This window comes from Salvia miltiorrhiza, chromosome 6, assembly GCF_028751815.1.
Source record: "Salvia miltiorrhiza cultivar Shanhuang (shh) chromosome 6, IMPLAD_Smil_shh, whole genome shotgun sequence".
Taxonomy (NCBI): domain Eukaryota; kingdom Viridiplantae; phylum Streptophyta; class Magnoliopsida; order Lamiales; family Lamiaceae; genus Salvia; species Salvia miltiorrhiza.
The window spans coordinates 10,712,464-10,784,552 of record NC_080392.1 but is presented as its reverse complement, the minus strand read 5'-3'; the positions used below and the strand labels follow the sequence as shown (position 1 = coordinate 10,784,552).

The 72,089-nt window shown below is 36.5% G+C and overlaps 3 protein-coding genes and 1 long non-coding RNA gene across 4 annotated transcripts; 1 reads left to right on the top strand and 3 right to left on the bottom strand.

The window, feature by feature from the left end:
- The first annotated feature begins 25,336 nt into the window (after positions 1-25,336).
- On the top strand, positions 25,337-26,347 carry LOC130988602 (uncharacterized). The gene is made up of 3 exons (XM_057912485.1): positions 25,337-25,579; positions 25,652-25,927; positions 26,022-26,347. The coding sequence occupies exons 1-3, from the start codon at positions 25,498-25,500 to the stop codon at positions 26,099-26,101; spliced, it is 438 nt and encodes a 145-aa protein (XP_057768468.1). The 5' UTR covers positions 25,337-25,497; the 3' UTR covers positions 26,102-26,347.
- A 3,513-nt stretch (positions 26,348-29,860) lies between these two features.
- Positions 29,861-31,202, bottom strand: LOC130988601 (uncharacterized). The gene is made up of 3 exons (XM_057912484.1): positions 30,575-31,202; positions 30,261-30,491; positions 29,861-30,153 (listed from the first exon to the last, which is right to left on the bottom strand). Exons 1-3 carry the CDS (start codon positions 30,758-30,760, stop codon positions 30,007-30,009), a joined length of 564 nt encoding a protein of 187 aa, XP_057768467.1. The 5' UTR covers positions 30,761-31,202; the 3' UTR covers positions 29,861-30,006.
- Positions 31,203-31,335: 133 nt separating this feature from the next.
- Positions 31,336-35,517, bottom strand: LOC130988600 (CDPK-related protein kinase-like). The gene is made up of 11 exons (XM_057912483.1): positions 34,657-35,517; positions 34,196-34,326; positions 34,023-34,064; positions 33,767-33,875; positions 33,523-33,601; positions 33,131-33,427; positions 32,928-33,040; positions 32,241-32,348; positions 32,109-32,171; positions 31,856-32,023; positions 31,336-31,782 (listed from the first exon to the last, which is right to left on the bottom strand). The coding sequence occupies exons 1-11, from the start codon at positions 35,215-35,217 to the stop codon at positions 31,642-31,644; spliced, it is 1,812 nt and encodes a 603-aa protein (XP_057768466.1). The 5' UTR covers positions 35,218-35,517; the 3' UTR covers positions 31,336-31,641.
- An 8,054-nt stretch (positions 35,518-43,571) lies between these two features.
- Positions 43,572-44,894, bottom strand: LOC130988599 (uncharacterized). Its single transcript, XR_009090150.1, has 2 exons — positions 44,352-44,894; positions 43,572-43,773 (listed from the first exon to the last, which is right to left on the bottom strand). It is a non-coding gene; the product is annotated as an uncharacterized LOC130988599 (long non-coding RNA).
- Positions 44,895-72,089: the final 27,195 nt, after the last annotated feature.

Below are 72,089 nucleotides of genomic sequence, written 5' to 3'. Positions count from 1 at the left end.
AATCTATTGGTTCGGTTTTCAGTTCGGTTCCGAAAATTAAAAACCGATAAGTTTCGGTTCGGTTTCGGTTTTCAGTTTTTGGTTCGGTTTAAATATTAATATTTTATTATATATTTATATTTTATAATATATATTCAATTTTCTAATTTTTAATTGATTTATATATTTATATTTTATAATATTTTATTATATATTTATATTTTATAATATATTAATTGGTTTTTTCATAAATTATATATTTATATTTTTACATTATTTTACAGGTTTTTAATTGTTTTTTTTTTCGAAAAAAAAAGTTTTTTTTTTTTGCATTGGTTCGGTAAACCGAATCGAAACCGACGGTTTTACCGGTTCGGTTTCGGTTCGGTTTGGCACCCCCAATTGGTGCGGTTCGGTTTCAATTTTAACCATCGGTTCGGTTTTCGGTTTTGGATTTTTGGTTCGATTTTGCACCGAACCGAACCGATACTCACCCCTACTTAAAGGACAAAGCATAATTTTCCAAAACGGCATATGTTATTTCAACATTCAAATCTCCTAGTTATTTTTGATGTAACACTTTCAAATAGAAAAATAAGACATAAACTCATTTTCATTACCAATTTGCTATTAATCAAAATTTTGAGAAGACAGAAAGGTCTCTCACTTTTAAGTCCTTTCTTAAAATCTCATCACCTACAAAGGAAAGGACTGTTGAGTGATGTAAAATTCTTCTCCAATCTCACATCAATTGACTCACACGCAGTACCACCGGACGCCATTCAACTCCACTTATGCTTATAAAATTATGTTGTTTCAAATTTCACAAGAATTTATGGATATATACCATGCATCAAGGAGTTGACAGCTGTAGGACCAAGTAGATTATAGTTTTTCTGCATCAAAGCTCTCATTGCTCAAATAAAACAATATATTTAAATTTGTTCAAATGTTACAACTTCATGCAACGTAATATTTACAATTAATGTCAAAATTGAAAGTTGTTCATTGTATTACATATAATGTGAACATATAATGAATTGATCTTATGTTAACAACCTAGATATTGAGAAACTATAATTCCATTTATATTAAATCTTCTAAAAAATTAGCAAATATAAAAAATATTGACAGAGAGTTGAAGACTTTACAAATAAATGTACAAGTTGTTGTAACTGATCATATGACATTTTACTAATTTTGTTTTATTTATTTATTTACCCATTAGGATTACATTATGGTAATCTTAGAAAACCATGAGCATAAAGGAAGAGAAGTGCAATTTAATTTGATTAAATTATATTAATTACAGAAATAATTTATATAAAAATTATTTCATATGCTATAACTATAAAAATAATATAAAATAATTATTAATTACAATGTAAAATATTCCCATCGAATTTCGGTGAATTACACACTGATTTTATACTATAATAGGAAAATATTCTCAATCCTACATGTCATCTGCTACTTTACCCATTTGAATTTTTCTCAAATCTCCTCCATTTGCAATTATTCTCTATACATATTTTTTTAATTCTAAAATATAATTATAAATGACATATCACAATTTATATTAATATTTATTAATTAATCAATAAAGAAGTTACAAAAGCATAATCAATCAATATTTTGATATATTACCTATAATTATTTAGCATCCGACTCTAATTAATGTGATGTGATGCTATTAAATGATTTATGGGTGTTAATTGTAAGCGAAAATAGTAAAAGTTAGAATATTAGTAAAAATATATATATATGAAATGGTTTCAATGAGATCCCTCTTATATGATGAGATCTTAGATTAATTTGTAGGTGATTTAATGTATCATATGACTGATATATACTTGAAGGGGGAATTTTTTTTACCTGGGTTCGAATCTTAGAGGGAGCGAAAATTTTACTAATTTTTTTAATATTGTTATTCAACAGTCAACACTATATAATGACTTATTCATTAATCTCACATCTCACGAAAAATAGTAATCTCACTAGGGGAGGGCTACGGTATAAGCACTTTTTAGTTCTTAACATATAAACTATATAAACTAATTAAAATGTATGAATTCTATGTAGAAGACCTACGAATTCTCTGTGTAAATGTATGAATTGCGAAAAATAAAAATTAATGAACTTCCTCCTCACAATCTGTTTCTACCTCTGATTCAAGGTCTGTTTGGGCAATCAGAGCCGCGTCAGCTGCGGCAGCACTGGGTTCTCGCCTTAGCTTCTTTTCTCAGTTTCTTTGCGATTTTCTCGATCTCACAATCGAATAGGAGATTCGGCTTGAAAGATCTGCTCATAAACTAAAAGAAAAATAGGTCAAAAGGAAAAAAGAAATCAATTAACACCGCTCCCCGGCAACGGCGCCAATTTGGTGGTCGTCGTATTCCACCAAATAATTCCTGCACTGACTAAGAATTAAATAATATAGCAGTAACAAGGTCGATCCACAGAGAACGGGTGAAAATATTCAAATTCCTAAAGGTCTAATTTTTTCGGTGTAGCCACCACGCCTTAGTTTTGACAAAATATGAATTAACCTAAGAAAGCAAATTAAATCAATTAAAATAACCTTAGAAAATATCAATAAAAGGGTAACTCGGCTCGAATAAATCCATACTAATTCAAATCTCTGATCATCGACGCAAAGATGAATTAATCCCTATCAACCAACTAGTTATATGATACCGTGATACGCACTGACATACCCCAATTCCTACTTACTGTGTCGATAGACGGCTGGATACGCCAGACCTGCCTATTTTCCTTATTAAAATATAACCTAGTCGGATACGCCAGACCTAGAATTAATGTTCTAATAGCATTAAGAAAAAGGAACTCAGTTTAGCCAATTATATCCTAGATACGCTAGTAATAATCAATCCACCAATTTATTCCTACTACGAACACGGTAGTTTTATCACTAATCAGCCCTATTCCAACAATTACGGATTGGATGTGCTAATTGACTGCAATCCAATTAAACCTAGGTTGGCCAGACTTAAATAAAATCATAATTATCTTTAAACCCAAGGAATTAAACGGAATCAATAGGAACCAATTTTAAACCTAATTAGGTCTCACAGATTAATTAATTATAATAAATTAATGCTTCATTATTCTCGTCGAATTAAAAGTTTAGCTATTCATGATCAAACTAAAAACAATAACATAAATAAAAGCAAACATTAAATAATCAAAAACAAAATAAACGAAAATAAGTGCAATTAAAAAACTAGGAAAATTTAAACTAAGAATTCGAATTGAGATTAAATAAATGTAACCATAAAGTGAAACAAGTCTTCTGCCAATACTCTCTGATCCAGCAGCAATTCTCCAAAACCAAAAATAAAAGTCAAACTAAACTTGCAACCCACTAATCTAATTACGTGTAATGCTTTCCTTTCAAATTAAAAACCTAATCTCCCATATATACTAGCCGCTAAGTGGGAGAATAAAAACTTAGGGAATTAAAATCCCTCAAGACCGTGCCCTTAGCCAACATGGGCTTCGGCCTTTAATCAAAATAAGATAAGTTCCAAAAAATAAATTGCAACAAGAGTTTTTGGGCTCAAATAAATTCTAAACAATTAATTCCAAACCCAATCTCCAATCATCTTCAAAATTCACACGAACTTCATCCAAAAACTCGACTTCCACCATCTCTCGACATCTACTAGCATCCATCTCCAATCCATCTAATTCCTGCGCCAAATGCCAACAACTTGGGTAATATCATAGCAAAATCAACGGGAAACAACACGAAAATAGGTAACTAAATCACACACATCAGGGCTCTTGATAAATGTTGGCCAATCAAGGTAGATGTCATCACACAAGTAGTAGCTCATCTGATAATAGCGTCGATTTGCTTTAGATATCACCATTGCCGTCGTTCCTTCCAAAACGTCGGCAATCAAAGGTGATTGGTTCAATACATTTATGTCATTGTTCGATCTGACAACACAAAAGAAGGCATGTCAAATCCACAAATCATGGGATGCAACAGCCTCCAAAATCAAGGTGGACTCTACGATCACCTCGTGTAAATGCACCACGTCGCGCCTTTAGACAATTCTTCCAAGCCCAATGCATGTCATCCAGACTCTCAAGTATCCTGGGAAATTTGTGCCGCTGCTCGTGCATCTCAAAAAAGCGTGTGACGTCCGCCGGTGTAGGATGCCAGAGTTATTCGGCGTTGTATACTTTGATGATTGCTTTAAAAAACTTCTTGAGGCATAGCCAACTTGTAATGTCCACAATATTGAAATACTCGTCAAAAGTATTTGTAGAAACACCGGTTGCGAGTTTTGTGACAAATCTATCTTGCGAGTTTTGTGACAAATTTGATTTCTGGAACAAATTTGTGCTAGCAAGTTCTGTCATTACAACTCTAGCTTACTTGATCTAACTCATGGGACAAATATTTTTGGGATGTAAATATGGAAATCAATAAATACTATTCTTTCATCCACCTAAAAGTGACTCGTTTTTATTTTGATATATATATCCCATTGAAAATGACTATAAAAGACTTTATATCATTTCAATTTTTGTGTCGAAAAATTAAGCCACTTTTAACTGAACGAATAGTGTATTGTGTAATTATTTAAAAGTTCAGACATTATTAGAAATAATCGAAAAGGATGGGACAACAACGAAGATTTGTATACTTTGATGATTGCTTTAAAAAACTTCTTGAGGCATAGCCAACTTGTAATGTCCACAATATTGAAATACTCGTCAAAAGTATTTGTAGAAACACCGGTTGCGAGTTTTGTGACAAATCTATCTTGCGAGTTTTGTGACAAATTTGATTTCTGGAACAAATTTGTGCTAGCAAGTTTTGTCATTACAACTCTAGCTTACTTGATCTAACTCATGGGACAAATATTTTTGGGATGTAAATATGGAAATCAATAAATACTCCATCCGTCCACGAAATGAGTACCCATATTTCCATTTTCGTCCGTCCACGAAATGAGTACTCATTTCCCTTTTTGGTAAGTGTACCCCACACAACACTTTAATTAATACACTAAAAAAGGTGGGACCTCTATTCTATTCACACTACACTCAATACATTTCTTAAAACCCGTGCCGTCCACAAATGGGTACTCATTTCGTGGACGGAGGGAGTACTATTCTTTCATCCACCTAAAAGTGACTCGTTTTTATTTTGATATATATGTCCCATTGAAAATGACTATAAAAGACTTTATATCATTTCAATTTTTGTGTCGAAAAATTAAGCCACTTTTAACTGAACGAATAGTGTATTGTGTAATTATTTAAAAGTTCAGACATTATTAGAAATAATCGAAAAGGATGGGACAACAACGAAGATTTGTATACTTTGATGATTGCTTTAAAAAACTTCTTGAGGCATAGCCAACTTGTAATGTCCACAATATTGAAATACTCGTCAAAAGTATTTGTAGAAACACCGGTTGCGAGTTTTGTGACAAATCTATCTTGCGAGTTTTGTGACAAATTTGATTTCTGGAACAAATTTGTGCTAGCAAGTTCTGTCATTACAACTCTAGCTTACTTGATCTAACTCATGGGACAAATATTTTTGGGATGTAAATATGGAAATCAATAAATACTATTCTTTCATCCACCTAAAAGTGACTCGTTTTTATTTTGATATATATGTCCCATTGAAAATGATTATAAAAGACTTTATATCATTTAAATTTTTGTGTCGAAAAATTAAGCCACTTTTAACTGAACGAATAGTGTATTGTGTAATTATTTAAAAGTTCAGACATTATTAGAAATAATCGAAAAGGATGGGACAACAACGAAGATTTGTATACTTTGATGATTGCTTTAAAAAACTTCTTGAGGCATAGCCAACTTGTAATGTCCACAATATTGAAATACTCGTCAAAAGTATTTGTAGAAACACCGGTTGCGAGTTTTGTGACAAATCTATCTTGCGAGTTTTGTGACAAATTTGATTTCTGGAACAAATTTGTGCTAGCAAGTTTTGTCATTACAACTCTAGCTTACTTGATCTAACTCATGGGACAAATATTTTTGGGATGTAAATATGGAAATCAATAAATACTATTCTTTCATCCACCTAAAAGTGACTCGTTTTTATTTTGATATATATGTCCCATTGAAAATGACTATAAAAGACTTTATATCATTTCAATTTTTGTCACGACCGCACTTGCTAAGGATAGCAATTTCGGGGAAACCGCGACTAGGGGAGGGGAATTAGGAGCGGGATTAGAAAAGGGGCATGTTTAGCTTCTTGATGACTCGACTTGTATAAAGAATTCAATCGAAATATCTAGATATCAACGAAGGCCACAAGGGGACCGTACATAATATTATCCCAAAACGGGGTACTCAATGGTTTTAGTACATTATTAAATAATACATATTGTTTGACAAATGACATAATATCTTAACATAATCAGTGTTCGCAGCGGAATAACAATTTGAGTATATGTATGAAGACATATACTCTACTCTGAGGTAATCATCCTAGATCGACAAAAGCTCCGCTTGCACACTACATCCTCGATCACAGCTCAACCTGCACATTTAAAAATACATGCAGGGCTAAGTACAAAAGTACTTAGTGGACACTTGCCGAAATTTACATACATGCATAATATTTTATTGTCAAGCCTTTCAATAGTAGTAATATACGAGGGTTTTCCTTTAAAGACTCGTATTTACCAAACATAATATCATTTCTTTCATCAATAACCCGCGCAGGTATTTTATATCATTAATCACCATATCAGTAACTCGTGCCGAGAGGGAGGCCTCCCTCTACGGACACTATGATCGGCCAACCCGCTAGATGACTCACGATCACAAGGTGTACACTAATTCCGAAGGGATTTGCGGTCCCATCCAGAATCCGAATTCGATTAACATCAGATAGGCAATTAATAATAAAACATAAAGCATTTAGGCATTGACAATATCATTTAAATTCATAAGCATAAAGTCTTAACAATTCTAATATATAATTTTAGTTTATACGTAGAAAGCCCACCTGAATAGCAGACTCACGGTTTAGCTCTAACTCTGGTGCTTGACCTTTAATTCGAGAAAATAAAATAAGATTCTAATTCTCGAAAAATCTCAATAAATGAGGATGCGTGAAATGATTATGCATGACTCATATTCCTTTAATTAAATTATGAGATGTTAATCCTATTTAAGGAATTAAAGCTCGTCTTATGAGGTCGGATTATTAATCTTTAATAATCTACTCATCTTAAAATAATCTAATTTACTTACTAATTAATGATTAGTAAGTCTTAAAATTTTTATCACTAATTAAAATAATTAGGATTAAAATAATGGGGCCTAAATTAATAAATCTCATTGGGCTTAACTAATAAATTTCATTGAACTTAACCAATTAAAATAGTAGGAGTTCAATTAATAAAAATAATAAATTCATTATTAACAATTAATAGAAGCCCAATCAAAATAAATAATAAGAGCCCATTTATAAAAATAATAGAGTCCAAACAATATATATATATTAGCCCAATGGAAATAAAATAAGCAAAGCCCAATTGAATTAATCTCCGGCCCAATAAAATAAACTAGGCCCAAAAGGAATTTAATTCGAGCCCAAATGAACAAATTCGAAACTCAATGCATAAATAACATTAGGCCCAACATCAATTAAATTCTAGAGCCCAACAAATGAGGCCCAAGATAATAAAATCATGAAGCCCAATAAGTGAGCCCATCATCACCCTTAAAAATAATTAGTAAATTTTAATATTAATCACTAATTAAAATAATTAGGATTAATAAAGAGGCCTAAAATAATAATTCTTATTGGGTTAAATAAATAAATTTCATTGGACTTAATCAATTAAATCGTAGGAGCCCAAGTAATATAAATTTGAAGCCTATTAAATAAATAATGGGAGCCCAAAAGAAAGCCCAAAACAATAAAAATAAGCTTTAGCCAAGGATTGGCCCAACAAAATTCAACATCTCGATCCCTCTCCCTCAATCTCGGTCCCTCTCTATTTTCTATCACAAATCACGCCTATCTCTCACGTCTCTTTCTCTCTATCTTTATTAAAGCTTAACATTCTCTCTCTCTCAATTATTAAAACAGAAACCCTCTCTTTAAAGAAGAAAAACGCTGCATCTCTCTCTTCCTCACAACACAAACGCTGCTCAACATCATCTCTCTCTCTCTCTCGCTCGATCCAGCCATCTCCTCACGAGTTCCACCGCCAATGGTTCCGGCGAGTAGCCGTTCGTCCTCCTCCCTTCTCTCATCAGTCACCAGCCGCCTCTCTCTCCCCTCAACCTTCCTCTCTCTCTCACAAAGCTCCGCCGCTGCGGAAGCTTCGCCGGGAAGCAGCGGCGATAAGCCGCCGTCTGCTGCTGTTCCCGGAGTCGCGGCCTGGAGTTGCAGAGCTCCGAAATCCGGCGAATCAGCCTCTATCGCGCCGAGGTCCGGCGCCTCCTTCTCTCTTCCTCAATCTCGCTCTAATCTCTCCTAAATCAAACGCTCCCTTCGGTTCTCTCTCGATCTGTATTCAGCCGAGGAATCCACCGCCGCTGTAACTGGATTCCGGCGAGCACCGTCGACTGGGAGCCGCTGGAGTCCGCTGCTGCTTCGCCGGGAGTCGAGCTGTCGTCGCCTGGAGCTGCTGCTGCTCGCCCGGAGTCGCCGCTGGCTGGCCTGCGATCGACGGCCAGCAGCTTGCTGGAGGAGCGCCGCCGTCAGCCGCTGCCGTTGGCAGCAAGAATCCGGCAGCCGCCTCTCCTGGTGCCGCCGTCGCCATGGACAGCAGGGCTTCGACTTTCCACCGTCTTCCCTCTCATTTTATCACTCGATAGGTTCGTATATTAGAATTAGTTTTCAGAAAACTCAACTTTGTATAAAGACTTGATTTTGGAATGAAAACTTGGTTTTCTGTATTCTTATTTTAGTTATATAGAGGTTCTATTTCTGATTTCTTGCAAAGGTTTGATGCGTATGCAAATACTGTAAACTGTAAAATGATATATTGCTTGCTAATGAATTCTATTGAACATAAACACTTGTATAAGGAATGAAGTTGAAGAACTTTGAGATTAATATATACCTTGTTCTGCTGAAGTTTGGAACTCAAAACGAACACTCTGTATTTTAGAATTAGCAATTGAAGGTTGTGGTTTTAAAACTGATTCGTTTGAGTTAATTTATAGGCGAATTGCTGCGACAATGAAATTTATGAATGTGGAATTTTTGTGAGTGAAAATCGGCTGCGCCTGAACAAATAAGATTTGATGCGGCTGTATCTGTATCTTTGAAAAAATGAGATTTGCTGTTGAAAACTGAGATTTTGGTTGAAGAATTAATGAGATTAAATTTGCTGTTTGACAAATTAGATTTGTCTGTTGAATACTTGAGATTTTGCTTGCAGCAATTTTGTTGACTACGTAAGAGTGAAATAAAAACTAAGCACGGGTGAGAATAGAGTGGCTGAGGGAGCATGGCGTGCTAGATTTAATATACGGAATAATATCTAAATTAATATCGTAGATTTAATTCTTCACAAGCCGGAATAAATTCACGACTCAAGAATTAATAATAGAAAAATAATTCTATTGTGATTAATAAATAACATGACTTAACTAAGTCAGTTATGAATCTGAAATAAATAATTATTGGCTTACTCAATAATTTTCATTGCGATTTTATTTACGCGAAACTACTGACTTGTAATAAAATAATAATCCTGCTTAATTGAATATAATCCAGTGTCATAAGCTGAATTTAAATCATAAATAATTACTGGGTTTGATTTACTGAAAGATGAAATAATAATTATCGTATTCCTGGATTTAAATATAATAAAAGAGCGGGTTGTTACATACTACCCCTCTTAATAAAAATTTCGTCCCGAAATTTGCATACCTATGTGAAAAGTTCTGGGTATTTTTCTTTCATCTGGTCCTCAAGTTCCCACGTTGCTTCTTCCGGTCCATGGTGTCTCCACAGTATTTTGACTGACGCGATCGATTTATTCCTTAACTCTTGCACCTTTCGGTCCAAAATGGCTTCAGGTTTTTCTTCGTACGTCAAGTCTGGGTTAAGAATCATTTCATCTTGGTGAATCACGTGTTTGGGGTCAAACACGTACCGTCTCAGCTGTGACACGTAGAACACATTGTGGACGTTTCCAAAGCTAGGTGGCAGTGCCAACCTATACGCTACGGGACCTATTCTTTCAAGGATCTCATAAGGTCCTACAAAACGGGGTCTCAACTTACCCTTAACACCGAATCTAACGATCCCTTTCGAGGGTGATATTTTAAGGAAAACCTTGTCTCCAATCTGGAATTGTAGTTCGGTTCGTCGGGTATCAGCATAAGACTTCTGTCTGTCCTGAGCCTCTTTAATTCTTGCTCTAATCTGGCGGATGGTCTCAATCATCTCGCTTACTGCATCTGGCCCAAGGATTTTTCTTTCACCCACCTCATCCCAGTAAAGTGGTGATCTACACTTCCTTCCATACAGCGCCTCATAAGGTGCCATATCAATGGTTGCCTGGTAACTATTGTTGTAGGCGAATTCGATTAACGGCAGCACTGATTCCCAACTTCCTCCTCGGTCTAGCACCACTGTCCTCAACATATCTTCAAGGGTCTGAATTGTCCTTTCTGATTGTCCATCTGTTTGAGGGTGAAAGGCGGTGCTAAAGTTTAATCTCGTTCCCAACTCTTTCTGTAAACTGATCCAAAATCTAGAAGTAAATTTTGAATCTCTATCTGAAGTAATGGATATTGGTATTCCATGTAGCCGTACAATCTCACGAATGTACAGTTGGGCTAGTTTCTCCGATCCATGGGTAATTGGAATCGGTATAAAATGAGCGCTCTTCGTGAGACGGTCTACTATTACCCAAATAGCTGTGTTGCCCCTATTTGTCTTGGGTAAACCCGTCACGAAATCCATCGCTATGTGCTCCCACTTCCATTCTGGAATTTCCAATGGCTGTAATTTCCCATATGGTCGTTGATGTAAAGCTTTCACTTGCTGGCATGCAAGGCAACGCTCTACAAACGAGGCTATATCTCGTTTCATCCCGTCCCACCAAAATTTCTGTTTTAGATCTTGGTACATTTTGGTACTTCCGGGATGAGCGGTATAGGGCGTGTCATGAGCTTCACTCATGATCTCGTTTCTCAGTTCCTCGTTATGGGGAACACACAATCTTCCTTCAAAAAGAACTGCGTTATCCGTTGCCTCTTGGTAGCCTCCTGGCGTGCCTGTTCGGATCTTGAGACGAACTTTTTCCAAGCTCTCATCCGCTCTCTGGGCACTGACGATCCTTTCTCTGAGGTCTGGGACGGCTACTAGAGTTGCAATAATTGCTCTTGTCGTTGCCGGTGGCTGAACCACTTCTATCTTCAATTTGTCAAAATCCCTTACAAGCGTGTCTTCTTGAGTGAGAAGAAGTCCTAACTCGGATTGAGTTTTACGACTTAAAGCATCAGCTACTACATTAGCTTTTCCCGGGTGGTAGTTGATACCGCAGTCGTAATCCTTTACGAGTTCGAGCCATCTCCTCTGTCTCATATTCAAGTCTTTCTGCTCGAAAAAATACTTAAGGCTCTTGTGATCAGTGAAGATTTCACATCTTACTCCGTATAGATGGTGTCTCCAAATTTTCAAAGCATGCACAATTGCTGCCAGTTCCAGATCATGAGTGGGGTAGTTCAATTCATGTGGCCTTAGTTGTCGCGAGGCGTAGGCAATGACCTTTCCTTCTTGCATCAACACACAACCTAGCCCATTTTTGGACGCGTCCGTGAAGATCACGTATTCTTTATCGGCTGCTGGAACTGCTAGCACTGGTGCAGTTGTCAATTTCTTCTTCAGCTCTTGGAAGCTGGCTTCACACTCTTCGTTCCACTTATACTTGATTCCTTTGCGAAGTAATTGCATCATTGGTCTCGCTATTTTAGAGAATCCTTCGATGAATCTCCGGTAGTATCCCGCCAAACCTAAGAAACTTCGGATTTCATTAGGTGTGGTTGGTGATTTCCACTCGCGCACTGCTTGCACCTTGGCGGGGTCCACCTTGATTCCATCTGCTGATACGATGTGCCCTAGAAACATTACTTCTTTCAACTAAAATTCGCACTTGCTGAATTTGGCGAACAACTTCTCCGTCTTTAATGTCTCCAGGATGATTCTTAAATGATTTTCATGCTCTTGGTCATTCTTAGAATAGATGAGGATATCATCTATAAACACTAAGACAAATTTGTCTAAGTATGGATGGAAAACTCGATTCATGAGGTCCATGAATACTGCCGGTGCATTGGTTAGACCAAATGGCATGACAATGAATTCATAGTGACCATATCTTGTGCGGAAAGCGGTCTTAGATATATCCTCTGGTCTGATCTTCAGTTGATGATAACCAGACCTTAAATCTATTTTTGAGAATACACTGGCTCCTTTGAGTTGATCGAACAAATCATCTATCCTTGGAAGAGGGTATTTGTTTTTAAGCGTCAGTTTGTTCAACTCTCGATAATCAATGCACATTCTCATGGTTCCATCTTTCTTCTTGACAAAGAGTACAGGCGCTCCCCAAGGCGAGACACTGGGTCTGATGAAACCCAAGTCCAAGAGTTCCTGTAGTTGCACCTTTAATTCTTGTAGTTCCTTTGGGGCCATCCTGTACGGTGCCTTTGATACTGGGGCAGATCCAGGTTCTAGATCAATGGTGAAATCTAGTTGCCTGTCTGGAGGTAGTCCTGGCAATATTTCAGGAAAAACTTCTGGAAAGTCTCGTACTATTGCCACATCTTCCACCTTCTTGTCTTTACTAGCTTCCCCGTTTAGGTAGACGAGATAAGCTGTGCTTCCTTCCTTCATCATCTCTTTTCTGGCTTGTAATGCGGATATCACTGGTACTCTTTTCTTCATACCTATGCCGTGAAATTCCGTCGGTTCCTTTCCAGGTGGTCGAAGAGAAATTTTTCGTTCACTACAAAGGATGGTGGCGTGATTCTCAGCTAGCCAGTCCATTCCTAAGATCATATCTACGTCCCACATGAGCAGAATATTAAGATTGTCTGCTACCATCTTAAGTTCTCCTATTTCAAATTCTACGTTCGAGCAAACATGTGTGGTGGTAGATCTTTCTCCTGAGGGTGTAGTGATTCTTAAGGCACACTTAGCTCGTTCTGATTCGATTTCTAAGGTATCTACGCAAGGGGCAGATATAAAAGAATGCGAGGCACCAGTATCGAACAGAATCATTATGGAAAAACCTTTAAGCTTGCCCATACCTGCCAGGTTTCCCTGGTTTTTCTCGGGCTGGTTTTGGGTGAGAGCAAAGGCTCTCGCCTACTGCGGCAATGGTTGTTGCCGCCTCTGTTGCTGTTGGCGCTGTTGGTTCTTGTGTTGGTATTGCTGCTGGTATGGCTGTTGTTGGCGGGGCTGGTATTGGTATTGCTGCTGGTATGGCTGTTGTTGGCGGGGCTGGTGTTGCCCTTGAACTGCTTGCAGGGGCTGGGCATAAGTGGCCCTGATTGCCGCGCCCTGCTGTTTGTTGGGGCATTGTGAGGAGTAGTGGCCCTTCTGGCCACACGTGTAGCAACTGTCAGTTCCAGCCTTACAAACACCACGATGTGGTTTATGGCATTTTGGACAAAGGGGAACTTCATTTTGTCTTTGGCTGCTTCCAGCTAGGGCAGGACCCTGTTGCTTCCCTTGTCCTTGTTGCTGATATTGTCCAAACGGCGCATTTCCTTGCCATGGCCTCTTGTTAGTCTGGTTTTCATTTCCTCTATGGTCGTTCCAGTTGCGCTTCCCTTTAAAGTTCTGAGGGCGTGCAGGTGGGTTGGCTGGCGCTGAGGTCTGTGGCGGAGCCAACCTTTCTACTGGCATCGCAGCTTCGATGTCCAGTGCCCTGTTCAAAGACTCAGTGTATGAGAGTCCACCATGACTAGCTAGAGTCATCCGAATCTCGTGCCTCAGACCAGCACAAAATTTCTCCGCCATTTTCTCATCAGTATCCACCTGTTGTGGAGCATAACGCGATAGATCGCAGAACTCTCTGTCATACTCTGTCACCGTCTTCTTCCCTTGTTTCAGGCTATAGAACTCAGCCTCCTTCTTCTTTCTGTAGCTCTTGGGAATATACTTATCATATAATCCCGTCTTAAAGTCTTCCCAAGTGTATGCTGCCTATTGTTCGGGAGTCAGAGTCTTTCGGCGGGCTTCCCACCAAAAGTCAGCCGATCCGGCTAGTTGAAAAGACATACACGAGAGTCGCTCCTCTTCTGTGCAGTGTAGGAAGGTGAAGATACGCTCCAAGGCGCGTATCCAAGCTTCGGCCTCGGCTGGGTCGCCTGTCCCAGTGAATGTGGGCGGACTCTGTCGAAGAAACAGTTCTTCAGTCCTTCTAGCAGGGGGTGGAGGGGGTGGGGTAGGTTCCCTGTCGTTTCGCCGTCCCTCAGGTATTTCATCACGATTTCCATTGTTGTTAATGTTCCTCCTAGCTGGGCGACCTCGTTTAGGTGGCATTCTGTACAATACAAACACCCATTTTAACGCATTCTATACAGGAGTCTCTAAGGTAATTAATAAAGATCTGTTTGTCAAATTTAACTTATCATAACTCCAAAACTAAAATATAACAGGAACCGTTGCATGCACAAGTCACATTATTCAAAATTACTATATTCTTAACTGACTCGTGAAGAATAAATCTCGTAGAGAAACATAAAACATACACGAGATCGTCGTAGAAAACCCATGCTAGGGTCATTATATATCATGGAATATTGCCTCATCGAGGACTTTTACATCGTCAACCCAAAATGTAAGTAAAGTCTATCTAGTACTCCCTATGATGTATCGGCTTACTAGTTAAGCAATCACAAAAGGGTTTTTATTCACGGAACGTCCTAGAGACCAACATTTCCGTACTAATGCTAGCTAGAAACAACATAAATAAAATCATAGTCATTGGAACGAATTATCGTTTCCGGAGTACATCCACAAGCTAAAACTATCAAATTTGTGAACTCTGAGTCGCGGTACGACTGCTCCTCGGTGACGCCAGGGGGTCCTCTTCTGGATCCTCCTCGGGGTCCTCCTCCTCATCCTCCTCGGGGTCCTCCTCCTCATCCTCGCCCAGCTCCCAGCTGGGCAACAGAGTCTCTCTCTGGCCCTCGCCTGTCTCCTGCATGATCTGGGCTGAGCGGAAGATGTCGTCCATAATCTCACGGATCGGATCGTCTCTGGTGCTGATCCTGGCCGTGGCACGAGGCTCGGTTGGAGCTGGAGGTGGCACGGGTTCAGGACGAATAATCCTCATCGTACCATACTGTGCTGTATCATCATCCTCCTGCATAGGGTAATTGTCCCTATTTAGGAACTCTCTCATGTTGGCCATGACCCTGTCGACATCTGCCATGGAAGCCTCAAACCTTGCGTCTATCGTAGGTATCAGTGGTGGTGGAGGAGTAGTAGCTCGGATCACTGAGTCAGGAGGCGATGGGAAATCCCTACGAGCTCGTGGACGAGAAGGGCCTGTCTCGTCATCGTGCCTACCACGGCGCCCTAGAACTGAGGCACGTGGTGGAGAATCTCGTGGCAAGGCCATCGGAGACTCAGGGGCAGTAGCGGGTGTCTCCGCTGGCAAAGGCGTCCCCACCTGTACGTAGTCTCCCGGAAGGATGTAGGGCCCTAGAGGGGCGCGGCCCCACAAAGTGAAACAGATCTGAAGCTCCGCAATAAAGCTAGGGAAGTCTCCCATGAGGTCGTGGTAATCTTCTCGGCGAAAGATGTAGTGGGCAGAGATCTGCCTAGCCCATCCCTGCCACTCGGAAGGTAACAGTAAGATCAACCTCTGGATACCGTCATACCCTGATACTCCATGTGCACTCGCCTCGACCCAGTGTCTGTGAAAACCTGCGAGGAACTGTCCGAGGTTATCCCCGTGACATGGAGCATAGGTGCGGTAGGACCGCTCGACCTCCTCTGGACTAGCCCATGGGGGCAGTGGTCGTCGTCGGGTGAAAACAGTCCTCGCCATCTAACAAAGGAAGTTCTATCGTCAAAGGTAGCACACGACAAGTAACTTAAGGCGATAAGGTTCTAAATATCTAAAATCGGAAAACAAGTTCGGTTCAATAACCATAACGTGCAAAAACACCTCATCATCTAAATCTAGCATTTACACAAGCCATACAGGTTCTTAATACTTAATCACAGATTACCAATTCGTCTATCATATAGTTCTAGTGTCGTTGTTTACCGGACTTAGGGCTTGTTATGTGATGATGATATTTTCTTAAATCTAGTAACGAGCACTAAAAATTTCAACAAAATAAGTTCAAAAGGCCAAGCTAATTCGAGATCTCATCGTAGAAAAACACTCGAATATTTAAGCTATGCCCATGCCATCAACGTACTATTGGCGTTCGTTACGCTGCTCAATCTTCATGCTCGTGGTTTCATCATGCGACCCTTCGTGTGATTCTTCTTTCTCTATTTCGACCATCATTGTCGATGTCATCGTAACATGAAGAAAAAGTTAAGGCATCTCCCTAAGTTCTCTTCTATGTTCCGTCGTGAGAGTGAGCATATATAACTTAACAGTTCTAAGTTCTTGTGATTCATACCATAGTCATACTTATTCATGCTTCATACATTTCAAGAAATTAACTTAATTAAAACTTGAAAGTACTTACCATAACCTCCGTTGAGCGTGACGAGATGTAGTGCCAAGCTTTTGTCAACTAGTTCAAAGTGTATTTACTTACTTAATCTAGACTCAACTTAGAAGGAATGAGTAGTACTCAGAGCAAAAGAAATGCTCTGATACCATTCTGTCACGACCGCACTTGCTAAGGATAGCAATTTCGGGGAAACCGCGACTAGGGGAGGGGAATTAGGAGCGGGATTAGAAAAGGGGCATGTTTAGCTTCTTGATGACTCGACTTGTATAAAGAATTCAATCGAAATATCTAGATATCAACGAAGGCCACAAGGGGACCGTACATAATATTATCCCAAAACGGGGTACTCAATGGTTTTAGTACATTATTAAATAATACATATTGTTTGACAAATGACATAATATCTTAACATAATCAGTGTTCGCAGCGGAATAACAATTTGAGTATATGTATGAAGACATATACTCTACTCTGAGGTAATCATCCTAGATCGACAAAAGCTCCGCTTGCACACTACATCCTCGATCACAGCTCAACCTGCACATTTAAAAATACATGCAGGGCTAAGTACAAAAGTACTTAGTGGACACTTGCCGAAATTTACATACATGCATAATATTTTATTGTCAAGTCTTTCAATAGTAGTAATATACGAGGGTTTTCCTTTAAAGACTCGTATTTACCAAACATAATATCATTTCTTTCATCAATAACCCGCGCAGGTATTTTATATCATTAATCACCATATCAGTAACTCGTGCCGAGAGGGAGGCCTCCCTCTACGGACACTATGATCGGCCAACCCGCTAGATGACTCACGATCACAAGGTGTACACTAATTCCGAAGGGATTTGCGGTCCCATCCAGAATCCGAATTCGATTAACATCAGATAGGCAATTAATAATAAAACATAAAGCATTTAGGCATTGACAATATCATTTAAATTCATAAGCATAAAGTCTTAACAATTCTAATCTATAATTTTAGTTTATACGTAGAAAGCCCACCTGAATAGCAGACTCACGGTTTAGCTCTAACTCTGGTGCTTGACCTTTAATTCGAGAAAATAAAATAAGATTCTAATTCTCGAAAAATCTCAATAAATGAGGATGCGTGAAATGATTATGCATGACTCATATTCCTTTAATTAAATTATGAGATGTTAATCCTATTTAAGGAATTAAAGCTCGTCTTATGAGGTCGGATTATTAATCTTTAATAATCTACTCATCTTAAAATAATCTAATTTACTTACTAATTAATGATTAGTAAGTCTTAAAAATTTTATCACTAATTAAAATAATTAGGATTAAAATAATGGGGCCTAAATTAATAAATCTCATTGGGCTTAACTAATAAATTTCATTGAACTTAACCAATTAAAATAGTAGGAGTTCAATTAATAAAAATAATAAATTCATTATTAACAATTAATAGAAGCCCAATCAAAATAAATAATAAGAGCCCATTTATAAAAATAATAGAGTCCAAACAATATATATATTAGCCCAATGGAAATAAAATAAGCAAAGCCCAATTGAATTAATCTCCGGCCCAATAAAATAAACTAGGCCCAAAAGGAATTTAATTCGAGCCCAAATGAACAAATTCGAAACTCAATGCATAAATAACATTAGGCCCAACATCAATTAAATTCTAGAGCCCAACAAATGAGGCCCAAGATAATAAAATCATGAAGCCCAATAAGTGAGCCCATCATCACCCTTAAAAATAATTAGTAAATTTTAATATTAATCACTAATTAAAATAATTAGGATTAATAAAGAGGCCTAAAATAATAATTCTTATTGGGTTAAATAAATAAATTTCATTGGACTTAATCAATTAAATCGTAGGAGCCCAAGTAATATAAATTTGAAGCCTATTAAATAAATAATGGGAGCCCAAAAGAAAGCCCAAAACAATAAAAATAAGCTTTAGCCAAGGATTGGCCCAACAAAATTCAACATCTCGATCCCTCTCCCTCAATCTCGGTCCCTCTCTATTTTCTATCACAAATCACGCCTATCTCTCACGTCTCTTTCTCTCTATCTTTATTAAAGCTTAACATTCTCTCTCTCTCAATTATTAAAACAGAAACCCTCTCTTTAAAGAAGAAAAACGCTGCATCTCTCTCTTCCTCACAACACAAACGCTGCTCAACATCATCTCTCTCTCTCTCTCTCTCGCTCGATCCAGCCATCTCCTCACGAGTTCCACCGCCAATGGTTCCGGCGAGTAGCCGTTCGTCCTCCTCCCTTCTCTCATCAGTCACCAGCCGCCTCTCTCTCCCCTCAACCTTCCTCTCTCTCTCACAAAGCTCCGCCGCTGCGGAAGCTTCGCCGGGAAGCAGCGGCGATAAGCCGCCGTCTGCTGTTGTTCCCGGAGTCGCGGCCTGGAGTTGCAGAGCTCCGAAATCCGGCGAATCAGCCTCTATCGCGCCGAGGTCCGGCGCCTCCTTCTCTCTTCCTCAATCTCGCTCTAATCTCTCCTAAATCAAACGCTCCCTTCGGTTCTCTCTCGATCTGTATTCAGCCGAGGAATCCACCGCCGCTGCAACTGGATTCCGGCGAGCACCGTCGACTGGGAGCCGCTGGAGTGAGCCGCTGGAGTCCGCTGCTGCTTCGCCGGGAGTCGAGCTGTCGTCGCCTGGAGCTGCTGCTGCTCGCCCGGAGTCGCCGCTGGCTGGCCTGCGATCGACGGCCAGCAGCTTGCTGGAGGAGCGCCGCCGTCAGCCGCTGCCGTTGGCAGCAAGAATCCGGCAGCCGCCTCTCCTGGTGCCGCCGTCGCCATGGACAGCAGGGCTTCGACTTTCCACCGTCTTCCCTCTCATTTTATCACTCGATAGGTTCGTATATTAGAATTAGTTTTCAGAAAACTCAACTTTGTATAAAGACTTGATTTTGGAATGAAAACTTGGTTTTCTGTATTCTTATTTTAGTTATATAGAGGTTCTATTTCTGATTTCTTGCAAAGGTTTGATGCGTATGCAAATACTGTAAACTGTAAAATGATATATTGCTTGCTAATGAATTCTATTGAACATAAACACTTGTATAAGGAATGAAGTTGAAGAACTTTGAGATTAATATATACCTTGTTCTGCTGAAGTTTGGAACTCAAAACGAACACTCTGTATTTTAGAATTAGCAATTGAAGGTTGTGGTTTTAAAACTGATTCGTTTGAGTTAATTTATAGGCGAATTGCTGCGACAATGAAATTTATGAATGTGGAATTTTTGTGAGTGAAAATCGGCTGCGCCTGAACAAATAAGATTTGCTGCGGCTGTATCTGTATCTTTGAAAAAATGAGATTTGCTGTTGAAAACTGAGATTTTGGTTGAAGAATTAATGAGATTAAATTTGCTGTTTGACAAATTAGATTTGTCTGTTGAATACTTGAGATTTTGCTTGCAGCAATTTTGTTGACTACGTAAGAGTGAAATAAAAACTAAGCACGGGTGAGAATAGAGTGGCTGAGGGAGCATGGCGTGCTAGATTTAATATACGGAATAATATCTAAATTAATATCGTAGATTTAATTCTTCACAAGCCGGAATAAATTCACGACTCAAGAATTAATAATAGAAAAATAATTCTATTGTGATTAATAAATAACATGACTTAACTAAGTCAGTTATGAATCTGAAATAAATAATTATTGGCTTACTCAATAATTTTCATTGCGATTTTATTTACGCGAAACTACTGACTTGTAATAAAATAATAATCCTGCTTAATTGAATATAATCCAGTGTCATAAGCTGAATTTAAATCATAAATAATTACTGGGTTTGATTTACTGAAAGATGAAATAATAATTATCGTATTCCTGGATTTAAATATAATAAAAGAGCGGGTTGTTACAATTTTTGTGTCGAAAAATTAAGCCACTTTTAACTGAACGAATAGTGTATTGTGTAATTATTTAAAAGTTCAGACATTATTAGAAATAATCGAAAAGGATGGGACAACAACGAAGATTTATCCTTACAAAATTGACATAAATACTGAGGGGGCTATTTGGCTAATAGAGTAGTGATTTTCAGACACTGCAGTGTCCGGACACTGCATGAAAAACCGGTTTTTTTAAGGTTTTAAAATTTATATTTTTTTTGAAATTAATATTTTAGTTGTTTTAAGAGTAAATTTTTATTTTTTTCCAAAATTATGTTTTATTAAGAGCAAATATATAAAACTGGCCACTTTCATATTGTAAAGATAAAAAATGTCCACTAAGATAAAAATGATAAAAACTATCCACTTTGTAGTTGAAAAGACAGAAATACCCTCTCTTAAATACATGTACTCTCTCTTTCTCTCTCTCATTCTCTTCTCTCTCCCTCCACGCATCTTTCTCCTCTCTCTTTCTCCACGCATCACCGTCGCCGACCTCCGCCGCATCTTCCCCATGTGCCCGGAGCTCCTCACCTCCTCCTCCACCGCCGTCCGTGCCACCACCTTCCTCCTCCGTGAGGCCCGCACGCCGCCGACCTCCTCTACGTCGTCCACCGCCGCCCCTGCCTCATCGCCTGCGGCGTGGAGTGGTAGATCTAGGGTTCCAGACTATCTTCATCTCCATCGCCGCCGCCGTCTATCTCCACCGCCTTCATCTCCGCCGCCGCCTTAATCCTTAGGTTGCTGGTTCAAATCCGGCAGTGGTTGTGGGGGGATGTTGTAGATCTAGGGTTCTAGACTTCCAGGCGTGGTAGATCTAGGGTTCCAGGCGGCTTGGGGCTTGAAATCCGAAGCGTCGCCGCCTCGGCCTCGTCGCCTCCACCATCTCCTGCTTCGCCCCCTGCCGCGAAGCGCCGCCGCCCCCGACCTTGTCGCCTCTGCCATCTTCTGCTTCACCCCCCGCCGCGAAGCGCCGCCGCCCAGGCCTCGTCGTCTCTGCCCCGGTCTCGTCGCCTCCGCCATCTCCGACGTCAGGTAGGGGCGGCGCTCCTTCGGCTTCTTCTCCTCCTCCTCTTTCACAGTACAGAACGGAGGCGGTGTTGATGAGGACAGTGTTTGGCGTCTGGCAGAGGCCGCCGGGAAGTGGTCTCGGCGGCGAGAGGAAAGGCGCAGTGCAGCGCGCTCAGAGGCGGCGCATTTTCCCAGTAAAAAAAAACCCTAATTCCATATCTGAGTAATTTTGGGGATTTTTGTTTTGCTTCCTTGAAAAAAAGTTTAGATCTAATACGTCTGTGAATGATTTTCATTCTAAGATCTGTTGAGATTGTTGATTCCGAGATTGAATGTTGAGATTGTTGATTCAAAGGAATTGTTGTATTTTAATTGTAGATTGAATTGATTCGAATAATATTTTGTTGTATTTTGATTGTTGATTGAGCTGTATAATTATTTTTTTAATGTTCTTAAATTCACAACCAAATTTATGAATTCACAGAAGCTTAATGTTTTTGAATTCACGACCACATCTATGAATTCACAACTTAATATTCTTGAATTCACAACCAGATTATTAATTCACAACTAAAACTCGAATTCACAATCAAAATAAATTACAGTTTTAATTGTGAATTCAAACTTTAAAAACTCAAATTCACAACTACTTGAATTCACAACCAAAATAAATTCTAGTTGTGAATTAAATTCAGGTTGTGAATTTGACTGATTGTGAATTCACAACCAACATAAATATGGTTGTGAATTAAATTTTGGTTGTGAATTCGTTTGGTGTGAATTCACAACCAAAAAATTCTAGTTGTGAATTAAATTTTGGTTGTGAATTCGACTGATTGTGAATTAAATTTTGGTTGTGAATTCGACTAGTTGTGAATTCACAAACAAAAAATTCTGGTTGTGAATTCGACTGGTTGTGAACTCTCAATTCACAACTAGTGTAAATTCACAACAAAAAAATTTTGGTTGTGAATTCACACGGGTTGTGAATTGCGGGATTTTTTAAAGGGGTGATGTAAAGTGGACATTTTTTTAATTTTTAATGTGAAGGGTATTTTGGTAACAGTGGACATTTTTTAAATTTTTTTATCTTAGTGGACATTTTAAAAATCCACTCTATTATTAATTTGTTTCCAGATATTTAGGGATTCTCTTAAAAATACTCATATATATTTTTTCAAGATTTTCATGATCCTTCAATTTTTGTGGGATTATGTTTATCCAAATTAAAATCTTCACAACATATTGTTGAGATTTCGTCCCTCATGAAACCTAAATCAACGAAAATCTCGGCCACTTCTTTTTAAACCTAGGTCATTGAGATTTTGGAATTATTTATTTAGCTATAAATACATAGAAGTAAATTATTAGAGTCCGTCACAGTCTCCTCTTTTTCTCTCGAGCACTCTCGTTCTGCTCTCTTTCTCCTCTCTTTCTCTCGAGGTCTCTCTTGCTATCTCAGCCTCTCTCTTTCTCTCGTTGTCTCTCTTTCTCTCTATCCCTCATCATGGCTACCCCATCCGAGTTGTTGGCACCTAGAAAAATGGTGATAAAAATTGGAGAATTCTCATACGAAGAGTATGATGGTCTGAAACCGTGGCAATTTTCCGAAGAGGCGACAATGTTGGCGATTCTTTTGGGTCATCGGACTACGCACAATTTGTCCGACTCGCATGCATGCATGCGAGCCATTCTGTCTACTCAAGATGCTTTCCCAACGTTTGATGCCCTCGAGATTGTACGCAAGCTTTACAAATTCATGAACACGTATCAGGAGCATGTTGCCATCATGGCACGTGTGGAGTATTACGTAGACGAGGTGATTGGGTTGGAGTGGTATTACGATGAAAGGCTCAACATGTTTGTCGCTACGAAACGGCATCACTTTTGGTTTATGTTCGTGGCATTATTCGAGAGACATGGAATGGCCAATGTCGACTTCGAGTTTCTCGCTCGTGTTGCTTCCGGTGTTGATGATGCAACAACGGGATTCAAGAGAGACGCCGCAACTATTATTCCAACTATTATAATATATTTAATCTAAGTATTATTTAATTTTTCAATCGATGCCCCATAATATGATTCATTTTATGTTTATTTCTAACGCATAACTAATGCGTTTGTCACTACCGGACAAGGTGACAAAGTATTACTCACATATTATTGAGGTCTCAGGTTAAAATCCCGCAAACACACTTTTCTTTTTATTTCGGTTTTTTTTTTTTAAATCTTCTTCCAAATGTTCTTTTTTTTAAAAAATAATCTTCCATATGTTCTTTTTTTTAAAAAATCGAAAACAATATATAAATGAAAACAAATATAGGATTATTTTGAAGGGAGTCTTTAAAATTAGTAATAATAAAAATAATTAACATAAATTTCGCAACTTTTGCTTTTATTTCGTTTTTTTTTTTAAAACTTCTTCCAATTTTATTTTTTTGTTATTGTATTTCGTTTTTTTAAAACAATCATCTTCAATATGTTATTTTTTAAAAAATATTCGAATAAAATATATAAATGAAAACAAATCTAGAATTATTTTGAAAGGAATCTCTAAATTAGTAAAAATAAAAAAATTAACATAACATTCGCAAAATAAATTATATGTGGAAATAAATCTAGGATTATTTTAGGAGAATATCTAAATTACTGGAATCAAATATAGGATTAATCTTTGGAGAATGAAAATCTCTAAAATTTTTTTTTGATAAGGAAAGTAAATATTATAGAACGATAAGGCACCAGTAGTACTAGGATTATTTTAGTATAATCTCTAAATACGTGGAAACAAATTAATAAAACATAATTTTGCAAAAAAAAAAACAATTTACTCTTAACACAACTAAAATATTAATTTCAAAAAAAAAAATCGAAAAAAAATGTAATTTCGAAAAATAAATATTAATAATAATAAAAATATCTGGAAACAAATCTATGATTATTTTTAAGAGAATCCCTAAATATTTGGAAACAAATTAATAAAACGTAATTTTTGAAAAAAAAATAATAATTTACTCTTAAAACAACTAAAATATTAATTTCGGAAAAAAAAATTTCAAAAAAAAATTCGAAAAATAAATAATAATAATAAAAATATCTGGAAACAAATTAATAAAACATAATTTTGGAAAAAAAAATAATTTACTCTTAAAACAACTAAAATATTAATTTCGGAAAAAAATAAATAATAATAAAAAAAATCCGGAAACAAATTAATAAAACATAATTTTGGAAAAAAATAAAAATTTACTCTTAAAACAACTAAAATATAAATTTTAAAAGTAGTTGAGAAATTTAAGGAAATAATATTTTAAAAGAAAAATAAAAAAAACAATTTAAAAATAAAAAATATTTTTTAAAAAAAATGGCAAAAAAAAACGAAATTTAGGTAAAATAAAATATATTTAGGAAAAGATTAAAAGTAGTTGAGAAATTTAAGGAAAGAATATTTTAAAAGAAAAATAAAAAATGATAAAAAAATAAAAAAACAATTTAAAAATAAAAAATATTTTTTGAAAAAAAAATGGCAAAAAAAAAAACGAAATTTACAGAAAATAAAAATGTAAATAAAATATGTTTAGGAAAAGATTAAAAGTAGTTGAGAAATTTAAGGAAATGATATTTTAGTAAAACCATAAATTAGCAAAAAATCGGCTCAATCAAAAAACCTTAAAAAAATCGGTTTTTCATGCAGTGTCCGGACACTGCAGTGTGTGAAAATCTGTATTGTTGGCTAATAATAAAATATATAGTATTACCAAAAATAAATTGAATAAAATAATCTGCAGCTGATCTTTCTAAAGTGAGAAGTCAACCACCAAAAGATGAAGAAAATTCATTTCGTTTCCTTACTCAATTTAACAAGGAGATAGAAGCCATCACAACTTGAAATGGTTTCATTAAATGGATTTTGTTGTCTGTTGATGGCTTCTCTTTTTGGTCTATCCGTGTGTTTCCAATTCAACGATCCAGGTACCCTTTTCTTTATTATGAAAAATGGAGGTTTACTTATTTATGTTAATCCCAAGTTTTGTTTGATTTTAGATTGGTATTTTTGGATCCCATTATACGCATCTGCTTGTCTTGTCAATGTGCTGAAATGGTCTGAACCCAATTCATCAAGAATCAGAAAATTGGCCAAATTTGGATTATGTCTTGGCATTTTCTTGTTTATCAAGGTTGGGGCAGAAGATTTGATTCATGGGTTTTGGCGTTTGGATATGAGAGAAAGAGTTGTAAGAGAGAAATTTGGGAGTGGGCTTGTTGTTAGCTCCATGTTTCTGGTGTTGGACAACCCACCTTCTCAACTCACAAAATATGGTATATATTCTTCCAATTATTTTTAATTTATTTTCTTTTCTTGAGTTTATTGCTCAAATTTGTAAGACAAGTTTTTATGGTTTGAATGTGACAGGAATGCCCATATTGGTCGGCGTTGCTTTTAGCACCTCCTTCATCTTCTTTGCATTTCAACGTGATGAAATGAGATATTGATGACAGAAGAAAAACCTGTTCCACTTTTTTTTTCTTTTTTGGTATGGGCATTCCTCTTTACAATTTTCTGGAGCCATTAATTATTTCAATTATTTTCAAATATTGTGTTCATTTCATAAGAAATGCATAGTTACAGCCACACCTCCAACATCTGGGGCTGCTCTGTTTCTCTAGTTTGGAGTTGTAATGTGTGGTGTATGAGTTGGTTAATTCCCTTCTAGGTGACATGAACAATTTGATACAAAACCCTTTGAGCCATTTTACATGACATCCATAATAAGAGAGGATATCAACTCTGATTAGGGATGTCAATCCAGCCTGAAATCCGTGGGCTGATTCAATTAATCCGTTAATTCGAGAGGGTTAGGGTTGAAAATTTTCAACCTGATAAAAATTACAACCCAACTAGCCTGCAACTGAATAGCCCGGCACCCGATAGGGTCGGCACGACTAACCCGAATACTTAACATGAAATATTTACGTTTAAAAATTAAAAAATAATAAAATATTATAAAGTCTCATCATTTCACTTCTCTGTATTTTTAATACAATATTTAACATAAACTATTTAGATATAAAAAATAAAAAATGATACTTATTTAATATATATATATATATATTAAAAAAGATAAAACACCCAAGGGTGAGGGGTTAGGTAGACCCCCAACCAGTAAATAAATCAAATCAACTAGTATCTCATACATGACGCTGCCCAAATGTTGCATCTTTATATCTTTATTATGCAAGTCGATGTTGAAATTTTACTTATTTATGCGTATATTTATTTATACAAATATAATATTGTCAAGAGAAATATATTAGTTAATTTTTAAAAAATAAATTTTGAACTCGACTAACCCGATGGGCTAAGCCCGAAACCCGAACATTTAGGGTTAGTGTTAAAAGTTTCTAATTTGAATTTTTTTTTCAATCCGATTAACTCACACCCGAATAACTCGTAACCCGATAAGGTTGACCCGAAATCCGATGGATTGACCCAATTAACATCCCTAACTCTGATTATACTTACTCGACGTAGGAGTCTAACTTAGCTTTTTCATGAAATGCTTCAAAAACATAAATCTTCCTCTTGTTTTTCTTTTGTGTTGGTGGCTCCACTACTCCATATAATTCTCCAATCTTTCAAATACAAGTCCAAATTGTTGGACTCGCATCCTCACCCATCTACAATAACTTATTTTCTCGTTATCTTAGAAGCAACACTCTTTTTATGAATCTAAAAAAAAACACTCTTTTTATAAATTAATTTAACTAAATATCATTCTAATTTCATTGTCTAAACAAAAATTCACTTTCTAACTTATAAGCTTAACTATCCAAATACTTTTACAACTTATAAGCTTTTATGAAACTACATCTTATAAATTAAAACATCTTATAAGCTCTAAGAATTTATAATTTTTTTAAAATAAGCTTAGCCAAACATCATCTAAGTAAGGTCCAAAAAATTTAATATGTCCCATTGCATAAATTGTCTCTGATCCATCCCATAATTCAACCAAAAAAAAAAATCATGTTCCAACCCAATCCTTCAAAATTTAATTGGGTCATTTTGATAGCTCTAATTACCATCTCTTAAATAAATAGCCTAGGAGTTCGGGTCTTCTTGGGCTTATCAGGCCCATTATTCATAAATGCTTAGGGTCTTTCATGCTTTCAAGTTTCAATATTAAATGGTCCATATGCCCAAGAGAAAACTTGGGCTATTTTTTTTTTTTAATTTAATAATTTGAATTCACATATTTAATTACTCACAAAGTGTATTGCGCAATATCTGAGTTCATCTATATTGTGATGCAGATATTGGCGATTGGCAAATAAAGTAAATTTTCAAGCAAGACCAAGTTCAAAGTTGTTGGTGCCAAAGTTTAATCCCAATTTGCATATGAATTTACATTTTGCAATCCAACAATTTTCCTCTTATCATTTCATCTTGTAATTAATATATCTTGTTGTAGGTATTGGATGAGGTCTTGGGCACTAATGATGAAGTAAGTTTTGATGAGCAAGCAAATGTTAGACTTGATTGAGAAGATTTGGGGCAGACTCCACGATAAGATCTTGAGGACCCCATTCGACTCTTTATCATCAGTTGAAGGAGAGTTGAGCTCGAGAAGATCAAGTCTTCTTTTCATGATGCTCCATTGATTAAGGAATAACTTGCTATAATAGAGAATTGTTTGAGGTGAAATCTCAGACTTCAAACGAAATTTGACTAACTCAAGGATACCCTTGTTGCTTTCAACACTTGAATTTCTTCCTTTCGTTAATCTTTAAACCAAACATTTGGCTTTGCATAATCAACTTAAATCATAACTTGATAATATAAATTGAAAAAGGACAAATATAATTATGAAATTATCTTTTTAATATATATATTGTGTTGGAATAAATGGCTTAATTAGTCCATAATTACTTTGTAATTAATGGAATTAAATGGCATATTTGGAATCTACATTTTGAGTAGATTAATTTGGTATATTTACTTGTTCAAATCTATTAAGAATTGAATGAGTAATTAAATGCCAAAAGATAGCCATTGAAAATGGAAATGTGGAGTGTCATCCCACATTGGAAAAATAAGGAAGTTGAAAGCTATTTATAAAGTGCTCTCCACCATAAAGGAACAATCAAGTGTGCTTCTCTATGGTGGACCATATGGTGCACCCAAGTGGGTTTTGACTTAGCCTTTTAAGGCTAAAACTCAAATTCCTACGACACCTTCCGAGGCCGAGCACGTGCACGTCGCAATGGGCGCTTTTTACGTGCACGTGCAAGTCCCGAGTATTCTGTAGTTCGCTGGAAGTTCGAGTTCCTAGTATAAGGTCTCGTACTCATTAAAACCGTTGTATCTTGGGGACATTTGCCATCGAACCGTGTGTACTGTGCGGGGCAATTTTGTCTTACGGAGAAAGAGTCTAACTCTTGCCTCGGTTCCTACATTCACGTCGTTGTTCTGTCCACATTTCTACACCCTTCAATAACATATTGTAGATTTGTTGATTTTTAGTTAGAATTTAAAATTTTTAATTGAAATTCAGTATTGCAAAACTTTTTAAATTATCACTCTAAACACTTAGTGCATTTAATCCAATTTCAACTTGATATTGAAGAATTTTAAGGTGTTTTACAACACAGCTTCAACTGTCCCGATTTACAATTTTTTGTGGTACCTGGTTGTTGTGTATAGTATAGGTGGTCTTGGTGCTTCCATCCCCATCCTCTTTATATTTACTTATTTATAGTTAATTTAACTTAACTAATTAGTTATCAAATTAGTCGATTTTAACTACTTGAAAATAGAAGAAAGGGTTCCATATAATGATATAATATTATTAAAAATAACCAGGTGGCTTAGCCCACTGGCCACCGGGTCCTCACTTAATTGGAGATATAAGAGGTGGATTTTGGTGAATGGAGAGATAAGGTGGTTCTTGCCTCTTGTGACAAATTGTAATACTTCTTTTACGATTCACATTTAAACTTTTTTGTCCATACGTAATCAATAAGATTTATTGTCCTTTTAAATAATATGCATATTGCTTTAATTTTCACATAAGTGATGGAGAAGAAATAGTACTTTTAGCAATAATAATATTTATAACAGTTTTCTCTTCCATTACATCATTTTATTGGCTATTTTATAATGCTTACATATTCAATATTTGGGATATATAATCCTAGTTGAAATAATAATACTCCATAAATAGAACATTAAATGTCGTGCATGTAGATATATAGACATATTAATAGTGGAGAGTAATATTAACTTCAAAAAAAATAGTGGAGTAATATTAATTACTGAATCCACATCATCAAAATTCTATATACATAGTAGAGTTCTATTTTATAAAGTGAATTTATAAATTCTATCACAATGTTTATCATTGAAGTGGTGCCCTATGTGGGATTCCTTTTCTACTTCTCTTGCGCTGTGAGATGAAGTGACGCCGTTGATCATTATTAATCATCATACTTAGCGGCGGCGATGGTTGTTGCTCTATCTTCATGTCAAGTTTGTTGATTCCAACCTTACAAAAAATATATATATATATTAAACACCCTAATTAAATTGAATAAATTTGTTCATCTCTTAATCGATTAAGAAATAATGAATCTTATGAAGAAATTTGATTACCTTACACGCAATAGAACAAAATTTGTATTCCTTGAATTGATATGATTTTATGAGTCTTCTATGACACGTGTGGCAATAGGGTTTTTGAGAGGCGTCGGGGGCTCCTTCTTCATGCGGCTTGAGGAAGACAATGCTTTTTTTATTGATACAATACACTTGAATTTTTGATATGTCAAGAAACTTCTTTATGTCTTCCACTTCAACAGATGTCCTCTCTGAAGCGCGCCGAACCTACAAATTCAATTAATAAAATTGCATTATTTTTACTTTAGTTGAATATATGGGAAATAGGATTTGAAGAGATTAATAATTACGTGCAGAATTTGATGATGATCGTGGTTGTGTAGGTTGGAGTCTTTCCAGCAATACTCGCAAAAGGGGTCTCCCAAACACGTGACGCAGAAGACGGTGTTGTAATGCTTGGTATGCCTTGTGCACTTTTCTGCTGCGTAAAACGGCTTATCCAACCATGCTTTCAACCATTGCTCCACAATTTTCATCTTTCAAACTACTAAATTAATTTAATGCCAATCCAAATAATTAGAATTAATCATCCACGTCGCTATATTAATAGTTTTGTTCGATTAATTCCTAGTCCAAATCAAAGTGGGATTCCTAATATTATGAGGGTGATTGGGAAGGAAGGGCGCGTTTGGGAGGACTTTTGAAGTTAGGATGAAGGGGAAAGGTGGATTCCTAATAATTTCATACTATATCTCTTCTGAACTTTGATTAGAGATGTCAATTCAATCCAAAGTACATAGATTAGTCCGAATAGGCCATTAATTGAGAAGATTAAGGTAAAAACTTTTAACTCAATAATTTTAATCCGAATAGCATTATAACTTGATTGATAAGTCGATAAAAAATGCGCGAGAAACTCGAAGAATTGGCCCGATTGACATCCCCACTTTCAGTATAGGCCCCAACGACAACTTAAATTTAATTGCGAAGCAGGACATTTCAACTAACTCCACGCATGACCAATTCTATAAAATAGGTTTATGTTTCACATTAATTGCCCATTAAATAGTACTCCTAGTATACATCTGTGCTGGCAATTAAATGCTGGAAATTATAAAGAAGAAAAGGAGAATGAATAGATTAGATAGAGTGGAAGATACAAGGAAGGTTATGTCAGCGTCGTATGTCAGAAGAGAGGGGTATGAATGTCCACTTAAACCTGCTGAGAAATGCTCTCAGCTGCAATCAAAATTAAAAAAAAAAAAAAAAAAAAAAGGGGACAAAATTAACTATGGGCTTTACATTGGCTGCAGAAGTGCTTTTGTTGAATTCCATGAAATCCTTAATCCTGTATCTCATCTTCAGAAACCGGAATCTTGATCTATAGACGACGATGAAAAACAAGCTGAATAGGGTTCTAATGAGGTTTGGCGAGAGCCCGGGTGGAGACGCCGTGCAACAACTTAACAAAACCGAGGAAACTGAGCTTCCCATCAGTGTGTCTGATCCAGTCATGAAGAACAGCATGAACAGGAACTGAAGGGCTAAGGCCCAGTTCCTGAAAAACAAAAATCACTTTCATGTTTTCATCCAACCTTATTTCTTCAAACTAAATAAGGAGTATTTCTTACCGAAGCTAGTTCCTCGATCATGATTGTCCTGTTGCCATCCTTGTCGAATAGCTCATAGGCGCAACGAGCGTGTTGCTCCCATCTATCGAGAGCTTCTAACTGATACACACTTAAAGCAGCAGCACAGAATTCTTCGAAATCCATTCTTCTATATTGAAGTGCATTCAGCTGTTGTACATACACAAGACCAAACAGTTATGGCAAGTTGTAGTTTATTGATAACTCATGACACATTTGATGAACTGAAGCTCACCGAGGCAAGAAAATCGAAAATGCGGGATTCGTTCATGGCATCTGTTGCGTTTTTCTTCAAGGCCTGGCCGAATAACACATGGTGAGACCAAATTTTGAATCAAACAAACAATAGTAAGAAGACTATACCAACCGTTTTGATATTATCTAAACATATGGTGCCGTTTTTGTTTGGCTCCAGCAGCGCAAACTGCTCCCTCAGGTAGAAAAGTTCGTCCGCTGTCAGTGTTTTTGATAAAGCCTGCAGAAATCGATTAATGGAATTACGACAAGAAAGTAAAACCAGCCTATTAGAAGTTTAAAACAACCGGGTAGCAAATCAGATAGTCAAGCAACATGGTATAGTTATCACAGCAAGCCTTATGAGATGCCAAAATGCAGATTAATGGGCCAAGTTTTAACTTTCGCATGCATTTTACTTCAATAGAGTACCAACCTATATCAGTAGAGAAGGCCATTGCCGTTATACATTCTCTTCCAATAAAACCATAACTACTAACTAGGGAAACCCTAATTGCAGTGGATGCACCGACACAAGCTTTTGCTTTATTAATATCATTGTCATGTCCGGTGTGAGAGATTGCAACACAGCCATACAATGATGCAAAACCGTCATAGAGTAAAACCACTTAAACTATGCTATTTCTTAATTGTCAAAACCAAAGGGCATATATATGATCTTTCAAGTGGAGAAATGATCTACTTATACAGAAGACATCACATCACCACAGAATATTCAACTTTAAGCAGAAATACATTCGAATTATCTTCAGTGAAAGAGGCGAGGAAAAGCAATCAAAGGAATATACACTTTACCCACCCGTAATGCAGCTTTTCTTAGGGGCGATGATCGCATGTACGCTTTCATGAGCTTAAATATTAATATATCCAATGGTGCCTTTATATCACTGGTATTTCTGAGCCATGGATGACCTGAAGCAGACAACATGTATATTAGTAATCAGTTTATTTTGGTGCCGTTATCAGAGGTCTGGTAAAGCCTTAGTAGCTATGGACACTCACACATGGCTTGAGCTGCACTCATTCGTTTCCTCGGATCCTTATTAAGCAAACGTTTGACAAAATCTTTTGCCTCGGAGGACAGAGTTGGCCAAGGTTGTTCCTCATAAGTTGGTTCAGCTTTAACAACAGCACGAAAGATGCCAGATTCAGTTCTAGCCCAAAACGGCCGGCTCCCGCATAATAATATATATGCTATCACGCCAATGCTCCAAACATCGGCCTCAGTACTGTATGCCCTATGTAAAACTTCAGGTGCTACGTAATACGCACTGCCAACGATATCATTAAGCCTTTCATCTACAAAGAAATGAGATGATATCAATCTAACCGTGTCAATTGTATACTTCCACCAAAAATTTCTTGGCCAACTTAAGATAACAAATCCGACAAACCTGGTTTCACAAAATCTGATAATCCAAAATCAATGGCCTTCAATGTTGAGTCTTCTTCTTTGGATGTAAACAAGAAATTCTGATCAAGAGGCATGCAACAGTTAAATAATAATACTATAAATAATATCAGCAAATCAAACTGTTTCTTGACACGCTATATTCGTGCTTTAACTAACACAAGACAAGGTGACTTAGGCTTCTAATAAACCATTTGTAACTCAAGACACGCCGTAGAAGCTCCTACCTCAGGTTTAAGATCCCGATGTACCACACCCTGGAGATGGCAGAACGAAACAACATTCAGTATTTGTATCATCACTAATTTCGCATCGTCTTCTGTATACTTGCCACCCCTGAACACATTAGGAAACATAACCTATTATAGATTAGTTATGCATCTCACGTGACTATTCAAGCTTAAAATATCGAAAGATACAGGTTATCACCCTCTCAAAACACAAGAAAACAAAATCATACCGAAAAAACCCAAACTGATATACCTCGAAAGTATTTTGTCTAAAAGTTCGCCTCCTTCGCATAGTCTGTGAAATGAAGTCAGAATCAATGGTTAGAAACTCAAGATCATGCCAATTTGTACAGATTATAAGCAAAAAAGGAGTTGGATCATAAGAGAACAATTCAAGAACAAAAAGGCAAGCAATGCATAACTTACTCCATGACTACATAAACATTGTCATGATCTTCATAAGCATCATAAAATTGGATGAGATTGGTGTGGCCTGTCAAAGCTCTCAATATCTTCACTTCCTTCCTTACATCTTCAATAGCTATAGCAGTTGTCATCTAGTAACACAAACAGCGACCATAATCAGACAAAAACACATCGGAAAAAAGATCAATAACACTATCATAAAAGTCTCCGACAGTTTGAACGGCAAGCAAGATCTGGACATTTATCTTTCATCTGCATAAAACTAACGAAAAGATTAGCCATTTCCAGACCCCCTATTCAATATTCAGATTAAGTTTTTCAACGATCTTCCCAAAACATAACCTAATCGAATGAAATCTCATTCTTGGAGACGCTAAACTTCTTTCTGAATAGAACAGATCTCCATCAAGAATAAAAACATCAGATCGCCAGAAATGAAGAGAGAGAGAAAGGTCCCTCACCTTGGCTTTAGGTATGACCTTAACAGCAACCTCCTGGCCCTTGAGCTCCCCCTTCTTGAACTTGGCCTTACAAGTATACCCAAAATGCCCTCGCCCAACTTCTTCCCCAACCTCATATTTGCTGTAAAAATTCTTCGAAAAGCCGAAGCTTTTGTCCAAACCGGCCCCTTCCACCTCCTTCCCCTCCGGTATCGCCGCCTCATTCGGCTTCACGGAGCCGTGCCGCCGCGCCAGCACCGCCTTGATATGCTTCGCCGGAGACGGCGGCGGAAACGGCCTCTTGAAAAACCTCCTTGGCGTCCCGCTACCGGGCGCCGGAGATCTCGCCGGCGACTTCTTGGAGAACAGGTAATGAGCTGGACTCGGGCTGTAGAAGGGGAAGAACGGAGACTTTTTTCCTGCTTCAGCTTTCTTCTCGAAGTTTCCAGAACTCCTCGCATTCTCGCCTGGAACTGGCTGCTCTTCGTTATTCTGCCCCGAAGCATAATTACCGCTGATTTCATCTGATGAATGGCAATTGAGCTCTTGAGATGGTTTAGGTTTAGAAGTGCAAACTCCCATTTCCGTTTATTACACTTTCAAACTCTCTACTTTTTTTTTTCTCTTTTATTGCTCCGCAGCAGCTCAAAACCTTGCTTCAATACAAAAAAGGAAGCACGAGAAACTCACTAATTTCAAAGATTTGAACACATTTTTATAAAGGGATTTCAGCTTTGAATCTCTGCGAAAGAAGAAAGTGAGAGAAGGAAGTGAGAGAGAGGGATCTGCGGAGAAGGTGATAAAAAGTAAACGACGATGGGTGCTTTGGAATTAAAAGGAAAAATTAAAACTCAAAATTTGAAAAAAGGAATTCGATTTTCGGTTTAAATAAAAAAAGAAGAAGAAGAAAATGAGGAAATATAATTAAAGATAATGAATGTAGGGCAGTGTGGTCCAGGGTGTACAGTTGAGATCCACGTGGCGTGATATGGTGGGGTTGATTCTTGATTAACAAGTGAGAAAAAGAATTTGTTTTCTTTTTTCTCTTTGGAAACAAGTGAATTTTTTTAATTAATATTTTGGGATGGGTGACGAAGGAATTTCTTGATTAAGTTGTCTGATTTGTTTTCTTTTGATTGTCAAGATATTTCTTTTTGTTTTTTACTGCGTATTTTCGTCTGCTATACTTTGCAACCCCAAAAAGGATTAGTTCAATCTTAAATAAATAAATAGTGAGAATTTAGACTAGTTTCTTGAACTCTTACATAAGCTTCAAACTACTAATCTTGATGTACCGAAATGTAGAAGGGTAGCATTAAGTTTTTTTTTTTTTCTTCCTATTTATTAAAAAAAGTTTCATTTGATCTTGTGTTAGTATTATACCAACATACGTGCATGACTAGGAAATACAATAGTATTTTACTTTATTTTGACTTGCAACTAAGAGGGTTTCCCCAAATTTTTATTTCAATCAACTCGTAGAATGTTAAATTGTAATCGATTGCCATGTATTGGTAAAATAAGATTATAATTTGTAAATGCTTAAAATATCGAGTCTTATAATTGGTAAATAAAAATTAATTATTTCAACAATGCAAAAATAAATATAGTCGGAACAGGTTACTAATGGAGCTTGTTGTGTTATCATAGGCTCATAGTACTACGAAACCCCACTCTCATAAGTTCAAGGCATTACATCCATCGATATTTATATATCGAACCTATCTAAAATACATCAAGAGTATATGTATATAAAGGAATCTTGTTATTAAAAATATTTATATAGAATAATTATTAACATATAAGAGTTTGTTTAATTATAAAATATAAAAGAATCTCTTTTTTTTCATTATGGGTAATTTTTAATCAAGTTGCAATAATAATGATTGGCTGGAAATGTTATAAATTCCATTTTGCAAATAAGCATGCTAGAATCTATGAATAAGGTACAAACACGGCAACATACACTTATTTGTGAAACAACTACCACATGCACATAGTATAAATTAAACTTGACGTGTTAATACGGTCTCACGGAGAGTAAATTCTCATTAAGGTTGTCTTATATTAGTAGTATACGAAATTATTAGATAATTCATCCCAATCACAGACTATTAACTAAATTCGCAACTTAAGAAATGATTAATACATATCATTGATAATCAATCTCTTACGGAAAATAAAACCAAAAAGAAAGTGTTTTTTTTTTTTTGAGGGGAAGTGAAATCTAAATTAAAATTGAAAACTTTGATGTTGTTGTACACAAACGGCACGCCAAAAGTGGTACTCCCTCTGTCCCAAAAGAAATGTCCTGTTTTTCTTTTTGGACTGTCCCAAACGAAATGTCATATTTCATTTTTTTGGCAATACACTCTCTCTCTATACTTAATATTTAAATAATTTCCACCAACCCACTTTATCTACTTTATACACATTTCTTAATCTCCGTGCCGAAAAGAAATACTCCCTCCGTCCACGAAAAAGAGTCCTATTTCTCCTCTTTTTTTTGTCCACAAAAAAGAGTCCTGTTTCACTTTTTATACAATTTTACCCTTTATAAATTTGTGTATTTACTTTATTTGTCATTGAAAACCCACCTCAATAATTAAGAATTATCCATACTTAAACTTACTTAAAAACGATTAACAATAAAAATGTTAAGAATTTTTTATGTTTGACCACTTAATTTCTCAGTCAATATCATCTCTGCTCAAAGATGAAACACTAAAAAATCCTAAAGACTCGCCGCCTTTCTGCCTTCTTCATTGTTCATCTTCGATGAACCCTAAATCGCCTCCCTTAGGCGCCGCCTCTCACCTTCTTCAGTCTTCACCCTAAGGCGCCACCTCTCTCCTTCATTGTTCATTCGTCTGAAACCCTATTAATCACTGCCTCTGTAAATGTGCGTCGCCTCCCTCAAAGCAAGCTTCCCCCAAATCGTCGCCTTCTTCTTCAAGGTGAGGAGCCACATGCACAACTCGGCGCCGCCTATCTTCCCTGACGAGGAGCGCCACCACTGACCGCAGCAATCAGCAGCCGCCGCAGGAGGACTAGCTGCCACTGTCGCCCCTCATCCATCACTCTCTCTATTTCTCACTCCAGACCCAAAAATCACTCCTTCCGTTCTCAGGTAACAACGACAACCCCTCGTTGTCTCTAAAATTCTGGCAACCATTGCCGCCCCCAGCTTCGATTCCATCTCACCGTCCGGAGAGATGACATGACAACCCCAAACTCAATTTTTTTTCCAAAATGATTTTGTCCTGAATTTGTGTGGGAAATTTGAATTTCATTTTAAATGTAGCTATAGCAAATCTAAATGTATACAATTTCGTTGATGGTGCTTATTTCTTTCTGAATGTACGCAAATTTGAATGTAGCTATAGCAGATTTTTTTTCTTATGCTTATTTCTTTGAATTATTTTGTGTAATTGTGTGTAAAAGTGATTGTGGTTCAGTAGAGAATATTAAGAGTGTTAATCGATTTCAGTTTGAATGGAAAATGTGTTGTTCTTAATTGAGATTAAGCATTTAAAAATTGTCATTAACACTACCCCTACAAATTTACTTTTACCTCACTTACATCTACTTTAATAAGTTTCTTAAAACCCGTGCCGAACCCCAAATGGGACTCTTTTTGGTGGACGGAGGGAGTAGGACATTTCGTTTGAGACGGAGGGAGTACAATATTTCGATTCCGGTAGCGGACTTCCTGATACACCTTATTTTAAAAGGAAAAATAAAAATAAATAAAGTTATATACTTAAAAGTAAAACCTATGAAATGAAAGTGTAATTGATTGAGGCACCGTTTAAATAAGAGAAATAATTAGAAGTAATATAACTAGGTAAGCAGTCTTAATTCACGCGAACATATAAGGATACTGAAATCGACAAATCCTTTGTCTTGGTCTTGTGCCGCAAGGAATCCATCAATTCAACGTGGTTACGTGAACATACTGTTTTTTTTTATTATTTTTCTTCTTCTTCTTTTCATTTTGAATGTTCTCTTTTTTTCGCAATTTCTTCGATGCAACAACTATTTGTGTGCCAAAAAGATTTTTTGACTTTCTTAATTTTGTGTTCCTGTTATTCAGCATTTTAACACAAAATTAAAAAAATAAAAAATAAAAAATAAAAAATAAAAAAGCTTAATTTGGTGGGCGGCTAGTGTTTTTTCATGAGTATCACTAGGTATTGAAAAACAGTCTTCCATGTTTGCTCTATTAATTTGGTTGGTTGAGCTTTTATTATATCAAAACTTACTAAATATATAGTCCAATTGAATATGAGCTCAATTACAGAATTAGCTATACCATTATTTTGTTTTTATTTCAGAAATCGTTATGTGATTGCTGAAATAGAAATTTTATTAAAAAGAAAAGAAAAAAGAGAGACCAGAGACAAAAGAAACAAGCAAAAGCACCCGCAAGAAACCCCGGGTAACCAAAAAAAGAAACCAAGACTAAGAGAACATTTTAAGAGGGTCGTCCTCGTCTAAAACATCGTCATCTTCATCGTCCAACATATCGCCCCATTTTTTAGAGGCCACAACCGACATAGCATGGGCTGCATCGGTAGAGTTAGAGGAGTTGATCACAAAGTTTTGCAGAATCTGTCCTCTAGACTGAGCATACTTCACTTTATTCAGGAACTCCACAGGCGAAGAAGTGTCAAGACCAGGGCCCTGCATATCATCACGGCGTGCTGAGTAAATCGTTATGTGATTAGCTTAATTAAAACACTAGCCAAATTAATTTGTTGAGTCTGCGGCTAATTAAAAACTTAATATCATATTGTTCTATGTGATTAGCTTGAGTTTAAAATTAGAGTGAAATTTAAAATGTCCAAATTAAAATAATAATATTAAAAACTATCTATTAACATAAAAAAAATTAAAAATTAGCCATACATACCGTATACTACTCTTCACATAAAACCCTTAAAAATTAGTCATTTATTTTTTTAGTTGTGAATTCGAGTTCTTCAGCTCCAATTAATAACTAAGACTACTCCTAGTTATGAATTATAGTTTTAAAACTCCTATTTCTAGTTGTGAATGCTAGTTCTAAAATTCAAAATCACAACCAAACTATTCATAGTTGTGAATTGTAGCTTTAAAACTCGAATTCACAACCAATTTACATTCGGATTTCAATGGATATCTAGAAGACGACAACAACAGTATCGTGTGGCAAGCTGAAGTCAACGGTGCACCGTCTATCACCGCCGGAAAGCATAACCATCGACGACAGCGCGCTATCCTTAAAGCTACCACCACAAAGTTTGAAGTTTAAAGAAGAAGAGCTGACGGGAATTCAAGCTTGAAGCTTGAAGCAGAAGAGCCGATGGAAATTAAATTGTAATGGCATTGTAAATTTAACTTTTTTTATAAAATTTGTAAGTTTTTTTTTATCTCTCCTTAAAACTTGTATCGTCCTTTACTAGAAAATTATTTGGGGGACGGGGGAATACTTCAAAACCGACAGTGCGAGCGAGAGAGATTTTGCCTTGATTCCAAATTAAACGAGATGTAATTATTCTTCCAACCGCTCAAGAGAACACAAGCAATCCCAAGCTACCCACTATCAAATCCCAACTTTAAACCTTTATGTTAACACATAAAATTTTCATTGTTTGGATGTCTTCAAATGGACAAATTGTTCGACAACTCAAAAATCACTAATCAAAGCAATCGGATAGTTCGTAAAAAAAAATAAAAAATAAAATAAAATTAAATTAAATTAAAATTACAAATTACAAACTACCTAAAATCAAATCAAATCAAATTTTATTATATTTAAAAAAAATTAAACCAAAAAGAATTTTAGTTGTAGAAAACATATTGAATTTAATTAAAAATTGGGAACTAGAATCATATTTTGATTGAAAATATTTGAAGTATGAATCCTATCATCCAAAAAAACGCAAAATATGAATCCTATCATCCAAACAAACGCAAAATGGCAAAAAGTTAGAAATCACAACTATTAATATTGATTCAATTCTCTTAAAAAAAATATTGATTCAATTAGCATTGACATAAAAATTTTACACATTGGCAAATTTCACCCGATTTATGTACTTTCCCATAAGTTTGGCGTCTCCAACGAGGGCAGGTGCTTCTCCGGCGAGGGAAGGGCTATTAAATAAGAAATAAACTTAAACACATTCACAATTTCATTTAATAACACACGCACACACACTGACAACTTACCGGCAAAGGGCGTGTCATTCAGCAGAGGGCTCCACTGGCAGAGGGATGGGCCAGGGGAGGTCCGGCGTGGGGCAACAGCAGCAGAGGGCGGGCGGAGGGCGCAGCAGGGGCGGCAGAGGGCGGGCGGAGGGCAAGGGCAAGGGCAATGGCGGTCCGGCATGGAGGCTTAGCAGCGGGCAGCAGGGGCACGGGCGCTCGATTCACCAGCGTGGGCGTCGGTGAAGGTGGGCAATCGTCGGGGGTGGCGCAGCGAGCGAAGGGGGCGGTGAGACAGCGGGACTCGACGGGTGGCGCGGTGGTGGCGGAAGGCGTCGTGAAAATCGGCGCGGGAGGTTCGAAAATTGGGTAGAAATCGAAATGAGAAAGAAATGTCAAAACCCTAAGGGCGTGTTTGATATTGGCTAATACACTGTATTAGCTAATTTAATTCGGATCAGTCTAGTGTTTGGTATTATTTAGTAATAATGCGGATGACCCGGTTTAATCCCACGACCCAGTATTATTAATCCAGATTTCTTAGGATTAATAATACCACCCCCCCTAGGATTAACTTAAACCAGGATATTCTGTGTTTAGCCATGATAGCAAACGCCAACTCAGTATTAATAATCTGTCATTATCCACACTAAATATCATGGTTACAAATTATCTTACATAATCCTTTACTGAAAACCAAACGAGCCCTAAGTATAATCCATTTTTTTAATGACTGAAATTTGAAATAACGACCGATATATCGATCGTTAATTATTTAATTAATTATTTTAATAATTTGTTAACTAACGATCGAATAGAAACAGTAGTTAATAATAATTAAATCTAATAATATTTTCCAGTAACGATAATTTCCACACGGTCGTTAAAAATAATATATATATATTTTAATTTTTAATTACTTAACAACCGAAATTCGGTCGTTATTTATTACTCCCTCCGTCCCAATAATGTTGTCCTATTTCTTTTGGGCACGAAGCTTAATGAGTGTGAAATTAGTGTTGTAAACTAGAAGGTCCCACATGTTTAAGAAGAAATTAAGTATGGCTTAAAATTATCTTCTTTCTTCTTCACCTCCCCCCGACGGCAACAGTAGGCGGAGCCACACCTGCGCCACCTCCTTCCCCGGCGTCGGCACAGCCACCAGCCTCATCGCCGCCTCTCTCCATCCTGAACAGTGAACAGAATCAAGCAAAAGAACAAGAATAAAAATCAAATCTTTAACCTAAGAACAATTTCTTCAACAAATTTTTGCTAACCAAGAACAGAAAAACCAAAAACAAATTTTTCATCATCTTCATTAACCAAGAACAAAACCTGGAAAAGCCAAGAACAAAAAATCTGGAGAGAGGTGGAGACGGCAGCCCGTCGCTGTTGCTTTGCTGAAGGGAAGCTGATGGCGAGGCAAGAGAAGAGGGAGTTTAGGGCTTAGATCTGTGCTCGACGGATTTACAGAGGGGGAAGGAGGGAGGCGGCGACGGCGGCGAAACAGAGGGGAAGGGAACGACGGTGGCTGTTGAGTTACAAAGGGGGAAGAGGGCAGTGGATTTATAGATGGGGAAGGTGGGAGGTGGCGCCGGCGGATCAGAGGGGAAGGGAGCGGCGGCACCGGTGATTTACAGAGGGGAAATGGTGGAGAGAGTGAGAAGGGGGGAGGTGGTAGAGAGAGAGCCGTAGATGTGTAGATGTGATTTAGAGGGGGAGTTTAATTAGAATCATGTTTAAGTAGAATTTAATTAGCCCTTAAAATTTACCTAATAAGGAAATGGGACAAGATTATTGAGACAAACCAAAAAGAAAAGTGGGACAAGATTATTGGGACGGAAGGAGTATTTAAAATAAAATTATACTCTGTTATGTAACGACCGAATAGAAACGATCGTTATTAATTATTAAAAATTAATTTATTATTATATAAATTAGTTTTATATACTCTATTATGTAACGACCGAATAGAAACATTCGGTCATTACTATTTATTAAAAATTAATTTAATATTATATATAACGACTGTTTTGGTAACAGTCATTATAATAAACCAAAAACAAAAAAATAATTTGTAATAAAAAACAATACGACTGCTAAGAACGGCCGTTAAATTAAAATTAATTAAAAATTTAAAAAAATTTATTAACGATCGGAATACGATCGTTCAAACGGTCGCTATTGTATAACGACCGTTATGGACGGTCGCACAAAATATAAATCTTGACGAAGTGTATTCTCAAATCGATAATTCCGTTGTGCGATCTTATTAAATAAATAGTGCCGTTGTTTTTTGCAACAGTCATTCATTTAACTTGAAATTTTGGGAATTTCAGTGATAGTGGCGAAAAGATCTTATTAAATAAATAGTGCCGTTGTTTTTTGCAACAGTCATTCATTTAACTTGAAATTTTGGGAATTTCAGTGATAGTGGCGAAAAGTTTCGCTATTCAATAGGATTTCAAATTTAACAAAGAATTTGTACAAATATATTTGAGCCATATTGGGATGAGGCTCATGCTCTTGGCGCACCTTGGGGTTACAAATCACATCACTCCCGATTAGGGATGTCAATCGGGCCAGCCTATCGGGTTTTCGGGCTAGCCCTATCGGGTTCCGGGTTAATCGGGTGCGGGCTAATCGGGTTGGGGGTTTTTTCGGGTTGTAAATCTTCAACCCTAACCCTAAACGTTCGGGTTTCGGGCTAGCCCATCGGGTTGGAGGTTTTAAAGGCGTAAAAATAAAATTATCATTTGTATTTTATTATTCATTATTCTTAATGATATAATGTATAATGTATAAAATATACATAGATGAGTCCTCCAAGAATTTTCATAAAATTATCATTTGTCTATTCTTAGGCTTGGAATCTTCAAGAATTTTGACATCTTCTTCACCACTCTCCATATCAACACTTGGAAATGAGTACTCCATCTTTAACACCTACAACAATAAGCAAACAATTCCAATGTTTATTAATTTAAACTTAAACGAAAGGTTAAACTAAGTTTAAACTAATCATTTCACTATTTTATCCTAATTTTCCTTTACCAAGATCAAGGCATCATTTTTACATAAAAATCTGTACTATCCGTAATACTCATATATAAATAATTTAAAGTATCAATATTTTTACTCTAATAAAAAAATTATTAGTTTGTGATGAATGAATTGAAACCATTAGAAGTTAGAACCAATTGACTCTACCCAAACTTGCCGAGAAGACTTCACGTGAATAGATCATATTTGTGTGTGTGACTCTCTGCACAATTGATTTTACTCAGGCATATCAATTTTTCCTTTATCAGAACGAGAGCTAGCGAGTGGAATCTTTAAATAAAGGGACCCCAATCAGTTAAAAGCATAATCAAAACCATCTGTGCAAAATCAAGTAGACCTTGCGAAGAACTGACCGCTAATTCCACCACATTCACAAACAAACTCATCCAAAATAGAAACAAAAAAAAAATTGAGTAAATAACCTATGAATAGAGATTAAGGATTAAGGATGAAGAGATTACCTATGAATGATTGATGGCAAGCACGGGTTTTCAAAAGTCGACGGCCGGAGGTGGTGGCGGACCTGGTGCCGACTGCCGCGAGTGGAGGAGTTGACGACGCAGACCGGTGGCTGGAGGTGGTGTCGGGTCGGTGGTGGCAAATGGCGGCAGATGCAGAGGCGAACGAAGGACGACGCGGCTGCAGAGACGCGCTGAACTGCTGACCCTAAAATCTCAACGACGCGCGGTGATTCCGGTGAACGATGGAAGTGGAATGGTTGGAGAATTTGGAGTCTGGAGAGTTGGAGGCGCGCTGAAGCGTGAAAAATCCTTAAGCAAACCCTAAAGTAAAAGCCTAAAATCAGTAACTTTTTTTTTTTTTAATAATTCAATAGCCCGACGGGCTGGCCCGACAACCCGACGGGCTGGCCCGCTTCAACCCGACAGCCCGATCGGGCTGGCCCGATTAGCCCGATTTGTAATCGGGTTGCGATTTTTCAACCCTAACCCTCTAATTTTGTCGGGTTATTCGGGTCGGCCCACGGGTTTCGGGCTACATTGACATCCCTACTCCCGATATATAATACTCATATTTCACTCCATATAATATTCATCAAAATCTGCTTCTATTATGAGCATTTATTTAGGTTAGTAATTTATTTACTTTTTGTCAGCATAGATAATTTGAAGAGAATAATATATAGCTCTCTAGTGATAGAGATAGAGGCAACACCAGGGACGGAGCCAGGAATTAATTTCGGGGGGGGCTGAAATTGTACGGCCCCCGAGAAATTTTTTTTGGGCATTCTATATATTTAAGGTATTTTTTTATTAAGATACGAGCATAATACTAATAATAACGAACAATATTTTCATAGATTATATAGTTTCAATATATCACAAAACTTTTTTTGGACATTCCGTATATTTAAGACATTTTTTATTAAAAGGCAAGCATAATAATAATAATAACAAACAACATGTTCATAGATTATATATTTTCTATATATTACAAATTAGTTTCAATACATTATAATTTTTTTTAGCATTTCATACATATTAGGTATTTTTTATTAAAAGACAAGTATAATAGTAATAATAACAAACAATATTTCATAGATTATATAGTTTTAAATAACGGAATTATCCTTAAATTAAGTATATATATGAGATAATATAATAACCAAATACTCTTTTATAAAACAAAATTATTTTATAATAGGTATAAACATATATCTATATATATTTAAAAAAAAAAAAAACTCAAAATTTGGGAGGGGGCTCTAGCCCCCCCTAGCCCCCCCTGGCTCCGTCCCTGGGCAACACTACCTCATATTTCCGAAATCATGCCCCGTTATAGAAAAAATGCTTCCTATATATATGAATAATAAGTTTAAAATATAATGACTTTTACTGACACAATTATGTAATATATTTTCAAATTAAGGATAATGATATAGGTAAAATTAGTTAAGAGTGATAAATATGTATGTATATATAGAAAGAACTGCATTTTTTTTGTGGGGAAAGTTCTTATATTGAGCTAGGAAACTCATTATATTTTTTTTGCTGCCTAGCTCTAACAGAAGATCGAGTATAACCAGATCCAAATATATTAATTCAGCATGAATATAATTAATTATATTTCATTATATAAATTTGAAGAGATATTCCATGCGGAGTCTGCATGATGCATATTATTCACATATTGCAATAAGAGTAGGACAATTATCCTGTAAAAATATGTGAATAATCTGTATAAAAAAATTGTGAAATAATTTAATAGTCATGTACCAATGTAAGCTCTTGTTGTTTGCTAAATAATTATATGTGGAAGTTTATACTCCCTCCGTCCCGCCCAAGATGCTACATATTCCTTTTTGGGCCGTCCCAACGAAGATGCTACATTTCTATATTTGGCAAAAATAAGGAATTTTAAACACTTAATTAACACTAATTAAGTATTTCTTTATTACATTCTCTCTCCTACTTTATCACTTTATTACATTCTCTCTCCTACTTTATCACTTTATTACATTCTCTTTCTTACTTTATCACTTTATTACTTTCAATCTCCTACTTTATCATTTTATTATTACACACTTAAAACATTAATCTACAACTCCTTAAATCCCGTGCCGATAAATAAATGTAGCGTCTTGGCCGAGGCGGAGGGAGTACTATATTAAAAAGAGAATGTTCAATTTGTGGTGGAAAAATTCTATGTTCTGATTAATACTAAAGTCCAACGATACAAATCCTGATGATGACCAAAACCTAGTTGAAGGATTAAGAAATTTCCAACTAAACTGTAGTATGCTGAAACCTAAATCTAAGAAGAATTGACTTAGATAAATCCTATGAAGAAGTCGAATGCTGTTGAAAACCCAGTTGAAGATCCAACTACAAAGGAAATCCAACAGAAGAACCAATTGATGAGAAGAATCAGGCTGATGAAGGTATCCCAGTCTAAAGGATCAACAGATGCTCAAGTTGATTAGGTTCACGCCATGCCACCAACATGATAATTAAGTATGAAATACGAACTGATGAAAACATCAGTCTACTCAAACTAACTGACTGAAGGATCTGAAGTTGATACGTGTTCAAACTCACTTATGCCATGTCAACCCTAAAGTCAAAAGAGCAAAGCGAAGTAAACATATCCAATCATCCTGGACATTTAATTCTACAAATATTGTATTACATGCGAAACCCGCTTTTTCAGAAGAATGCATAAGAATGTCCGCCGAATGTCAACATCAAACTACGGATGTTCAGATCCAGCTATCATAACCATTACTTTATACAACAGAAATATTTCAATGGACAACAAATCGAAATTGAAAAAAGCTCTCTCCAATTGTTCTATTATATCTCATGTCTAGATATGCGATGGAATATCAAAGTACCCGTGACGGAGGCTTTCCTGCATTGTTGTGCTCTCAAAAACTCTAACCTTTAAGGATAACTTCCGATTACAATAATATTCAGGATATACACTACAAGAAAACACGCAATTAACGACCGAAATTTTCGGTCGTTAATTTTGCGGACTTAACGACCGATTTACGATCGTTTCACGATCGATTTTATTTTTTATTTTTTAACGACCGAAAATTCGGTCGCTAATTATTTTTTCAATATTTTAATATTTTATTTTTCTTAACGACCGAATTTTCGGTCGTAAAAATTATTTTTTTATATTTTAATTTTAACGACCGAAAATTCGGTCGTTAATATTTATTTTTTTATTTTTTTAAATTAATTTTTTTAATTATTCCGTCGTTAATATTATTTTTTTAATTTTTTTTAATTTTTTTTAAATAAAAAAATATTTTTTTAATTATTTTTTTTAAAGATCGAATTTTTCGGTCGTTAAAATTAATTTTTTTTATTTTTATTTATTTATTTATTTTTTATTTATATTAATTAATTTATTTATTTATTTTATTTATTAACGACCGAATAATCGGTCGTTAATATTAATTTTTCAATTTTTAAAATTTTTAAATTTCGTATTTATTTTTATTTTTATTTATTGATTATATATATATATATATATAAATATTTAATTATTTTTTTTATTAATTTTCTATTTAATTATTATTTTTAAATTATACAGAATATTTTAAAAATGATTGTTATTTTCATAATATTATTCTAAAAAAATAGATAATATTGATTATTAATAAAAATGTGATATTATTTGCAAATAATAATAAATTATTAGATTTATTAGATTTATATTATAATAAATTATTAGACTTATTAGATTTTCTAAATTATTAGATTCATTATTTTCAAAATATTAATAATTTTATTATTTTAAAATAATAAAATTATTTTTCAAATATTAATTTTATCAATATTGATTATTTGATTTAATATTGATTTTGTTGTATATTTGATTGTTATTTTTCATACTCATATTTTCTTTTCCTTTTTTAATTACGATAATATTGATTTTTTATTATTTTAAATTCGATCGTATATTTACCTTCAATGTTTCGCCGGCACCACAAATCTTAGTTATTATCTCGACATATTATAAGGTTATGAATGATTAATGATATTTTATATTGAATTAGAGTTTAAATGAATTAATAGGTACTATATATATATATCAATAATACGAGTGTTCTGTACTGGTGACTACTCGAAAGGAACTTCAAGGTTAAGCGTGCTTGACTTAGATCACAAGTAAGATGGGTGGCCTACTGGGAAGTTCGTCAAATGGTATGCAATTAATGTCAAAATACATTAGAAATACACTAAAAATACTTGTGGGATACAAAGATATTAAAAAAAAATTGAAAAAAAAAATATTTTTTTATTAATTTTTAACGACCGAAAATCCGGTCGTTAAAAATAAAATTTCGGTCGTTATTTAAAAAAAATAAATAAAAATAAATTTTTTATTTATATTTTTTTTCTCTTTTTAACGACCGAAATTTCGGTCGTTAAAAATAAAAAAATCGGTCGTTAAATTTAACGACCGAAAAAACAATCGTTAAAACTCGGGCGACGATGCAAACAACGACCGAAAAAAACGGTCGTTAAAAATATTAACGACCGATTTTTCGGTTTTAACGACCGAAATTTCGGTCGTTAGAGCCGCATTTTCTTGTAGTGATAAACTTATCCTTCATTGTAAAATTTCAAGTTCATACTTGAGAATATATTTACAATTCCTAGACTAGACATTCTTTATTGTAAATATCCAAAACCTAGATCCGAACAAACAGAATATACCCAACTATTCTTTTATTTTTTAGATTGGTAGCAAAGTATGCACCTCCAAAATTTTCACTACAAATCATTTCAATGATCTCATCAGTCAAATGATGTCATTTTAAGGAAGAAATATCGTTGAAAAAAATTGGAGATAGTGAATTTTTTACGGATCAAAATATTGTGGTATTCTTAAAATATTTTAAAAGTTTTATTGAATATGTAAAATTAATTAAAATTGTGATTTACTTGATGATTACTTCATTTTTTATATTTTAATATCACATTTAATTAATTCTATGAAAAAAAAACAATATAATTAATCGACTTTCTCTTATTGATAATACTCACTTTTCCATGATTTTTAATGTTTATATGATGTCAATTTTATAGGAAATTGAGTGTTGGATAGTTATTTTATGCTTAAATTGTTTTATCTTGTGAAATGTGATACTTGCTCGTACTTTGGTGATTTTTACAGAAAATATTGAGTTTGAATTTGGACGAATGGTCTATAAAAGTTGTAGATCATCGCGATACGAGTCCGTAGGAGCAAACGGATCGCAAATCGGAATTCGGACGAGGGAGATATGGCCGCAGTAGTGAACAGTGTCCGACGGGAATTTCCAAATTTTCGAGATTTTTGAATTTTATGAGTATTTTCGAGCTTTATACTGTATTTATCCCATGTGCTTATATATAGGTCATTTTCCTTACCTATTAGACACATCTCTTCACCTCTATTCTTCTTCTTTTTATTTTTCAGTTTTATACTTAAAATTTTATTGCTTTCATAGATATATTTATTTTCCTGCAAGGTTGAAGACTTTATAATTCAAACTATTACTTCAGAATTTCTTCCAGGTTTTATCAATTTTAATTATTTTTATTGCTTTCTTCATTATTATGTCTTTATTTTATTTTTATGAATGTCTAGCTAGTTATTTATCTGATTCTAAGGTTTGTAAATAGTTGATTAGATTTATGTGATTGTTAGGTCCGGGGGGGTCTCGAATAGGTGTATGGGGGGGAATACACCTATAGGCTATTTTTGACTATCTACCAACCTCAATCAGAGGGATCTCAGTCAGAGATAGAAAAGAAACTTTGCATGCAAACCAGACACCTGTTTAACCGAAATTAGTTTTGACCAACAGGGTTGACGACTGATACTGAAAGCTCTTCAGTAAAGAGTTATCAGTTAAGTCACTAGAACTTAACTGATCCACGTAAGGGCTTCAGTCGTGTTTGCAAAGATGAAGATGATATCTCTCTTCCTTACTATCAGAGGATAGTGAGTCAGATTGATATCATACGCAGCGGAAATTAAACTTAGTTTCGAATAGCCTCAGTGGAGCAGATAGTTGGATTAGGGTTTCTCTTTGCTGTTAGTCAGTGTTCAGTTTTATCAATTGAAATAGCACAGTTATGAATGTAAAACTGAAAGCTGTAAATAACACAGAGACTTTTACGTGGTTCGGAAAAACTCTTTCCTACATCCACGGCTGGTTGATCAGACCAACAATCCACTCCGCAAGTGCTTGCCTGGTGCACTGCAAACCGTAAACTGAAGATAAACTCTCTTGAGCACCTACACACCTCGCGTAGGGTTTCCCCACCTACACACCTCGCGTAGGATTTCAGCACCTACACAACTCGCGTAGGATTTCCCTGCTAAGCACACCTCGTGCTCAGACTTCCCTTTCAGAGTTCAGAGTACCTTCCTGAACTCCGAGTCACTCAAACACTCTTATGGGGGAGAGGTTTAAACGAGTGCCAACTATACTTACAAAGAACAAGTTCTTTGAAGCAAGTTTGACCTTTGGCTTCTGGGTACACAGATATATGCCTAGGGTCTAAGAGAATGTATGTAATCAGCAGTGACTGATTTTGGCTTTGGAATTCTCTTCTTCAATTCAAGCTTTGAGCGGTTAAGCTTTAGGCTGAGTAGCTATTTCGGCAGAGCTTCAGCTTATGTCGTTGAATCGGTGAAGATTGAAGTGATCCTCGAGCGCTATTTGTAGGAGAACTCTTGAATAGATCCGTTGGCGTAAATCGTCCTCAAGATTTCTTCCGTTGGAGAGCAATTCGAATTTGGGCTGAGGCTTCAATCTTCGAGGTTCCTTGTCTGTGTGGAAACGGCTCTCTTTGAAGGACAGGAGATGTGACATCTCTGAAAAATAGCCACCAGATAGGAATGACCTCTGCAGAGATAAGATATTGAGATATCTCTGCATTTAATGCGGCTGTACTTTGAGCGTACGTGGCTTCCTCTGAACGTTGGAAGATCAGTCCTAGGAGGAATGTTCAACTGATACTTGACTTTAGTATCAGTCTATGGCGCGCATTAAATAATCAGTCTTCAACTGATTCTTCAACTGACACTTCAGTTGGTAACTCCAGTCTTCAGTCTTCAGTCTTCATTCTTCAGTCTTCAGTCTTCAGTCTTCGACACCGCAACTAAACTAGAAACGAACTCTAACACTTGAGTTCAAAACGATTCTAGTCTATTACATTTAAGTCCTATGAATTTTGGTATCATCAAAACAAGGGTTAGGATATTCCACAATGTTCCCAACAGTGATTGATTTATTGATACATTTTTGCCTTTCAGTTTATAATTCATAATTCCTGGTGCTTGATTTCTTGTGGATTATCCAGCCAATAATTTGCATGTGTAGCTATTCGGTTTGAGACCTAGTGAAGATAACTGTTTAGCGGATTCAGGAATATATGATATAATTTTAACCTTGAGACCTAGCGAAGATAGGTGGATCATAGAGAGCTATTCTTGTGAGTTGTAGGGAGCTAGTAGATTTTCTTGAGATCTAACGGAGATAGAAAATTTGCTAATCTACTATCATATGCTGCTCTAGCGAGAGTGTTTGGTTATCTATGTGATCTCTCATCCTAATTGGATTAAATAGTAATTATAATTAATAGGTTGACTATGTGAATTTGATAATGAATTTACATCCCTAGGATCAGTCGTTTAATTATTTCAATTTATATTTGATTTTTATTTGCTTTGTTTTGATTTTAATTTTTATTCATCTATCATAATTCATATTTGAATTTGCCTGAATATTTTTAGGGTTTCTATTAGGATTACTTAGAGTCATTTCGATTATCAGTCTCTGTGGATACGATACTCGGTTGCTGTTTATTTGCTATAATTACACTGTGTTAGTTGCAGTTTTTGTTGCTAAGAAAATAGTGATAACTTATACATATACTAAACTAGCATTTGCATCCCGTGCAATGCACAGAAAATATTTTTATATTTATATAGTTATATAATTTTAGTACTAACTGAATTATATATTTATAAATATAATAAAAAATTTAATTTTAACGGAATATAGTTGAGCTAAATATTGAAAAAATGAAAAAATAAAGAAGAATACACAATAATAAAAATTGATATTATGAAAAGCCAAAAAAAAAAAGTTAAAAAAATGAGAACAAAAGTAAAATAAAGAATTGAAAATAAATTTATACTGCAAAATAAGATGAGGGAAGAGAGAGATTTTTTTTTTAAAAAATTAATCTTTAAATAAATATAATTTTTATATTTTAAATCAAGTATTTACATAAAATAAGATGAGGGAAGAGAGAGAATTTATCGTCATCTTTAATTTGATATGCATATTAAATATTTTATAATTAGTCGAATTTTAAAATTTTGAAAAGACGAAATAAATAAAATAAAATAAGAAGATAAAGAAAAATGAAATAGGACAAAAAAAATATAATTTACAAATAAACCTTCAATTTTCTTATAACTACAAAATTGCCATTCAATTATGAAATTGATTTCAAATTGAAAGTTGTGAATATGGTCTAGCTTAAGTGGCAAAGGCGAGGCACCTAAAGAATCTCTTTTGTGAGAGGTCTTGGGTAGGTCTCATCTGCGTGCAGATTGCTTATTTGATTATATATTAGACACCTCTTTTAAAAATGCAGATTGTTTATTTGATTATATATTAGACACCTCTTATAATTTTTAGAGAATTTTTTTTTTTAATATATTATAGATTATAGATAGCTTCACAATATCATATCAAGCAATAACTTCGTGTCTTCATGTTCCTAAGCTTGTTCCACTCTCACTTGTGTTCCGTTGAATTGAGGTCTTTTCCTCTTGGCGTATCTTCCTCATGATCATCGGATGAAGGATGATCATGTTGCTTAACCTTACTTAAGTCCATTAGATTGTTCTTCTTTCCCCCTTTTTGGCAACATCAAAAAGAAGGATGAACAAAAGAAGGAAGCACATAACATGCGAAGGTAAGTTCGCATGAGGAAGATATTGGGGTTATGGGGATGTAGAAGGCGAAGGCTTAGAAGGAGGTTAGGAAGAAGAAAGAAATGACGAGGAAGAAAAGAAGAGAAACAGAGGGTTTGAGAGATGAGGGGTTGTCAAAACAGAGGAGATTGTGAGGGTCTCCCTGTTGACATAGCGCCGGTTGACAATGAGTTCCAGCTCATTGTTGTTGCTCCGCATCGGTTCTCCACAAAGAGCAAGAAGCTTTTCGGTGAAGACGATGAAGTCTGTCCTATTTCAGACAGGTACTTCAAGCCGATGCACCGGGCATGAGGATGGAAGACACTCGCTTCGCTGGATACAAGTGAGGGTAGAGCAAACTTTGACGTCGGAGAGACGTTGTGATCCAGTGGAAGGGTCCGGTGTAGACCAAGACTATGAGCGTCATTCTTCCACTCCATGACTTTGCAGTCATAGATTTCTCCTTTAGTCGGAACAATTTTTCTCTGCAACTTTGGAAAAAATTGAAACTTTTTCTCACAGTGAAGGCTGTGGAGAGTTGTTAGTTGATGCAGAAGAATCGTGAAGACAGCATGGTGTATAAATAGACAAGATGTGAACCATGAAGAAGATGAAAAGGTTTTTCGAAAACTGTGCCTAAAATGCAATTGAAGAAAAATTTCACGTCCGCCGTCACTGCGAGGGACTTTGAAAGGCATCGTTACATATGTCATGTCAATGAGCGTTTCAAGAAATTTTATTGCAGAGGCAAAAAGGTTGGAAGGATTTTTGGCAAAAAGATCAGGACAAGTTCAATCAAAACAGATTTTCTCTTTTATATAAATCTTGTCCTTTTCGGATATTCCATTTTCCAACAATTCCAACAATCAGTTAAAGTTTTTGAAAGAAACTGATCAGTTAGAGAAAAGATTTTGAAATAAACACTTTAAGCTCTAAACTGAAATAACTGATTTTTGAAAAGGTAAGCATTTAAAATACTTACTGATCAACTGAACATAGTAGTCAATTGATACCACGTGATCCTGGTTGAATCATCAGGATGACTTCTTCTTCAGATGAGCATTCGGACTTCATTGCTTTCCACGTCGGTGATCGTAGAAGCAGCAGTTGGTTGACCACCAGTCAGCATGACTGTTTGAGAAAATCTTCAAACACAGCATCACTCTTCAGGGTTGATGAGGCCGATCTTTGCACATAGATCATTGAACCTCTCTTCTGGAAGAGCCTTGGTCAGCAGGTCCGCTCTCTGAATAGCAGTGGGAATCCATTCCACAGAGATATTCTTCTTTTCGACATGATCACGAATGAAGTGATGTCGAATCTCAATATGTTTGACTCTGGTGTGATGAACTGGATTCTGGGAGATTGCAATAGCACTGGAGCTGTCGCAATAGATAGGAACTTCCTTTTCCTCGATCCCATAGTCCTTTAGTTGATGGACTAACCACAGGATTTGTGAGCAGCAGCTTCCGGCAGCAACATATTCAGCTTCAATTGTAGAGGTGGCGACTGAAGTCTGCTTCTTTGAAAACCAAGAGATGAGCTTGTTGCCTAGGAATTGACATGTTCCGGAGGTTGATTTGCGATCAAGCTTGCATCCACCGAAGTCGGAGTCTGAAAATCCAGTGAGCTTGATGTCGTCGTCTGCTGGGTACCACAATCCTAAATTGGGTGTGCCCTTGAGATATCTCAGAATCTGCTTAGCTGCATCCAAATGAGCTTCCTTAGGATCTGATTGATATCTTGCACAAACCCCGACTGCAAATGCGATATCTGGTCTGCTCGCAGTCAAATACAGCAAAGATCCAATGATTTCTCTGTACTTCTTCGAAGAGACAGAGCTTCCTTCTGAACCTGGATCAACTTTCCAGTTTGTGTTCATTGGGATCTTGACTGATTTCATGTGCTGAATACCGAACTTAGCTATCAGCTCCTTGGCATACTTGGACTGGCTGATCAGTATTCCTTCTTTGGTCTGCTTAACTTGCAATCCGAGAAAGAAATTCATTTCTCCCATCATGGACATTTGGAATTTGTTCGTCATGATGTCAGCAAACTTATTGCACATGCGTTCGGATTTGGATCCGAAGATTATGTCATCGACATAAATTTGAACAAGCAAGAGATCTTTTCCTTCTTTGAGAGTGAACAAAGTTCTGTCCACAGATCCCTTTTTGAAGCCTTGTTCAACCAGATACTCCGAGAGAGTATCATACCACGCTCTTGGTGCTTGCTTCAACCCATAGAGCGCTTTCTTCAGCTTGTACACCTTTTCTGGTCCAGCAACCTCAAATCCAGGAGGTTGTTCTACATAGACTTCATCTGTGAGCACTCCATTAAGAAATGCACACTTGACATCCATTTGGTGTACCTTGAAACCTTTGTGAGCTGCGAAGGCTAAGAAGAGTCTGACTGCTTCCAATCTGGCAACTGGGGCGAATGTCTCGTCGTAGTCGATTCCTTCTTCTTGACTGTATCCTTTAGCCACAAGCCTTGCTTTGTTTCTCACAACGTTTCCTTCTTCGTCTTCCTTGTTCTTGAAAATCCATTTCAAGCCAATCACCTTTGCATCGTCTGGTCGATCCACAAGCTCCCAAACTGAATTCCGGTTGAATTCATTGAGTTCCTCTAGCATTGCGATGACCCATTCAGTGGACTTCAGAGCTTCTTCAATATCCTTGGGCTCTGTAGTTGATAAGAAACAGCTGAAATTTTTATCTTCGTTGATGCAGTTCTGGTTGATGTCGAAGACGAGGTTGCACATTGATCTCCGAGTCTTGACGCCATCTGATGGTTCTCCAATGATGTTCTCCTTAGAGTGGAGTTCAAACCATCTTCGATACTTCTTGATTTCTTCAGGGGATGGTGGAGCTTCTTCGGTTAGAATAGCTCTGGGATGTTGAGCACCTTCTGGAGCAGGGGTGAGTTGAGCTGGGGCGGCTTCTGCGCGTTCAACTTGAACTTCAGCAACTGGAGTTCCCCCTTGACTGATGCCATCTGTATTGGCTCCAGTCTGGACTTCAAACCGTTGGTTGATCTTCTGATACTGAAGCATCTCAGTATCTTCATCTTTGCCAGGTCCCCACACCAAGACAGTAGAGGGCTCGACAGTGTGGATTTCAGCTTTGGAACCTTCAGCGATCTGAACACCCTTTTCAGCATCTTGTTCCCTGAAACCATCTGTAGACTCATCAAAGATCACATGAGGTGTTTCTTCTACACAAAGAGTTTGAGTATTGAACACTCGATAGGCTTTGCTTGAACGTTCTATTCCAGAGTATCCAAGGAAGACTCCTGGATCAGCCTTGCTATCGAAGGTGTTCAACCTCTTCTTATCATTGTTGTGTATGAAACACTTAGAACCGAAAGCATGAAAGTAGGCAATCGATGGCTTTGTGTTCTTCCATAACTCGTATGGAGTTCTTCCATGTCTCTGAGTGAGGAAGGAGCGATTCTGCGTGTAGCATGCGTTGTTGACTGCTTCGGCCCAAAACTTCAAGGGGAGTTTTGACTCGGCTAACATCGTCCTGGCTGCTTCCTTTAGAGACCGGTTTCTTCTTTCTGCAACTCCATTCTGCTGTGGAGTTCTTGCTGCAGAAGTTTGATGACTGATTCCTTGTTCATCACAATACTCACGAATGACAGTATTGAGGAACTCAGTCTCACGATCTGATCTGATGCTGATGATGTTGACTTCCTTTTCAACGCTCAGTCTTCTCAGCAGCTTTGGCAGTTCCTCCAGTGTCTCCTTCTTTTTGAAGAGAAAGATAACCCAAGTATATCGTGAATAATCATCCACAACTACCAAGGTGTACTTCCTACCGTTGTAGCTTCTTGGAGTGATCGGGCCAAACAGATCCATGTGAAGTAGATGCAGAATCCTTCCAGATGAGTGTCCTGTCTTTGACTTGAATGACGTCCGCGTTTGCTTTCCTCTGAGGCATGCTTCACATTCTTGCTTCTTCTGGAATACAATAGAAGGAAGACCTTCTACCAGTTGATGTTTAGCAAGTTTGTTGATCGTCTTGAAGTTGAGATGGTTGAGTCTCTTGTGCCATAGCCAATTGAGCTCTGAGCTGTTCTTGCTGATGAGGCACGTTTCTGGTGGGCTGTCTTCCCAAGAAACGACGTAGAGACTCCCTTGTCTGAATCCCTTCAGAACCACCTTCTTCTGATTGTTTCTAACAGTGAATTCATCCTTTTTGATTTTCACTGTGAAACCAATGTCACAAAATTGACTCACAGACAACAGATTATGTTTAAGACCAGAAACAAAGCTAACATTACTGATACTGGCGTTACCCATGTTGAGCACACCGTAGCCTTTTGTTTCTCCAATCGAGTTGTCTCCGAATGCAACTTTGGATCCAGCTTTCTCAACATACTGGGATAGATATTCTTTGTAGCCCGTCATATGCTTTGAACAGCCACTGTTCAGATACCACGTTCTGATTGAAGCTTTGGCCTCTTCCTTCTTTTTATGTTTCCTGACATTGACCTGCAAGGAAGAGTTGCTTCAGGCACCCAATCAAGCTTTGGGTCCTTCAATGTTAGTTTGAGTTCCCTTTGGAACCCAAATCTGCTTCAGAATTGGTCTGGCTGATCTTTTGCGCATTTTTGGATGTCTGATCGATGTCGTTGGCGCTTCAGGTGGCACATGAGCATTCTTCTGTTGAGAAATCCTTTTGAAGGCCTCACTCTTGTAGCAGTTCTGTCTGATGAGTGGTTGAGGTCTTCTTTGCTCGGCGAAGTATCTTCCTTGAGATACTTTAGTCTTTGCAGACTTATGGAGATTTATCTGACGTCCAGTGGCTTGTCGTCGAGAAAGTGGCATGGCTCGACTGGACTCAGCATTGCTTGATCTCCATGGATGTTGTTCCTTCTGAAACTGAACTGAGGATGTCAGTTTCTGACTGATGTGGCCTTTCTTCCCCCTGGATTGATGAGGAAGATTCTTCTTGGCTCCTGATGTTCCTTCCCGGATCTTTGACTGAAATCTGCTTTCCAGCCTTTTCAATAAGATGATCTGGTTGAGAGCCTCCTTAGCTCGTCTGTAGCTTCGTGGAGGTGGAACATTTGATCTGGCCATCAGTCTGCGCTTGTGAACTTCATCCATATCATGGTCTCTTGATTCTTCTGAGGTTGTGGTTTCAGTAGGATCATTCTTAGAGATGATCATGATATCCTTTCCTTTGGCAGCTGCAACCTTTTCTCCGATGCTGTTGACCAGTCCTTTCGATGGAAAGTTGCTCATCATGGGAGACTGCATCATGCAGTTCTTGACTGTTTCTTCCAGCTTGTGATTGAGCCTCTTGATTTCATGAGATGCTCTTTCACCTTCTAAGTTGGAGACTCTGAGCTCTTCTTCCAGTCGGCTGTTCTTCATGATTAGCTGATCAAGACAAGTTTCATCCGGAAAGTAGATGATTGTCTGATGTTTAGCTCGTTCATCATTGATCTCCTTGTCCATTTTCTGATTCTGCTTGAGGAGATCTTCGAACATTTTCCTCAGCTGACAGTGATCAGTCAGGAGCTGATCAAACTCGTCAGTTTCAAAGGATGAGCTATCTCCAGATTCTGAGTGGTCTGCTGAAAGCATCAGGAAGTTATCAGTATATGGAGTTTTTGTGAGAGATTTTACCTCTGGGCCATTCATTCCATTGTCGTAGCTGTTGTCAGCTACACTTTCTGATTCGTTGGCCATCAGGGCTCGGCTCTCATCATCTGAGCTGGAACTGTCGAAGTCGGATGATTCTGATGTGTCGTTGGAAGAGTCAGCATCATCAGCAACCATTGCTTTCTTCTTCGAAGATCTGCGATCTTTCTTCGCTTTCAGTTCCCTGCGCTCAGCTGGAGTCAAATCAGGGCATTCATGTCGAAAGTGCCCTTTCTTTCTACATCCAAAACATTCTAATTCTTTGATGTCGTAAGTGGCTGACTTCCTTTCTCCACTTCGATCTGTGGAATGTCTGGAGTCCCCTTCTCTTTCTTTTCCCTTGAAGTGCTGCTTGTGGAACCTTTTGTACTTCCGAAACTTGGACTCCATCTTGTTAAATCTGTCAGTCAACAAGGCATATTGACTGAAGAAGTCCTCAGGGTTGAGTTCCATTGGCTCCTTGATCTGCTTCTTGCCTTCTCTGGTCGAGGCCTTTAGTGCAACTCCTCTTGAGGTTGATGGACCATCTTCGTCTGATCCTCCAGCCTTCTTGTTACCAAGATTTCTCAGAAGGTCGAACTCATTTGCCATGAGATCGGAGAAAAGCTTGTTTGTCGGGAGCTGACTGAATCCTGGCTTATGCTGATGAGCGACTGAGTAGATCTGCCATTCTCCACGTGGCAATGCTCGAAGAATCTTCAGGTTGATTTCTCGTTGAGTGTATTTGTCTTTGGAAATGGATTGAACTTCATTCAATATAAGATTGAATCTTTGTTCCATTTCCTCGACAGATTCATTCTTGAGCATGAGGAAGGAGTCGAATTTCTGGCAAGCTATGGATAGCTTATTCTCCTTGATTTCCTCAGAACCTACGCACATTCTTTCCAGAATGTCCCACATCTCCTTTGCTGTTCTGCACTTGATGATCTTCATGACATGCTTGTCGGGAACGGTGCCGGAGATGATGCTTTTGGCGAGGTTGTCTAACTCATCTTGCTTCCTTTCTTCTGTGGTGAAGTCTGCCTTTGACTTGGGCTGGTCCTCATCGTAAGGTTCCTGACGGATGTCATTAGGAACCCTTTTTACAGTTTCGGTGATGATGATCGGACCGCTGGTGATGACTTCCCACATTCTGCAATGTTGGGCGGTGAGGAAGCTTTCAAGCCGAAACTTCCATATGTCGTATTTTTCAATACTAAACATAGGTAGAGAAGATAATCTGCTGTGGTTAGTCTCCATCAAAAAAGAGAGAACAGATAACAGCAGATAGAGCAAATAGCAAGCACAAAAATAAGAAAGAGTAAAACTTCTTCGAGACCTTTAAGAAAGGATCTAGTTCAAGTAGGAACTAGTCAGAGACAGATAGTTCTTGCGAACAACCTGCTCTGATACCAATTGTTAGGTCCGGGGGGGTCTCGAATAGGTGTATGGGGGGGGAATACACCTATAGGCTATTTTTTACTATCTACCAACCTCAATCAGAGGGATCTCAGTCAGAGATAGAAAAGAAACTTTGCATGCAAACCAGACACATGTTTAACCGAAATTAGTTTTGACCAACATGGTTGACGACTGATACTGAAAGCTCTTCAGTAAAGAGTTATCAGTTAAGTCACTAGAACTTAACTGATCCACGTAAGGGCTTCAGTCGTGTTTGCAAAGATGAAGATGATATCTCTCTTCCTTACTATCAGAGGATAGTGAGTCAGATTGATATCATACGCAGCGGAAATTAAACTTAGTTTCGAATAGCCTCAGTGGAGCAGATAGTTGGATTAGGGTTTCTCTTTGCTGTTAGTCAGTGTTCAGTTTTATCAATTGAAATAGCACAGTCACTACTACAAAAGTTTACATACATAACAGTGCATAGATAACGGTTTTTTTCAAAAACCGTTATGTATGAGCGCACTTTTAGGAATAGATAACGGTTTTCGAAAAATCCGTTATCTATGTAGTGTTGTCTATATGCATAGATAACGGTTTGAACAAATGCGTTATGTTTTTGCGTTATCTATTAGTTGCATACATAACGGTATTACAAAACCGTTGTGCCACCGTTATCTATGACCGTCTTTTATAACGGTTTATTTATAACGTTAAATAACTGTTATGTATAAGAGTCATTTACAACGGTTTTTGAACCGTTATGTATGAGCGTCTCTAAAAACTGTTATGTATAATTTTTTTTATTAATTTTTTTAAAATAATATTATATTATCTTATATTATATTAAAAAATAGTAACAAATAAATTATTTATCCTAAAATTTGAATTTATTCCTAGATATGGACTTTGAAAAATAAAAAATTCATAACATTTTTTTATTTTATTAACACTTATATAAAATCTAAATTAAATATCTAAATTAGAAATCTAAATACCAAAAATTGAATATTAAAAGTGAAAAAAAAAAGAAAAAAAAATTTAGGAAATTTAGAAATTAACCCCCCCAAAACTAGAAGCCCTAGTTTTGTTCTTCCTCCCTGTCTCTCTCGACTCTCTCTCTCCCCTCTTGACTCCGCCGCCGGCGCCGCTGCCCCGAGCTAGCCCGTCGCCGCCCACCCTTGTCGCGCTGCGTCGCGCCGCTGCCGCCCACCCTCGCTGCGTCTCATCTCCTCCCCAAATCTCTCTCTCTCTCTCGCGATCTCGCTGCCATTTCACCCTCATCGCCTCTCTCTATGGCCTCTGATGAAATCCGGCGAGCCGCCGTTTTCAACGGCTCTGTGCTCTCTCTCCCTTCTTTGTCTTCCACAGAACCCCAAATCTAGAACCCTAGGACTTCGACCTCTTCGTGCCGCCCTTTTCCGCCGACCTCTCCTCACGCAGCCTGTACACGCCCAAACCCCTTTCAATTCCTCAATCCCTCTTGCCCAATCACACGATTCGAATCTCAATTGTGTGGAAATGCCAAAGCTAGGGTTCAAATGAAGCTGGAGGGCTAAAATCTTCTTCTGCTTCCAATTGATTTGTTGCTGAGAAAGAGGATGTCCGTCGCTGAACTGAAGGAGCGGCAGCAGCCATGGCCGCCGGCACACCAGACCCTAATCACCTCTCTTTCTCCTCCAACTCCCGGCGAGCAGTGGCGGAAACGATGCCACCGGTCCACCTTTCTCTTTCCACAGAGAGCTCGTTTATGGTAATTTCTTATTTTGTTCAAAGATTGATTGGATTACATACTGTTTTCTTTGGTGTACATATGTGTTGCAGATGGCATCTTCATGCTATTTTCTCTATGCACTAAGGCGCTTAAAGCTTATATCGTTTAGTGGTTTATAGGCTGGATTGGGGGTGGATTTGGGTTCTGGTTATTTGCTGAGGGATGAATTGGGGGTTTTCGAGCTATGAGCTCAGGGAAGGATAGTGTAACACCCTGAGCCCACGGGGGGTGGGGTTTCGTTATGCATTCGTTATAGATAGCTTGCTAGAGAACATGAGTTTCAGATACTTCAGTATTTTGAATGCAATCAAAAAGTCTAGGTTGGACTGTATTTCTATTTGTTTTCAGTTTCTGTAGGAATTAGTTCAATTTAGTGTTAGTAATTAGTCAGAAACAATCATGAAATTGTAGTTGCAGTGTGTTCTTATTTGGGTTTTTTGAAGATCTATATGTGTGAAATCCAAGCTTGTGATGCGACTGAATAGTGATGAGAAGACTTTGTATGCTGTCTAGCCTTTATTTCAAGCTGTATTTGTGAATTTGCTGCTTTGGAATTTTATCCAGAAAGAAGAAGGTATATTGTGGTTCAATTATCCATTGATGTTTAAGCTAAAATGTTTCACAAGTAGAATTGCTGGTTATTGATGAAGCGGCAGCTATACCTTTGCCAGTTGTGAAGTCCTTGCTTGGTCCTTATCTTGTATTCATCTCTTCAACAGTGAATGGGTATGATACATTTAGTTTGTATTCTTCTCTATTTTCTTAGTTTTTAATTTTGAGATCTAATGGTGTTAAATCAATTACTTATTTCATCTTCTCTCTTTTTCTAAAGGTATGAAGGTACAGGAAGGTCATTATCTTTAAAACTGTTGCAGCAACTTGAGCAACAAGATCGGATTTCAAGCCAAAGTGTGGATACTGGTGTTTCAGGTCCTTTAACATTTTTTTGTTCTTTCCAGTCATGGCATCCTAATCAATCTTGTATTTAAATTTCCTATTATTGATGGTTATTTCTTTGTACTTTTTACTTGATGACTGGGTGAAAGTCTGCTTTGTTCCTTCGCTTTAGTTATCCGTTGAGTTTTCCGTTTATAGTTAAAATGAATTGCAACCTCTATTTCTTTACATCATTATTGGATTTTTTTGACAATGTGTTATTCGGTTCCTTCCAAACTACGGAAATGGTGGAAAGTAATTGCTCAATATGGTTTTCATGCAAATAAATGACCTAATGTCTATAAACTTCATCTGTAGGCCGATTGAAAAAGATTAAATTAAGTGAAGCAATCAGATATGCCTCTGGCGATCCAATTGAATCCTGGCTTCATTCATTGCTGTGTTTGGATGCAACAAATTCCATTCCTAGTATAAGCAGGTTCTGTTTTATAAGTTGTCAGTTGCGTGAAGGTGGAAAAGCATCCTGTTTCTGTTGATCTAATTGAAATTCTTTGTATATCAGGCTACCTCCACCCAGTGAATGTGATCTGTATTATGTGAATCGAGACACCCTGTTCTCCTATCATAGGGACAGTGAATTATTTATGCAGGTAAGCATACAAACATAAGCATTCATATGTGTGTGTATTTATATATATATATATATTTTCTGTCGTACGTGCTGCACCTGTCTTCTAATTAATGTGGTTGATGTTCTGTTCAGAGGATGATGGCTCTCTATGTTGCTTCTCACTACAAGAATTCGCCAATGACTTGCAATTGATAGCTGATGCCCCAGCCCACCACTTATTTGTGCTACTTGGTATAAATGATTGTATCAATTCATTTGTTTACCATTGTTACTACTATCGGTATATTTACTCTTCATCCCACAGGTCCAGTTGATGAGTCCAAAAATCATCTTCCTGATATTCTGTGTGTTATTCAGGTATGTCATTCTAATTGGTGATCTAATAAGTTGCTAGTTCGTTTCTTGCCTATTAGGTGATATAACCAAACTATCTGAAATAAAAATCATATTTCAATATATACTAAATAAATGTGCTTGAACTTCATATAAACTTATTGTGTTAGCTAGAAAATCTGGGAATGGTTTTTAGATCAACACTTTGTTTTATGTCTTGAGTGATAACTTTGAAATTCTCACTAGCCTGTATCTTTCATCTGGTCGATGAAGACATTTATCATTGACTGACCTTGACCTGAACTGGTTCTTGAAAAAGCTGATTACTTTGTCCTTTTTCATTTCAGTATATGCTCTGAAGGTTCGTTGCTGTCTTTACTTGTATGCCCATTTTTTTTTTCCTTTTTGGATTATTTCCACCTCTTTTGTTTGTCACTTTAATAATTCTGAAGGTAGCGGTCATTCTTCATTTTTCACTAAATCTCTATTGCAGATTACTTTCATGAGGAAGAAGGATTTCAGGAAAGAGCAACTAGTTCTTGAGGACTTAGTGCTAGAATACATAGTATGATAGATTTTTATTTTAGCTATAAGATAGTTGGTACTTTCAATTTTGAATCGAATATGCAATGATGATGTATACTTGATACTTGGTTCATTTGGATGGTAATGTATGAATATTTTGGATGATATATAAAATTGTTATTGTTGATTTTATCATTTTGTCGTTTTATAAAAATTGCAAAATTTAAAAATATACTACAATTATAAAAAGTGCAAAAAAAACTGTTATAAAAGGTGCAAAAAATCGTTATGTATTCTAATCAAAGATAACGGTTAAAATCGTTATAAAAACTGCAAAAATCGTTATAAAAAGTGCAAAAAATCGTTATAAAAAGTGCAAAAAACTGTTATGTATTCTATCAAAGATAACGGTTAAAACCGTTATAAAAAGTGCAAAAAACTGTTAACTATGATAAAAAAAAAAATTAATACATAACGGAAAAATCTTAATACATAACGGTGAAAAACTGTTATGTATTCTATCAAAGATAACGGTTAAAACCGTTATAAAAAGTGTAAAAAACTGTTAACTATGATAAAAAAATAAAAAAAAATAAAAATTTTTTTAATACATAACGGAAAAATCTTAATACATAACGGTGAAAAACCGTTATGTATAACCTTTATAGATAACGGATGCGTACTGTTATGTATGACGCATCGTACCGTTATCTATGCTACTATACATAACGGTTTTGAAACCGTTGTGTATGACGTATAGAATAGATAACACCACTATACACAACGGTTTTTTTGCTCATAGATAACGGATAAAATCCGTTATCTATGAGCGTTTTTCTAGTAGTGAGTTATGAATGTAAAACTGAAAGCTGTAAATAACACAGAGACTTTTACGTGGTTCGGAAAAACTCTTTCCTACATCCACGGCTGGTTGATCAGACCAACAATCCACTCCGCAAGTGCTTGCCTGGTGCACTGCAAACCGTAAACTGAAGATAAACTCTCTTGAGCACCTACACACCTTGCGTAGGGTTTCCTCACCTACACACCTCGCGTAGGATTTCAGCACCTACACAACTCGCGTAGGATTTCCCTGCTAAGCACACCTCGTGCTCAGACTTCCCTTTCAGAGTTCAGAGTACCTTCCTGAACTCCGAGTCACTCAAACACTCTTATGGGGGAGAGGTTTAAACGAGTGCCAACTATACTTACAAAGAACAAGTTCTTTGAAGCAAGTTTGACCTTTGGCTTCTGGGTACACAGATATATGCCTAGGGTCTAAGAGAATGTATGTAATCAGCAGTGACTGATTTTGGCTTTGGAATTCTCTTCTTCAATTCAAGCTTTGAGCGGTTAAGCTTTAGGCTGAGTAGCTATTTCGGCAGAGCTTCAGCTTATGTCGTTGAATCGGTGAAGATTGAAGTGATCCTCGAGCGCTATTTGTAGGAGAACTCTTGAATAGATCCGTTGGCGTAAATCGTCCTCAAGATTTCTTCCGTTGGAGAGCAATTCGAATTTGGGCTGAGGCTTCAATCTTCGAGGTTCCTTGTCTGTGTGGAAACGGCTCTCTTTGAAGGACAGGAGATGTGACATCTCTGAAAAATAGCCACCAGATAGGAATGACCTCTGCAGAGATAAGATATTGAGATATCTCTGCATTTAATGCGGCTGTACTTTGAGCGTACGTGGCTTCCTCTGAACGTTGGAAGATCAGTCCTAGGAGGAATGTTCAACTGATACTTGACTTTAGTATCAGTCTATGGCGCGCATTAAATAATCAGTCTTCAACTGATTCTTCAACTGACACTTCAGTTGGTAACTCCAGTCTTCAGTCTTCAGTCTTCATTCTTCAGTCTTCAGTCTTCGACACCGCAACTAAACTAGAAACGAACTCTAACACTTGAGTTCAAAACGATTCTAGTCTATTACATTTAAGTCCTATGAATTTTGGTATCATCAAAACAAGGGTTAGGATATTCCACAATGTTCCCAACAGTGATTGATTTATTGATACATTTTTGCCTTTCAGTTTATAATTCATAATTCCTGGTGCTTGATTTCTTGTGGATTATCCAGCCAATAATTTGCATGTGTAGCTATTCGGTTTGAGACCTAGTGAAGATAACTGTTTAGCGGATTCATGAATATATGATATAATTTTAACCTTGAGACCTAGCGAAGATAGGTGGATCATAGAGAGCTATTCTTGTGAGCTGTAGGGAGCTAGTAGATTTTCTTGAGATCTAACGGAGATAGAAAATTTGCTAATCTACTATCATATGCTGCTCTAGCGAGAGTGTTTGGTTATCTATGTGATCTCTCATCCTAATTGGATTAAATAGTAATTATAATTAATAGGTTGACTATGTGAATTTGATAATGAATTTACATCCCTAGGATCAGTCGTTTAATTATTTCAATTTATATTTGATTTTTATTTGCTTTGTTTTGATTTTAATTTTTATTCATCTATCATAATTCATATTTGAATTTGCCTGAATATTTTTAGGGTTTCTATTAGGATTACTTAGAGTCATTTCGATTATCAGTCTCTGTGGATACGATACTCGGTTGCTGTTTATTTGCTATAATTACACTGTGTTAGTTGCAGTTTTTGTTGCTAAGAAAATAGTGATCACTTATACATATACTAAACTAGCATTTGCATCCCGTGCAATGCACAGAAAATATTTTTATATTTATATAGTTATATAATTTTAGTACTAACTGAATTATATATTTATAAATATAATAAAAAATTTAATTTTAACGGAATATAGTTGAGCTAAATATTGAAAAAATGAAAAAATAAAGAAGAATACACAATAATAAAAATTGATATTATGAAAAGCCAAAAAAAAAAAGTTAAAAAAATGAGAACAAAAGTAAAATAAAGAATTGAAAAATAAATTTATACTGCAAAATAAGATGAGGGAAGAGAGAGATTTTTTTTTTAAAAAAATTAATCTTTAAATAAATATAATTTTTATATTTTAAATCAAATATTTACATAAAATAAGATGAGGGAAGAGAGAGAATTTATCGTCATCTTTAATTTGATATGCATATTAAATATTTTATAATTAGTCGAATTTTAAAATTTTGAAAAGACGAAATAAATAAAATAAAATAAGAAGATAAAGAAAAATGAAATAGGACAAAAAAAATATAATTTACAAATAAACCTTCAATCTTCTTATAACTACAAAATTGCCATTCAATTATGAAATTGATTTCAAATTGAAAGTTGTGAATATGGTCTAGCTTAAGTGGCAAAGGCGAGGCACCTAAAGAATCTCTTTTGTGAGAGGTCTTGGGTAGGTCTCATCTGCGTGCAGATTGCTTATTTGATTATATATTAGACACCTCTTTTAAAAATGCAGATTGTTTATTTGATTATATATTAGACACCTCTTATAATTTTTAGAGATTTTTTTTTAAATATATTATAGATTATAGATAGCTTCACAATATCATATCAAGCAATAACTGAATAAAATGCGAGACCAACTTATTATGCTGAATTGTGAGACTAATAAGAGATTGTAATATACACATAATATAAAATTACATTAGAACATATGATCCTACCAGTCTACCACACCCAAAAATATTTTGTGAAAATCTTATAATTCTTGTCTCTTTTGTCCACTGCAAGTACATGTACAAACCCAATTTCTTTTTCTTTGTTCTTTTACAAAGACTTATCTTTATATTTTTGTGTTTCACATGGCATAATTGGACATTGCATTAAGGGAAACCTCAAATTAAAATAAAGATACATGCATGAATAGTTGATATATGCATGAATTAAAATACATTGGTTTGTACGCAAACAGTCACATTGGGGTGGCATTGGCATATCAAATCTCTTCGATCCAACCACATAATCTCAATCATCTTCTCTATTAATTATAAAATATTATTCAAATAAAATATGTATAGAATAGTAATCAAAGTGTGGTCAAAATTGAATGAAATAAAGCCGAGTTAGGACAGGGACAAAAGGACATACAGCGTGACGGTGTTTAAGCCGATGTTTTACATCAGCTGCGAAATTTAAATCCTATAATCTACGTTTATACGTCAGTAAAATTGGATAGATCCCAAATTACAAAATTAAAAATGGATAACTCTTAAGCCGTTAAGCGGATTAGGTAAAATTAGAGTCAGAGACGTTGACTCCTCTAATCGTATTAAATTAATTTTATATTTCATTTACAATTTGACGGGTTACTAATTGGTGGCCTAATTATTAAATGTCAACTTTATTATGGATGTCAGTTTTCATACAGGTTATAATTTGAATTGTGACAGCACAGTAAGGGAAGTTGGCATTTTTCAAATGACATATCACATTAAAGAACGTCACAGAAAACTTAAAGCAACATTAAAAAAAAAAAAAAATGAGTCGCCACCGGTCACCAAATGAATGATGTATGAGCATTCATGGTTTATAAATGTAATTTATAAGTATAGTATACGCTGTATTTTAATCGAAAGTTCATTTATATTGATCAACACACAGAAACAAATATGATCGAGTTTCACTCAGAACATCTCCATAGATTAAAATTAAGAACTAAATTTAATAGCTAATTGAATTAAGTTGTAGGAGCATGATTAATTTTGGGGGAAAAATTGAGTAATTTTAATTTCAATACTTTATCCTTGCATAAAATAGTCAATTGCATGTACATGAATACACTATACTTACACAAATTAAATAATTATTTTTTTAGAGAAAAGCCAGGATTTATTCAATGTCATTCGAAACAATATTCTTCACCCATGAAGATAAATCTAGACCGACCGAGAACAAGATCTAGAAAATTTATCTAATCTATGAATCACTTAATTAGCAATTCGACAAACATGAGCAATCTTTACAAGAAAATTTTGTCAAGCGCTACTCAAAATATCACGAATATCATTTGGAAAGAACTGAGCTTCCTCGTCCGAATTCACCAAAATCCGCGTAGCAAAAATGGAGTCTGTGAAGATCTTCGGGGGAGCCAATCCATGCTTATGAACAACAACCGTTACCTTGGCCATGATATCATCGTCATTGACATCAGACTCGTCCTTTTCGCCACAACCATCTAAATATGTCAACCAGAGAGGTTAGGTTATTCAACATCCTTCAAGCCTGCTTCGCAACAAGCGCTTTGCTAAAATTTTTGAGGTCTCGAAATTCTATACCACCACAATCCTTCGAAACACACATATTATCCCATTTAGCCTAGTGTATGCGACGTTTGTCTTCTTTATCTCCCCACCAAAACTAGAGACACAGCTTGTGTATCTCCTCACATATTGTGTTTACAATTCGAAAACATTACATGGCGTATGTGAGAACACCTTGTACGTTAGCTTTAATCAACACCTCCTTACCCCCGACTGAAAAATTTCTTTGATTCCAACACGAAATTTTCTTGTCAGCTCTATCCCTGAGATAGCTAAACTGTAATAATTTTTTCCTTAGCGAGAACGATGAAATCCCCAAATATCTATGAATTCCATCACTTGCTTTAACATCAAGAATCTGGTTGATTTCATTAGTAGCCTGAGATGAGGTATTAGGGCTGTATGATACAAAGGACTTATCAAAATTAATGAGCAGACCAAAAGCCACCTAATATCCGAAAATGATTTCCTTAATCACCTTAGCTTCTTTCCCCTCTGGTTGAAAAAAGATAAGACCACCATCTGCGAAGAAAAGATGAGTGATACTCCCTCCGTCCCACTCCAATAGGCTCACTTCTTTTGGGCACGGAGATTAAGAAAACTTACTTTTTAGTAGGAAAATGGTAGTAAAGTGGTGTGGTCCACACCAATTAAGTACAACTTTTTTACCCAAAAAGGAAACTGAGCCTATTGGAGTGGGACAACCCAAAAAGGAAACTGAGCCTATTGGAGTGGGACGGAGGGAGTATTAAGTTGCTTTGGAATAATTGGCACTCTTGTAATTCTTTTTTCGCCTTTCATAGTGATTGAAAAGTGATGAGAAGCCCTGGGCAAAATTAATAAATAAAAAAGGCGAAAGGGGATTCCCTTGCCTCAGCCTCTTGGTTGGTGTCACTTTCCTGTAGACTGCTCTATTGAGAATGAAGGAGAAATTAACAGAATTAAACATCGTATGATGAGATTGTATAAATCGTCTGGGAACCCCAGTCTAAGAAACATGCGCCTTACTCATATCAAGCTTGAGGGCGGCGAATCATTTCTTTCTATTCTTTATCCAGTGTTGGCACTCGAAGCTAATAAGGGCACTATTCATGATTTGTCTTTCTTTCAAGAAAGCACTTTGTGCTTGATCAATCACTCTCCCAAACACACCTCTCATGTGATTCACAAACACATTGGACACAATTTTGTATATTGAGTTACACATGCTAAGCGGCCGAAAATCTGCCACCGTTTGGGGCTTCTCCATCTTCAGAATTAAACCAATAGAGTGTGGTTCCACTCTTCCACTCTTGCATTCTCATTCAGGACAACCAGAACTTGACACGTAATATAATCCCCCATCGCCGGCTATAACCATTGGAAAAAATAAGTGTTAAATCCATCCGACCCTGGCGCCTTTGTCGGATACATGTTAATCACAGCTTTACGGACCTCATACCTCATTGGGACGAGCCATATACTCATAGTCTGCCCCATCAATTCTTTCTTCAATCCTCTCAACTACATCCTCAATGTGTTGTTTAGAAGGGCATGCATACTTGAAATGATTTTGGAAATACTCTTTTATGATATGCGCTTTGTCACTCTCCTCTTTCTGCCACATCCCTAACTAATCTTTCAACTTAGTAATTATGTTATTCTTCCTTCTTTTTAAAGCTTGCATATAAAATGTACCTGTATTTTTATCCCCATTCACAAGCCAATTGACACGAGCTCTCTGTTTCCAATTACACGCTTCGGCTTCAACCGCTTTCTCAATTTGTCTTGAAATCTCAAGTATACTAGCCTTAGTTTTCTTGTCGTACAACTCATGCATCAGCCAAGTTCGCTTCTTCCTAAGCTTCACAAAAGTTTTTCCCAATCTGTAAAAACCGATTATTAGCCTATTTTTTCAAGAATTCCTCACACGTGTGCATTTTTGTAGGGAGATTATTCACATGCTCCATTGAAGTCCACTCACAAAGAAAGTCAGACACAAAGTTCCTTTCCAAAACCACTTTTCTTCAAAATGGATGCACCATTTCCCGTGATTAATCAATTGTTGTGTATCCGGTTCCACACGACACAAAATAGGGCAGTGATCTGATCCAAAGAAGTCCAACACCTTGGTATGGGCGTTCTGAAATCTGTTGTTCCAGGTGACATTCCTAACAAACCTGTCCAAGCGCTCAAACACCGATTCTTATTATATTTATTCATCAACGTAAATTCTTCATTTGGCTTCGCAATCTCATGCAAGTTGCAATAGTATAACGCGTCTCAAAATTTTGCCATCTGTTGAATCAGCCTCATCCACCTTCTTTTTTTTCTCTAAATCATTTAAAATCTCATTAAAATCACCTCGTACT

Bases quoted from the DNA above. Each gene is read 5' to 3' on its own strand.
- LOC130988602 (XM_057912485.1), top strand. From the start codon at position 25,498: ATGGTTTCATTAAATGGATTTTGTTGTCTGTTGATGGCTTCTCTTTTT. The intron at 25,580-25,651 runs GTACCCTTTTCT...GTTTGATTTTAG, and splicing joins TTTCCAATTCAACGATCCAG to ATTGGTATTTTTGGATCCCA. The intron at 25,928-26,021 runs GTATATATTCTT...TGAATGTGACAG, and splicing joins TTCTCAACTCACAAAATATG to GAATGCCCATATTGGTCGGC.
- LOC130988600 (XM_057912483.1), bottom strand. From the start codon at position 35,217: ATGGGAGTTTGCACTTCTAAACCTAAACCATCTCAAGAGCTCAATTGC. The intron at 34,065-34,195 runs GTAAGTTATGCA...TTCATTTCACAG, and splicing joins AATGTTTATGTAGTCATGGA to ACTATGCGAAGGAGGCGAAC. The intron at 33,041-33,130 runs GTGAGTGTCCAT...TGTCTGCTTCAG, and splicing joins GAGTGCAGCTCAAGCCATGT to GTCATCCATGGCTCAGAAAT.
- LOC130988601 (XM_057912484.1), bottom strand. From the start codon at position 30,760: ATGAAAATTGTGGAGCAATGGTTGAAAGCATGGTTGGATAAGCCGTTT. The intron at 30,492-30,574 runs GTAATTATTAAT...TTGAATTTGTAG, and splicing joins ATCATCATCAAATTCTGCAC to GTTCGGCGCGCTTCAGAGAG. The intron at 30,154-30,260 runs GTAATCAAATTT...ATTTTTTGTAAG, and splicing joins TTTGTTCTATTGCGTGTAAG to GTTGGAATCAACAAACTTGA.